This window comes from Xiphias gladius, chromosome 3, assembly GCF_016859285.1.
Source record: "Xiphias gladius isolate SHS-SW01 ecotype Sanya breed wild chromosome 3, ASM1685928v1, whole genome shotgun sequence".
Taxonomy (NCBI): Eukaryota; Metazoa; Chordata; class Actinopteri; order Istiophoriformes; family Xiphiidae; genus Xiphias; species Xiphias gladius.
The window spans coordinates 25,747,250-25,817,973 of NC_053402.1; the positions used below are offsets into that span (position 1 = coordinate 25,747,250).

Consider the following 70,724-nt stretch of genomic DNA (forward strand, 5'->3'; position numbering starts at 1 on the left):
AAGTTGACAACACCGCCTGTAAATGACCCCCAGGTGACGCAATAGAAAACGTTTGCGCCAATTCATTTGGAAAGAGCAACAACCAATGGGAAAACTCCAACACTCGGCCGGCCGACCAACGGTGTAACTTTATCACTCAGTCCCTCCCTCAGGGACATCTGTGTTTATAGGAAAGGCCCGGCTGTTGCAGTCCAGACAAACAGTGGTGAGTGAAGCAAAGAAACTACACAGATAAAAATCAGTAGATGAGAGTAACGGATAAGTGAAAAACCTCAACAATAAATCCAGACTACAAAGCTTAATGTTGTACATTACCTTAGTTCAATGTAAAGTTGTGAAACATTATTCAAAATGTATCATTATTAGCCTTTTACAGTTGAAATGGTGAAAGTGGTCATAGCAATGATAACTGCAGTCATTATTTGTTTTTTGTTTTTTTTACAACACTTTAAGCTGAAGTTCTTTCATGAAAGGTACTATATAAATAAATTATTATTATTATTATTATTATTATTTTCTTAAAACAAGGTTTGTGATTTGTGAGATGTTTTACTGAGTATTTTAACATATATGACCTTTTTGTGATCACTTCTTTATTGTACATTTAATTTTATAAGGTATATATTTTTTTAAATAGTTTATCATGCATTTTTGCGTTTGGGCCTCAGGGATGCATGAAATTAGAATTTTGAGTCCCATAATAAAAAAGTTTTAATAACCCCTGAACTAAATAATGCACCACCTGCAAAGAGCAGCCAGGGGGCACTGTTGATCTGCAGGTCGATCCGCCTCTTCTGTCAAACAGGATGTTAACTCAGGCAGGAGGAGGAGGTGGAGGAGGAAGAGGTGGAGGAGGAAGAGGTGGACACAAGCTAGGAATGGCAGGTCAGGGAGGGGTGGGACCAGAGAGGGAGAGAGAGAGAGAGAGAGAGAGAGAGAGAGAGAGGAACCTGTTTCTGTGATTTGGACTCGCCCCTTCAGGAATAGAAGAGAAAAAAACAAAGAGCAGGATGGTTGGATCTGACTTTTACCACAGGTAAAACACAACAATCTATCTGTCTATCTGTTTATCTGTCTGTTTATCTATCTGTCTATCTATGAAGGTGACTCATGTTGGAAGCTTTTTACTGCAAAAATCTTAGAAAAGATCAATCTTTAGTGTGTTTGTAAAACCTACGTTACGGGGACCTTAACCTGTCCCCACAGCTACATTAAGGGGACTCTGTGATTATAGGGTGAAAACGCAACTTTTGTGTGTGTGTGTGTGTGTGTGTGTGTGTGTGTGTGTGTGTGTGTGTGTGTGTGTGTGTGTGTGTGTGTGTGTGTGTGTGTGTATGTGTGTGTTGTTGGCTGAAATTTGTCACTGGGTGTGTTTAGTTCAAAGACAGTGTGTCTTTGAACTGTGTCTGTGTCCTACTTGCAGACTATACACTAAGTCTACACAGGTTTTGTGTCTAATAAATTAATTAGTGAATGGAGATAAAACTGCTCTAGAAAGATCTTAGAAAAGTATTAACATTTTTGGAAAATAATTATTTTTTCTTCTTTGTGAAATTTAACTGGTATTGGCCATTTATAGTTCCATCTTAATTTAAGTAAGATAGTACTAATGTTTTGTGTAGACAATAAAGTATGCTGTTTTCTTGTAATTGCAAACAGAGTGTACTGTAAAGATTACATTATAGCACATGTTGTATACAATCGGTGTATGTTATGGACCTTCTCTCATTATCTACATACAATTTAAAAATCAAAAATGTAAACATTCTGGAGTCTGTAGAAGAAATGGGAACAATTCTGTCCGTTTCATCATAGAAAAACATACAATTCAAAGTCAGTACATTTGTTACAAAAACTAAAGAAAGAAAATTAGATGTAAAAGAAAAATAAAACTTAAAAGAAATAATAAAATGCAGTGTGATGAATACAAGGCTGTTGTACTTATGCAATGTGACAGGACAATAAGCTTTTATTGTCCACATACATAAATATGTCAATATCCACAACTTGTAAGTCACATGTGTACCATATATATTTCAAAATACAGCAAAACCTATTTCTAATATATTTATGCATACTGCATTACAGTGGTTTTATATGTTAGGCTTAATAAAAGAGTCGATTAAATCAATTATTCTGCATACTTTACATTGTTACATTACATTGTACATCAGTTCCTAAAATAGATTTTTGTTTTCCGTTACCTCTCAACAATAGAAATCACATATGATATGATCATTTTATTTTTTTTTAAATTACAAAACAAACTGATATTGTCATATGAACTTTCACATGATACTTCACATTATTCCCGTGGACTACAGAGCTGTAGTTCATATCCTAGATGCCATTATCAGTAATATATAGCCATATTTTCACAATATTTCCATATGTGTAAATACAAAATTTATTTTTCAATATATATGTTCATATGTGGGCATATATCAGATTTTAATATGGTTGGGGGCTACATAGCTATAGCTCATATTATACAAACCTAAATCAAGTAATTTATAGTCATGTTTTTATAACACTTGCTGTTATTTGGCGTACTTTGCACAGTTTATTCTTTGAGGAGTGTCCAGAGGTACTTAAAGAGGTTTTGGGGTGCCTTGAGAAGATATCAGTGGTCCTTGAGAAGATTCCAGGGGTTCTTTAGTAAGTTAACAGCTAGTGGACCCTGAAACAGGTGTACTGTTGCTATGGTCAGTTGCAAATTAGAGCTTCATTTAAAACGTTGGTTAAACGGTAGATCTTAACTCCGTCTTCAACAGACGTGTGACAGCCAATCACAGAGCAGGATTCTCTGTTGTCATGGTTTATTTAGTTTGTCTGAATTATATGGGAGTCCTGGAGGAGGTAGCAAAGGTCCTTGAAGAGAATGTAGAGAATCTTTAGGAGGACGTAGAGGTCTTGAGGGGATTGTAGAGGTCCCTGAGGGGGTTGCAGATGTTATGTAGGAGATTGAAAAGTTCTTATGAGGTTGCAGTGGTCTTTTAGGTGTTTGTACAAGTCCTTGAGGAGGTTGTAGAGGAGGTTATAGAGCTCCTTAGGGAATCTGTAAAGGTCCATGTCATTGAGATCCTTGAAGAAGGTCCTGGGACCCTTGAGGAAGTTGTAGATGTTCTTTGGCATGTTGAAGAGATCCTTGTGGAGACCGTAGGATCCTTGAGAATGTTGTCAATGTAGCGGCCATTGATGAGAATGTAGATGTCCTTGGGCAGGTTTAGAAGTCTTGGAGAGGTTCTAGTGATCCTTGAGAAGTTGTAAAGATCCCTGAGCAGTTTGCAGAGGTCCTTACTGAGGTACAAAGAGTCTTTGAGGAGTTTCTGGAGTTTCCTTGAGCGAGTTAGCTGCTACCAGAGCGTAAAGCGTCAGTCCCGTTGCTATGGTTAAGCTGCAGTTTCATGACCAGCGAAAAAAGCAGCTGACCTGAGCTGTTGGTACATCATTTTAACTGGAAACTGACAGCCAATGAGAAAGCAGAATTTCTGTATTTGTGGTGTAAATACTGTATGTTGGTGTTTTTCTGTGTTACTCAGTGAACGTGAGCCGATTTCACACAGAACACACAACCATCCAGATAAACATGTGCAGTGTCACATAAACACAGTGTGGTCAGACTCTCCATACATTCCTACAAACGTTTTTTGTTCTGCCAGCCCTCTGGAGGCGCAGTCAGCTGACGGATTTCTGGTTTAAACTTGGTTATTTCTGTCTTTTTTTGCGGTTGTTTGTGTGACTGAGTGTGTGAACAGCATGTGAGTACTTCTGACTGTAACCACACCCTGCTCATTCAGAGGGTAAAGGTTGAATTCAGACTTCAGATCTGCAGAAACGAATCTTGATTGACATTCGGGTATATGATGTCACATGATACACGACACTTGGTCGGCAGCGGCAACGGTTCGGCCTTTTTTCATGTCGTCAAAGATGGACCCTTTCAGTCCTCAGCCCGGCGGGTTTCTGGTGAAATTCCCCTTTAAATTCTTCATCGCTCGTGATTGGTCGATGGGGCGTGTCCTGCCACAAACCCATAAACCTCGGTTAGATGATTGACAGCGCAGTTTATTTTTCACACACTTCAGTCCTGTGGTCGAACAGGGCAGAGTGTGTGTGTGTGTGTGTGTGTGTGTGTGTGTGTGTGTGTGAGTTACATACCAGCCTGGTGGTGTGGGTGTGGCCGTAAGACAGAGACAAACAGAGAGACAGCAAGAGGGAGGGAGGGGGGCCAGGCAGCATTCCAGCATATCAGAGTCCCTCACACACCTGAAACACACCTGGCTCAGGTGTGTATGACTCAGAGCAGGTTTGACTGTTCACCTCCAGGAGGACCCTTAAAGGACCAGTCAGTGATATTTATTTCAAAAAGCTTCCAGTCGACTCAACTGAAGTCAGTAAAGCCTATTATATATTATTTAATATAATTTATTTGCGCAGCAGCTCAACAATCAGATTAACAAATACACAAACAACAAATGGCAAATACAAAACACAACAGCAAACTTTGCAAGGGGAAACCAGGGGGGGTAAATTTATGGGGGGGGGGCAGGAGGATTAACTTTACAGTGGGGTACCAGGGGCACAAAGTTTACAAAAGGGCTCCTGGGTTTGCAGGCCTGTAGTCCGGACTAAAGCAGCAGCAGACATGATGGTTTCTCTGACGCACAACGCTTTAAGCTTCAGACTAGATCACAACAGCGGATCAGATTTATTGATCATTATGTTTTCGATCAATGTGAGAGAACTGTGAAGAAAAAAAACCACAGTGAACACTGAGCCACGCTCTGACAGATCTACTGCAGACACACTATTGTTCCTGTACAAAGACAGGAAACACACACATGCACACACACACACGTTTTGTGATGTCACTGAGAGGTGGAGTCCACAAAGCCTTGTGGGCGGGGATTAAGGCAGACAGGAATAGCAGACACTTCCCTTTGTAAACAGAGCAGGCCGGAGATCAGCCTTTTACTATTGTTCTGCGTGTGTGTGTGTGTGTGTGTGTGTGTGTGTGTGTGTGTGTGTGTGTGTGTGTGTGTGTGTGTGTGTGTGCGTGTGTGCGTGTGTGTGGTGGCTGCCTTGCGGCTGCCTTGCTCACAGGTTCCTTGATCTATCTCATAATTTCTCATGATGGGGTTGTCTTTGCTAATAATTGACTATAATAATGTTTCACATTTGAGCTTCGCTTAATAATTTTTGTCAGTATCAGTTTTCTTGCTGGTTATTTTCTTAGTGAATGAATCAGTCTCAGTTCCCAAGGTATCGTCCGACCAACAGTCTGTTGGTTCAGTTTAGTGATAGAAAACAGAGAAAAAAATGAAGAAAATGACACTGAAGAAGCTTTAGTGTTGTTGCTTGAAAAAAAGAAGTGAAATCCTCAGTTTATTAAGATAGTTGCCAATTAGTTTTCTGTTGACTGACTTAACAAGTAAGTGACTAATCTTTCCAGCTTTAGTTCACATTAAGACAAGTCCCATGGCCCTACTGGGTCAATCTGGCCCTGTTTCCAACAATGAGACATGTACTGAATTTATCTCACCTTTCTCTCTAGAAACCTGATTTCAGGCAGATTTCTCCAGAAGAAGTGATTTCCCTGCCGCGTATCCGCGTTTCTAATCAGCTTTTTTACATGTGAGAACACGCAGCACCAGCTGAGCAGGAGGATGAAAGATGAGATCATCACATACGATGATGCGTCCTCAAATTTAAAACAACTCCATCCAAAGTCCAACTGAAACTGAAACTAACACAATGCAGCCTCCTTGAATCCGAGTAAGTCCATTTCTACCACTGGACATTCGACCATTTGTTAAATACAGACACTTTCACACAACGTCTTTCATCAGTGATACGGTTAAAATACGTGAGGTATGTTTCCAGAATAAGCAGAGCAGAAATGTAATCACTGACCTGCTGCATGTAACCTGGCTACTTGTATAAACGTGTTCCTTGATTATCCGTGTTTCACCAAGTAAAGTGCATGTGAATGCACTGATGGAGAGCTACAAGTCTGCAGGTCTCCACCTGAGCAGGTGACGTCACGGATATGCCCCGCCCCTCTACCTGAAGGAGAGCCGATCAGTGGACGGAGTCCGTGGTTTGAATTAAAACCTGCAGACTGTTGGACACCTCTTACTATCACTCCTTCTTCTGGAAGGCTTTTAAGTTGAAACACTGAAATCAGGGATGAGAACAGCTGCTAACCAGAGACCGTGTTCTCAGCACAGCGGTGAGTTTAACATGACTCTGTTGTGGTGCTGCTGGAATTAGTGCTGTGGCAATTGACATTACTAGAATTTACTAGTATGGTAAAGAACGATACGGACGTTTCCTCCACTGCTGGACTTCTAGGATACTGTGTCAAAACAATCAGAAAGGGACAACTGTAACCTTTCCTAATCACCGTCCAGTACATCACATATGCTGGATGCTGGTTATATCCTTTATTTGCGGCCGGATGAGGTGATGTTTTTCACATGGAGAGGCACAGAAGACATTGAAACTACGTGAAAGAGTGAGTCAGATTAATGGGTGAGAGTCAGGATAAGACTTAGCTTCAGGAGCTGCAGGAGGAGTTGAGTGTTGATTCAGCACTGATTATTTGTAGTTTGACTAGTTCTGACATGTAGAACCAGAGGAACACATAACTCTAATTCCTCTCTGTTTCTGTGTCCCGGTCGCTGTTAACATGGAGTCTGTTTTTACTCTACAAATGCTCTGAATGACTGTGAGAGTTAAAAAGCCATTCAGTCTTCTTTTCAGCTTTTCTAGACTTTAATTTTTCTTAAAAAACCAGACAACATGTTTGGAGGTCATTCTTCTCACCTCAGTGCAGTCGGTATCTTCAATCAACGTGCCCCGAAGACGATTTGTTCAAATTATTTATTTGAACAGTAGTACTGTAATACATTGTGTATTAGTGCATTGGCAAGAAAAAGTCAGTGAACCCTCTGTAATGACGTGGTTTCCAGCGTTAACTGGTCATTAAACGTGATCTGATCTTTATCTAAGTAACAAGTTCAGACAAACACAACCTGCTTGAGCTAATAACACACAAACAGTTATAAGGAACACACCCATTAAACCTTCACACTGCTGGTGGAAAAAGTAAGCAAACCTTAGATTTAATAACTGGTCAGTAGCTCTCTGAACTCATTCCACATCATGTCTGTTGGGTTATGGTCTGGGATCTGACACCAGAAGGTGGATTTTCTTTGTTTGAAGTCAGTCTGTAGTAGATTTACTTCCATGTTTAGGGTCATTGTCCTACTGCATCTCCTGTTTCTCCTGAGCTTCAGCTGGTGATGGCCTCCCTGACGTTATCCTGTCAGACACCTTGAGAAACCTGGGAACTCATATTCCCCTGGACGGCTTTGAAGTGTCCCTGACCGGAGGCAGCGAAGCCCCAGACCATGACGCTCCTTCCACCGTACTTCACTGCTGGGATGACGTTTTCATGTTGGTGTGCAGAGCTGGTTTTACACCAGACATAGAGCTGCGTGTTCTTCCCAAACGATCCCACCTCAGTTTCATCAGTCCACAGAACACTGTCCCAGTAGTGTTGTGGAGAGTCAAGCTGAACCGGCTCCAGTGATTCCTTTAAGCTTTTAGCTGTTCCTCTTCTCTTTTACCTCATTGATCATTCTGCTTTGAGCCTTTGGAGTCATTTCAGCAGGACGTCCACTTCTAGGGAGAACAGCCACAGAACTGAACCGTCTCCATTAAACTCCAAATGTTTGAGGGTTTTTTATAAGTCACAGTAGCTCTGACCCAGACCCCAAGTCTGGTTTCACTGACTGGACTCCAGGTAGCTTCCGTTGGTGTCGTTAGCCAAGGGAGTCACACACTTTTTCCAACCTACACTGTGAATGTTGAAATGAGATTTTCAATATGGACAAGAACAACACAAAGATTTGATGATGTGTTATTAGTTGAAATATATCGTGTTTGTTCATTAGTGTAACTTAGATGAAGATCTGAGCCAAGTTTAAGACAAATTTATACAGAAATGCAGATCATTCCAAAGGTTCACTCACTTTTTCTCACCACTGCCAATTATCTTTGGCCTTTGCAGTAGTTGTTGTTGAATCTAGGCCGGTCTGATCTGGGTTTTCTCTCTTTAAGGGGGCTGATGATCAGGTGTGACCTTTGACCCCTCACCTTCAGACTCACCTACCCATCTACCTGAGGGGGTGGGGCCTGAGGAGCCCAGGGTTGTCACCATGGCAATGCCCTCCTCCCTGCTTGGTAGAGGTGAGTTCTTTTCTTATTCTAAAAGTACATTTGTAGTTAAACACGACAGTAGTATGTTAGAAGTAGCAGTAGTAGCAGTAACAGTAGTAACAGCATTAGCAGTAGCAGTAGTAGTAGTAGTAGCAGTAATAGTAGAAGTAGTAGTAGTAGCAGTAGCAGTAGTAGCAGTAGTAGTAGAAGTAGTAGTAGTAGTAGTACTAGTAGTAGTAGTAGCAGTAGCAGTAGCAGTAGTAGTAGTAGTAGTAGTAGTAGTAGTAGCAGTAATAGTAGCAGTAGTAGTAGTAGTAGTAGTAGCAGTAGCAGTAGCAGTAGTAGCAGTAGTAGTAGTAGTAGTAGTAGTAGTAGTAGTAGCAGTAGTAGTAGTAGTCAGTAGTAGTAGTAGTAGTAGCAGTAGTAGTAGCAGTAGTAGTAGTAGTAGTAGTAGTAGTAGCAGTAGTAGTAGTAGTAGTATCAGTAGCAGTAGCAGTAGTAGTAGTAGTACTAGTAGTAGTAGTAGTAGTAGCAGTAGTATCAGTAGCAGTAGCAGTAGTAGTAGTAGTACTAGAGTTAACATTAGCATTAGCTCTTATACTTGATATAACACTGCTTTTCATTATTTGATCTGATCCTCTGGTCTGGACCTGGTTTTTCAGGTCTCGGTCTGGTCCTGGTGGAGTTCGAGTATGAGTACCAGGGTCGGGACGGGGTGCTGGTTTCCATCAAACCCAACGAGCGCTATGTCCTGCTGGCTAAGACCAATGACCACTGGTGGCAGGTCCGGAGTGACTGCGGCTCCAAGCCCTTCTACATCCCCGCCAAGTACGTCAAGGAGCTGCCTGCAGACTTCCCCTCCCCCTTGGACTTTGTTGATCCGCCCGGTCCCGAACCAGTGTTGGTTCCTGTGGCCGCACCAGTCCCAGTCCCCGTGCCTGTCCCCGTTCCAAAGACTCTGGAGGAGACCAGCGGGACCAGAACCAAACCAGCGGATGAGGTGACAATCCGGCTCAGACCCGATGCCTCCACTGGGTACCGCAAGACTGAGAATCGCATGTCGACGTTTGGAGTTCCACTGGACTTCCATGACCTGACGCATATTGTGGCGCCTGCACCGCGGCATCCCGGCAACCCTCCCGCTGGTCCCGCAGAGACTGTGACCATGACAACCAGCAGGAATACAAACACGGCTGACGGCCTGAGCAAAAAGCAGCCCCACCTGCCGGGGTGCCTGGATGACAAGGACTCTGGGAAATCTCGAGTTCCCAGTTTTAGTCCAGCAGACCCCCTGCCCACATCCCGGCTCCAAACCCAGCCTATACCGGTGGAGACGCCAGTGGTCCCAGTAGTCCCTGTGGTCCCGGTGGGCCCCGTAGTCTCACTGGGCCCTGTAGTCCCTCCCCACAATGGCCTCCACGGCATGTCCTCACTGTTGGGAGATTGCCAAGACAACCAGGAACCCAAAATAGAGCCAGAGGAGGAGGAGGAGGTGGCAGAGGAGGAGATTAGCGCAGAGGAAAGCAGTGAGGAGGGGGAGGATTCACTGAAGGGTGAAGATTCAAACCACATCTATGAGTCCATCCATGACCTCAACCTGGACCTGGAGGCTCTGGTGGGTGGAAGAGTCAGTCCTGGACGGCCACCTGAACCTGCACCTGTCCCACCCCCCACACAGGTAAGAGACCTGAGACACTACATCTCAACCAGTACAGGATGTTGGATCCTGGCGTTCGTCAGTCCAAGCTGCAGGTTCCAGAGTGTTTCAGTTTTCCTGTTTCTCTCACACAGAGTCATTTCAGAAAATCACTTCAGCCTGAGAACAGACAGACAAGGTCAGTCCAGCCGGTTCCCTGATACTTAGCCTGAAGGGTTACTGCTTGTGTTTTTCATTACTACCGGAGACTACAACAGGTCACAGTTCAGCCACATGCGGTGACTTGGTTAACGTCATTTTCTTAAGATAGCTCTAGTAGCTGAGACGTTGATTTGAAGTGTGGAGGTCTGGCCCCTTATTTAATCAGTGAGATCAAGATCTCTTTTGCAAGAGAGACCTGAGTGGAGCCGAGAGAGGGAGGAATAAATGTAAAATAAACACAACCAGACTGTAAATCATTTATAAATCATTTAATCAGATCTGTTTCACTCCACACTATAACTCATTTTAAGCTAGTTTGGGCTAAGTTCCCCTGCTGCCGTAAAAATGTGAATTAACTCAACTCAGGTTGAATAATCAGATCAGAGTCTGAGTTTATGAGTTTAGAAAATGCAAAACTTACTGAGTTAATTAAACTGAACTGGAGAAACTGTGTTGAGTGAAGGTCAAATATGTAGTTGAATCAACAATAGTTCAGTCTCACTGGCAAACATTAAGATTTACTTTATGTTCGCAATTTCTCAGAGGCAGTTCTTCATCTGACGATGATGAGCTTCCAGCTGCAGCTGCTGGAGACACTTTGTACCAGAGTCAGTAAAACACACGTCGCATGAACCAGCTTTGGTAAATGACATCAATGTACAGGGACTGAATTCAACGTAAACCTTCGAACCATCGACCTTCCGGTATCTGGACGACCCGCTCTGCGTCCTGAGCCACAGCCGCCCCAGGCAGCAGCGGAACTTGGGCTTAACTAGTTTAAAATGATTCACAGTGTAGCCTGGGACAGGTCTGAGATCTGCTCTGTTGAGCGGTGGTTTTACGTTTGATGTTTGTGTTTAAATGTAACTGAATGACTGAAGGACACAAAGAGAGAAACAGATGGAGATGTGCATGGACAGAGTTAGAGAGGTGAAACTTTATTTGGTAAGTACTGGATTTGATTTGGTGTTATTCAGTGGTTTGTCAGTGCAGCTTTTGTTTTGTGAATATTGTAATGAGGATGTGAGAAGATATCATTGTTTAAAACAGAGCCAGAGAGACGTCTGTGCTGCGGCTGACTTCTGGCACACAATGAGGAGGAAAGTGATCGTCAATAATCAAAATGTATCAACAGAGGTTATCTATATCCATTTTCATAAATGAACTCCGGACACTGTCCAGCTTTCGCTCTTTCAAACATGCAGCACTCAACCGGAGAGTCTCACCTACTGGAAATGCTCCGCGTGGTTTAGGCGTGGGGTGGCGCCGGGGTGGAGCGTGCAGGAAGCAGGATAGAAGCGTCATCAACGCGCCCACTCGCTCGCTGTGAACTCTCCGGACAATGACCTGCTCTATTCACACATGGTACCAGTCGGACATTACACGGACTTTGTACCTGGGAGCTGGCGGCGCCAAGTCCGCTTAATGTCGGGTCCAACTGATTGGGACAGTTGGGTTCTCACGTGCAGCTCCTCTGGGTTGAGTCTAGAAAAGTTCAGGGTCGCAGTGCATGTGGTGTGGGAGTTCAGTCAGAGGCTGCACATCTTTTTACAAAATAAAAGCCCTGTCCAGCATGTCATTTCCTGCAGCGTCGACACAGGAAGCACAGAGAAGAAAAAGAAAAAGCTGTTTCCTCTTTATTCTCATCAGAGCACAACCACCACTGACCTCTGACCTCTGACCTCCAGACCTGCAGTAAACGGTTCCTTTTCATTTTATTAATATTACTATATAAGTTTCAATCATTGATGAATCATTTATATTATTATTTACTCATCATTTACAATTAGAATTCAGTGTTTGCGTGGGTCTGGTGATGTCAGAGCAGGATGTGATGAGGTCGGCAGGATGTAGTGACGTCACAGTCGGCAGGATGTGTTCAGGGTCAGACAGGAAACTGCGAGAGGATGACGCTGCAGCGTCACCTGCAGGACGAGAGACAGGAAATGTAGTAACCTGACACGGCTGTGTGTACTTTTACTTCTATCTTTGTGGGGACATATTTGAGTTGTAGATCTTAAAAAACTGAGGACATTTTGTCCTGTCCTCACACCTCCAAAGGCCTGTTTGAGGGTTCAGACCTGGTTTTAGGGATCAGGTTAAAATCAGGTTTAGGTTAGGGTTAGGGCTAGGGACTAGGGAATGCACTATGTCAGTGAGAGTCCTCACAGTGATAGAAGTACAAGTTTGTGTGTGTTTGAGAACTAGTCTGACTGGTTTGTAACTGAGACTGATCCTGTCTCACATATTAGCTCTGTGTAAAGTTTGGTGACAAAGAAACTCTTCAACTACAAAAGACTGAAACAGATAAATAAGTGAATAGATAGATAGGTAAGTTATCTATTTATTTAGAGAGATAGATAATCTCTCTAAATAGATAATGTCTCACTGCTGAATATTTTCTGTTGAAACACTGAAAGTAATTGAAGTGGCAGATTAAAGCTCTGAAATGAACTGAAACATCAGTGAAAGTGAAGGTGATACACTTTACAATCTTGATAATTTACCGTTGGAGAGCTGAACACCAGTATCAGTTACACAATAATCAGATGAATTGATTATTGATTTAAAGCAGCATCCCAGTCAACCTGACTGTGTGAGATAAATTGGGACAGTAAAAGTTTTAAGCATAAAAACAACTCATAGCAGCGAGTCAACGAATCAAAAATGCTAAACAGTCGGACACAGTTGTTAATCATGTGTAGGTGAGGTGTCAGCTGAAGCGTCTGACTGAATGAAGCCGAAGTGACGTTCAGGTGTTAGTCGTGTGTAGGTGAGGCGTCAGCTGAAGCGTCTGACTGAATGAAGCCGAAGTGACGTTCAGGTGTTAGTCGTGTGTAGGTGAGGCGTCAGCTGAAGCGTCTGACTGAATGAAGCCGAAGTGACGTTCAGGTGTTAGTCGTGTGTAGGTGAGGCTTCAGCTGAAGCGTCTGAATGAATGAAGCCGAAGTGACGTTCAGGTGTTAGTCGTGTGTAGGTGAGGCTTCAGCTGAAGCGTCTGACTGAATGAAGCCGAAGTGACGTTCAGGTGTTAGTCGTGTGTAGGTGAGGCTTCAGCTGAAGCGTCTGACTGAATGAAGCCGAAGTGACGTTCAGGTGTTAGTCGTGTGTAGGTGAGGCTTCAGCTGAAGCGTCTGACTGAATGAAGCCGAAGTGACGTTCAGGTGTTAGTCATGTGTAGGTGAGGCGTCAGCTGAAGCGTCTGACTGAATGAAGCCGAAGTGACGTTCAGGTGTTAGTCACATGTAGGTGAGGTGTCAGCTGAAGCGTCTGACTGAATGAAGCCGAAGTGACGTTCAGGTGTTAGTCGTGTGTAGGTGAGGTGTCAGCTGAAGCGTCTGACTGAATGAAGCCGAAGTGACGTTCAGGTGTTAGTCGTGTGTAGGTGAGGTGTCAGATGAAGTGAACTGTGGACTCAGCTAAGATGAAGAAGGGTTTTTAAAGATGGAGCTAAAACCATTTCTTTTTCATATTATTTTTTTAAGTTTTATTTCATCTTTGTTTTGTGCGTGTGGGGCACAGTAGGGGCCAACGGGGGCCCCAGGGAGGGTTAATCCACTGGTTATTCATGTTTAGGGTACAGCCCTGCCTGGCTTCCTCTGGGGAGTAAAAACTGGGAACAAGTGATTGAGGTGATGGAGACAGGTTTTGTGGGGAGCCAGCAGGTGGCAGCAGCATGTTGTCATGCTTCCGTTTCTTCCGCAATTCCATCAGACTGAAGAACGTTTCTGGCTCCATGATGGATCGGGCTTTTATCAGCTGATGTTACGGTTGTACTGAGCTCACTGCTTTAAAACTCTTCACACAGTTTCTCTCACATCCAAAACACCCAGTCGCACTATTGCAACAACTCACTTGATCCACAACAGGATCAACAAGACACGTCATTACTCAGAACACACTGACCTGAAACACACTATGAACAGGCATCAGTAGGCTACAGTGCGGATCACTGCTGTCTGTCAAGCAGGTTTTAATTGGTCATTTATTTATCTATTGATTTATTTACTCAGTATAACCATGACTCCATTAGAACAAACAGAAGAGCCTTCACTTCTTCACTGCATGAACGGTGCTGCCTGACAGTCTCACAGATATTGACCTGATATTAGCAGAAATGAACCGGAAATTGACCAGAAAATGACCAATAACGCCCCAACGTGCTTCAATCAAAGGTACAGACACGTATAGAACAGCTACAGGTAGAGAAAAACAACAGCACTGGTCAACCCTGTTGTGGAGATCTTGCTGGTTATTGGTCAACTCGTCAGTGAAGAAAGTGTTCAGGAGCCCAAGATGTGTTACGCTGAAACTATTTATTGAAGCTCGGCCGAGGAGAGTGGAAAAATGATCAATCCAAGTTTACGTGCATCATGCCGTCTCCATCCTGAAGCTCGGCCCCCTGTGCTCAGTCTTTTAACGCCTACAGATTACGCCACGCCCAGAAATGGTGGAGCTCGATGCCTCCACAGTTTGTGGAGTTAGTCTATTGGTTCGCTCTTCTGTAAACAGGGAAATGATTTTACCTGATTGAGCTCAGATCACGTTGCATGTAACCTTCAGTAAAACGCCAGCGCATCCTGGTCTGGAGCAGCTGGTATCTGGCTATGCCCATGGATTCTAGCAGACCTCAATCTACGGCGTCTAGGCAGGCAAGAACGGCCATCTCCTCCACCTTGGCTACTACAGCAACGCTGCTTCACTTTTATCAGAACGGCTCGGTTTTCCCCAAATAACCTCAGACAGCAGGGGAGGAGACAGTGTGTCTTTCAGTACGATTCGTTGCTGTTTCGCCTACGACCTCAAGGCCCATGCTTGACCCAATAGAAAATTCCCTGTCTCCTGCATTTGTCCACAAGTTCTGATCCATGAGGAGGACAGTTCCTCTGTGGGGCTGAGGGATGGAGAGTGAGGTGGAAGGAAAAGTGGCTCCACCCTGGGATGGACTGTAAACCAGTCTGTGACTGGGAGAGAACAGTGAAACACCACATCGTCCCAGACAGTTACCAACTGTTGTGGATTCAGCCTCACCTGCCCCCTTTCCTCACCTGGAACAGGTCTTCATAGACACCACTAAGGGATGAAAGCAGGCCTCGGTTTTTATGCATTTTTAACATTTCTTATGTCTTTTTAGATGTAGATGTAGGCGACTGCAGCAAATGTCTGATTTACAGTCATTTTGGTTCTGCTGTAGGTTTTGGACGGAACTTTAACAGTTTTTGCAACAGTGTGTGAACACTTGTAAAATGGGCTGAAAATCCACAGAGATTTGGTGGTGGAGGGAGAAAACAGTTGGTCGGTGAATTCATTTTGTGTCAAAGCAGTGGACAGGGACGCACAGTTTAGTGCAGACTGATGCTGCTGTGTCGACAGTGGGAAGAGCTTTAAAAAGTGAACTCAGTGAAATGAGAGTGAGCAGCTGTGAAAAACTGTGAGCACTGATACAGTCTTCTATTGATGACATTTTGTGAATTTGCTTGTTAAACCTGTGACTGGAGCTGCACCTGTAGAGCAGCAGACACTGGGTGATAACTTTACTCGTGTTTTTTCTTTTGCAGTCGTAGTTTAAACTCTGTGGAAGAGACTTGTGGATAAAACGACTCATTACTTGGACTTTAAAGTAAAACATTTTGTACTTTGCTGTAGAAATGTAGACAAAATGATTTTAGTCACAGGAAGATTTTGTCAGTGTGTTTATGAGCAGTTTGTAAAATGTTTCCTGAACACAGAAACAACCAGCAGCTCCCTGTGGACCTGATGTTACTGATACTGTTCTACTGTGTGTGTGTGTGTGTGTGTGTGTGTGTGTGTGTGTGTGTGTGTGTGTGTGTGTGTGTGCGTGTGTGCGTGCCTGTGTCTGTGTGTGTGTGTGTATACTTGTATGGCTATACATTGTCAGGACCAGTTTGAGTTTTAGACCTTATGGAGTTTTGTCCAGTCCTCAAACCTTCAAAGGGCTGTTTGAGGGTTCAGACCTGGTTTTAGGGACCAGGTTAGAATCAGGTTTAGGTTAGGGTCAGGGTAAGGGGCTAGGGGTTGTGTGTGTGTGTGGGTGTTTACTGGATAATCAAGTTGTTTTGAACATGTGACTGAAACAACATTTAAATTCAGTAAAATGCCGAAAACAAACAAACGCTTGATAGGACAAACAACGTTCCAGGAGTCCTCCAACAGGATCCATGAATGTTTAAGCAGGTTTAAGGAGATCTTGAGTACGTTCTAGGGTCCTGCAGGTGGTTCCAGGAGTCCATGAAAAAGTTTTGCGAATCAGTGAAGAGGTTTTAGGTGTCCTTCATGAGGCTCTAGTGGGCTATGAGTCAGTGAGTACAACCTGCAGAGAGGCGGGGGGGGGGGCTACAGCCTGCAGACAGGCGGGGGCGGGACTACAGCCTGCAGACAGGCGGGGGCGGGACTACAGCCTGCAGAGGAGATCTGCAGCCTGACAACAAGAAACTCAGTTACAGTCGGACTAGCAACAAAGAATTAGAAAGCTCTCCGACTCGTCTCTAATGGAGTTTGATTCTGGATACACTTTAACAATACAGAGGCATTATGGGTAAGTCCACAAATCCCGAATTCAACTGTTGATTAAAGTTAATGGTTTAAGTCTCATTAACTCTCATTGAAATGTGATGAGTGTTCTGAAGTGTCTGCAGGTGAATTTCCGTAAAAACAGACAGAAACTGGTGGATGTTTGCAATATGAATTCACTCATGTAGACCCGAAGCTGTGAAGTAGAATAAAGTAGAAAAAAACTCTCTGCTCTCAAACACTAATTGTAGTTTATGGACTAAAACATGAAAATTCTCCGGTTTGGTCCTTTAAGGCGAAGACTGGAAGCGTTTCAGAGTAAGAGCTGATCTGTGGTCACCTGACAGGAAATTAAGTGTGTTCAGGTTAATGTGAAACTGCGGTGTTATTGTGTAGTTTGACCTCTGACCTCTGACTAACCGTCTGTTAAACGTTCCGAGGAGACGCAGCCGATCCTGGACTCATCTGGTCTGTATGTTTACATATGCCGTACCGTCGAGGGTGTAGCCGATGGCGTGTGACGGGCGTAGAAATAGCCACTCGCCTGTTGCATTCTGTGTAACACTGTAAAGACGAACTCTCCATACAACTAATTCATGTGAATCACACACTGTTGCAGAAATTGCTCTTGTCGGGCCTCAGCACTGACAGAGTCAATTTTACACGTGATCGTTTGCATTAAAATGTGGAGTTGAAGATTTTACTAATTATATTCTAAGATTCATCTGCCATCAGTTGTTTTTACGAGAATCCTGCATTAGTGGAATTCATGAAGCCTTTCGCTTAAAGACGTAACTCATTTAGGTCTCCAGTGCAAACTCACTTCATCTCTAGATATTTTAAAGGTATTTGTAATCAAACATTTGAATTATGGGTGAAAGAAACAATGAATCATGATATCATGCTGAGGTGCGTTTGTTGTTGCACAGGATTCATTTACTCCCTATTGTTTTTGTGTGTGTGTGTCTGCGTGTGTGTGTGTGTGTGTGTGTTTATAAAACATAGGAGGAGTACTTCCTGTCGGTCGGCAGCTGGCTCCACCCAGAGACAGAGAGATTGTCACTGTTACTGAGGACTCAGGGAAAAAAAAAGAGTCTACAAAACATCATAAAACAGTGAAAAATGTCCATCCAGTGTGATGTCTTCAAATGTCTCATTTTGTCCCAAAACCAAACAGATTCAGTTAGTGTGATAGGAAACAGAGAAAAACCGAAAATCCCTACAATTTAGAAGCTGGCACTGTGAGAAGGTGGGGCCAGTGAATCTCAGGCTCGCGGTGGTCATTACTGAAAATAAGTGGAATAAATCCATCAGTGCTGCAGCCTGAGAGAAAACCGAAAACCCTCTTCTTCTTCTGATCAGAACATCTTTAACTCTCTCTGTCCAGCTGCCAGACATCACACAGCATCGTGTCTCTGTCCATAAACTGTCCTCTTATGTCTGAATGAAGCTGTGGGGAGCACTGATGTAAAAGTGTCCTCTGTCCTAATGACACAAGGCATCTCTCCAACGCAAACGTTGATGAAACTGCAGCTGTAAAGACAAAGATGTGCCGTGGTCTTCCAGGCGGACCACGTTTCAGACCCGATCTGCTGCCTGGACATAAAGTGTTGGTTAAACATCAACTTTGACCTGATGGACTGTCCTTTTAAATTCCCAGGTCTAACCCTCTCTCTCTCTCTCTCTCCCTCTGTCTCTCTGTAGGACCCCAGTTTGCTCGACCATAACTCGCCCATCTACGCCAACGTCTCCTCTCTGAAGAAAACGTCTCTCCCTCAGATCTCTGTCCCCTGCTCCGCCCCCATACCACCACCTCCAACTGACCCCGCCCCCTCTGCTATAGACCACACCCCCTCCCCGTCAGCCTCCTCCTCTGGCAGGATAAGCCCCGCCTCCCCCCTCAGCCCACAGGACGAGTGGCAGGTAAAGTGACCTCTGACTTCTGATAGGTCCAGTGTTTTATTTATACTTTCACATCTTTATGAAAGTCGGTTTGAGCACTGAAAAAGAGTTTGACTGGCAACTGAGATAGAAGCACTGAAAGAAACTAAAGTGGCTGATAAGATTTAAGGAAAGAGAGGAGAGACAGTGGCAGCTGAGACGGGAGCACTGAAAGATATAGAAGTGAAGGGAAAATTAAACACTGGAAGAAGTGGAAATGAAATCAGTTGAGACCTCAGCTCTGAGGTAAATTGAAGTGGCAGATGAAATTAAACGATTGAAAGACGCTGAAAGTAAAAGAATCTGATATGGGAAATGGAATTTAAGGAGTTAATAACGTTGAAAGAAACAGAGGCTGAAAAATTGGGGAAAAAACGGAAGCGGACAGATGAAATTTAAGGAGTGAAAGATGTCGAAGTGGAAGTTTAGTCAGTAGAGTTGAAAGAATTGGAAATGGCAGATGAAATAAGAGGACCGAGAGAAGTGATGTGGCGGCAGTTTAGACAGACAAACCGAAAGAAAACGAAGTGGTAGGCATCATTTAGTGAGTGAAAGATGGAGTGGAAATAAAGAAAAAAGCACTGACAGACATTGAAGAAGTGGATGAATTTTTAGGACCCAAGTCAGTTGAAGTGACAGTTCTGACAGAAGCACTCAAAGAAATTAAAGTGGCAGATGAAATACAAGTACCAAAAGAAGTTGATGTGGTACAAAAGTAATGAATGAAAGTGGTAGACTAAATTTAAGGAAGAGAATGAGTTGAAATGGCAGTTGAGACAAAAACACAGAAAAAATCAAGGGGACAGGTGAAATGCAAGCACCGAAAGAAAACTGCAGGGAAGATTAAATTTAAGAAGTGATAAAAGATGAAGCAGAGGCCGAAAAAATCGAAAGAGGTCGAAGTGGACGAGCCCCGTGATAGACTGACTGGGATTGGCTCCAGGCCCCCCACAACCCTCAAGGATAAACAGTATAGCTAATGGATGGATGGGTGAAGCAGACAGATGAAAATTAAGTGCTGAGAGAAGTTGAGGTGACGGCTGAGACAGAGGCACAGATAGAAAATTGAAAGAGGCAGATCAGATTTAAACCTTGAAGAATTTGCAGTTCAGGCAGAAGTAACAAGTTAAACGGAAGCGTCAGAAAATTAAAGCACAAGTTAATGTGGTCGTTTAGACGGAAACACTCATGTAAGTGAAGGACTGAAAGAAGCTGAAGAGTCGGTTTAGTGAAAGAAACATGACATTACAAATTTCTTTATATTTTCATCATATATATATTATATATTATATTTATAATTATATATTTTTATTTTTATTTTACTTGGATATGTGGTCCATATTAAATGTATTTTTCCTTCTTAATTTTAATGTTATTGTCCTCCTGATGCCGTTGTTGATGGCTGTCAAAGCGTTTACATTTTACTTTGTTTTTTATTTATATATATATATTTACATAACATTATATATGTTTTGTCAAATTTTACAAGAGTTCTTTATGCTCTGTATCAGTTTTTTGTCGCAGCTTTCGTTCTAATATTCTTATTTGCGTATTTCTGTGTTTAGATTTCAAACTTTGTTCAATTTACATTCAGTTTAAATTCACTTCTTCTCTCCTGTGTCCTCCGTTCATGTTGCTGCAGCTCACAGGTAATCAAAGTTTAATCAGATGTAATCTGAGCTGTTCAGGTTTGTTCCACAGAGATCGAATGAACAGTTAAAGCTCATGTGTTGCTGAGGAACAGGTGACGGTTCACTGCCTTGCTCAAAGACACTTTAGCAGGACTCGTGTCCTGATATTTAGACTGAGCGGTTTTCTGAGTTTTAACAGCCAGTGACTGTCAATGAAACCGTGGTCAGAAAACTGGAGTCTAGGTCATTTTTTATAGTTAAGGAAAATTCTCAAAATGTCCATTTCTGATGTGAAGTGGGACTCAGGTAATTGAAGTCGTGAGCCCGGTTGCTAGGTGACTGTTTACAAAAATGTTTTTTTTTAAAATTAAAACAATGGGGTTTTTTTGGGTATTTTCTTGTATCATGTTCAGGAATGGGAGAAGAAAAGACAACAAATGATGGACAGAGGGTGTAAAAGATAAAATGATATAAAAAATAAATATCGGATGAAGGTTGTTCATGCATATACATCATAAATAGATATACTGTACCAGCAGCGGGCGAGATTAAACCTGAACAGCTCCAACTACATCTGAATAATAGCAAATGCATATGTTATTTATTAAAATAAAAATATTAGATTAATTAGCAATTAAGTACAAAAAAGAAATGTAAGATTTCATCACAAACTTTCCATTCATGAAGTTGTGAAACCACATTGGTGATTGACCTCTTCATACGAACACGGTAAACAAGAGTGCACCTGAACGCACCATCAGCTGGCCTGCTGGATTCTGCTGAGTAGAATCGAACTCTACTGTGTTGTTTACAACACGCTGACTTGTCTCCCGTACAAATAAACTTCTTTCGTCCAGGTGCACACAGATCAGCACAGCGGGAAGGTGTTTTATTACCATCCTCTGACCAGACAGACCACCTGGTCCGACCCCCGCAGCCCCCCGCCCCCGCCTGCTGGAGACATGGACCAGTCCAAGGGGACGGAGGGGGGACAGCTGACCTCCCCCTCGCCTCTGCTCTCCCCTGCCTCCTCCCAGGTACAAAACAGCAGAAACACAAACCTGTTCGTATTTGTAACCGACATTTATTTATTGTTTAACTTATCGTAGAACAATCTGTTCTGCACGGCTGCGGCATCAGGCACTAATTAGAGCAGTAGTTAAATTAAAGCTATTACAAGCCCTCTGTTAAAAGCCATTCACTGAGATGATGGCACAGCTGTCACAAACGCCCCCTGGCTGTGGCTGTGAGACACAAATATTCATGAAATAAATTAGAGGTAAGGAATGGCATCAACCTAAACTGTCAGCTGTGTAAACTGAGCTGGACCTTATGTACAGAGGAATAATGTTCCTATTCCATTACCTCATTAAACACTGCTTGTTTGGTAGTTGTCAGTTGTTAGTAAATAAAGTTAAGTGAGCTGCTCCGTGGAACACTGACGTCCTTCTCCTTCCTCTCAGGGGTCTTGCGGTTGGGAGCAGCTGGTGGACGAAGTCTCAGGCAGATTTTACTATTACAACCGCTCCACGCGAGCCACGTCCTGGACTGCACCAGAGCTGCTCTCCCCCTCCTCCCCCTCTCCCCCCCCTGGATCTACAGCCGACAGGAAGCATGATGACGGCCCGGTACGATGCTGAGAGAAGTCTGGATTAAATCTGATTTAAAATCAGTGGCGTCAGAACAGAACGCAGGGATTGTAGACAGATTAATTGTAAAGAGGAATGATGCTAAACGTACAGTTTGTAGGCGCTGCCATGTGAAGCAGCTTTCAGTCAACATAACAAACCTTATTTTTATTTACAGCAGCATCAGGTGAAACTCACATAACTTTTAAATATTTCTCAGGACTTTCCTGAAGAACAGTCAAGTGTTTTAAGGACAAAAGGAACCAAACTCCCTTCATTTTATTATCAAAAACCGGTCAGGCTATCACCTTTAAGGTCAGCGATAGAAGGTGATGCTATGACTTAAGGATTATTTAGGATAATATTATTACATTGAAGAGGTGGATTTTCTTTTATAACTGTTGTTTATTTGATTAAACTGAAGCCTCCGCTGCCAGAGGAAGATTATCCTGTAGACAGACCAAAGGACCACAGCAACTCTGTCTTTACAACGGTACAACACACACACACACACACACACACACACACACACACACACCCACACTGAACTTTCACATTTGAATCTCTCAGATACCTTGGGATGTTGTCTGGGATTAATCCCTGGACGGACAGAAAGCTATCTGCAATATTCATCAGTCTTTTCCAGGTTTAATCTCTAGTTTGTCCCTCTTTTCTTCCCAGCATCCTCAGCAGCCTGCGGCTCTGATTCCCAGAGCTCAGCTGGACCTGAAAGATGGAAACAGGCTGATGGGAAATGGAGTTTCTGAGGAGGGAACAATTCTGCAGGGCATGAACTGTAGACACAGTATAGCCGAAGACGTGAGTCAAGAAAGTATAATGACGTCCTCCAGGACATGGGGCGTTTTGAGAAACCTGACCTGAACTTAAAATTCCTCCTTTGTGTGTTTCAGACGTTTGCTCCAGGCCTCAGGAGGAACGTCTCTGACCTCACTGAGGTGTCCAACAGAAGACATTCCCCCGACAGTCCACAGGTAGACACACCTGTCTCAAACCTGTCTCAAACCTGTCTCACTGCTTCATTCGGTATCACCTTGTGATGTCATCCTCTTCTTCCTCATTAAGCTCTCTCACAGGCACACACTGAAGAGGAATCTGTCCAATCGGAGCACATTCTCCCAAAAGCTTCATGTAGGTCCTGGGCCCTGATTGGCTGCTGATGTTGCTGGGTGTCTCTTGGGTTGCCTCTGTCAAAAATTAGACGAGGTTTCCATGGCGACAGTGTCAGATATTCTGCAGCTGTCATGGAAACGCGTGTTTCCGCAGACCTGGTTCTACTAATTTTCGTTCTAACACACAGAGATGAACTAACTAACGTTTGATTTCATGTCTAAAACACCAAGTCGTTACCTGAAGGGAACTCTTTGGGCGGTTCAGACAGACAGCGCCACCCGCTGTGTCTCCTCAGTACTACTGCTTAGTACTGTTGTACTGTCTCATCAGGATGTTTCAAGACATTTTTTAGATTTTCCTGAAGGATGCTGTCCAAGATTTGGAGACAGATATCAGAGATTCATGACAGAGTATCTTGAAATGTCCCGATGTGGCTGTAATGAACTCTATAAAGACCTATTGGGGGCGCTAGCAGTACATCACACTTTGAATATTCCCCAAAAGTTGGCCAGTGTTTTCCCACTAACCCTTCTAATCATAAATCCATAATCATTCATCATGTGTATCAACAGTTCTGAAACTCTGGTCGGGTTCTGCTGATGGTTCTGCTGATGGTTCTCAGGGTGACGCTGAAGAACTAACTGCTCTCCTGTTTGTCCACTGAAGAATTTGTTTGTTACTCACTGATCAGATTTTGAGGTGGAGTGTTTCCAGTCATGCTAGCAGCTCTCAGGTCCACTGCTTCGGACCAGACTGAATGGATTGCCATGAAACTTAGTTTAAACATTCACCAGAAGGTCAGACCTTCACTTATCCTGCAAAGCATCTCCGCATCTAGAGATTCACATTTGTGGATGTTAGCATTTGGCTTAAAGCACCACTGTTTTTAGGTGCAGCCTCACAAAGCTGCTAGCATGGCTGTGGACCCTTGGTTTTTGTTTTAAATGACGGTCTAACCCTTAAAGCCAAAAAATGCTTCAGAATAAGCTGAACAGATGAGTTCAGGGATCCTCCAACAAACCAACATAAAGACCACAGACTGGATCGGATCTGGTGCCAGCTGTGATCCTCTCTACAGTGCACACATGATCAATATGAACAAAGTGGACTCTGTTATTGTAATAGCCGAATCTTTAACATCCTGAAAGTTGTGCAATTTACACTGAAGTGTCCGTAAAAATGACCATTTTCTGATGTTAATGTAACCCTCTGAGGAATCCACCCAGAGACCCCTGTGGGTCCTCAGACCGCATATTGACTATGTCTACATCTCAGATCGTGGTCTTTGTGTAAGGACACAAAATCATTTCAAATCTTGCATAACAAGAAATCTTTATGAGTAATCTGCACTTTAAGCAAATCTGAAATTACGATTCTTTAAAGAGTCAAGTAGGATCTTGGATTCCCTAAGGAGGTTCCTAGGGATCTAGGAATCCTTTGAAGAAACTAGGGGACCTTGAAGGATCTCTAGAGGAGGTTCTTTTGGAGGCTTTAGGGGTCCTTGAGGATATTTCTGAGGTCCTTGAAGAGCTTGTATATTGTTGTCCTTGAGCTGTTCCTACGGGGCTTGAGGAGGATCTGTGGACCATGGTTTTAGGGTTCCATGTGGAGGATCCTGGTGTGAAGGATATATGGCTCCTTAAGGAGTTTGTGGGGTACCTGATGGGGATGAGGAGGTTCTTAAATCATTGAAGTGGCCCTTGAAAAGGATCTAGGAGATTCTAGGGATACTAGAGAAGAATTAGAAGGCTTTCAGGAGTTTCCAGGGATCCATGATAAGAATGGTTGGGTTTAGAGTACCTTATAGGGGTCCTAGTGATTTGGGGAGTATTTGGGGTCATTGAGGGGGTTCTAGCAGTCCTTGAGGAAGATTCAGGGGTCTTAGAGGAGGTTCAAGTGGTACCTAATGGTGTTCTAGATGTTTGAGAGGAGGGGCTACAGGAGGTTGTAGGGATCCTAGAAGAGATGGTTGGGTCTTTCTAGAGGTTTTAGTGAAGTTGTTAAAGGATCTTGTGTTTCTACAGTGATGGATAAAACAAACCAGCTTACAGGTAGATTTTATTTACAGTGTTAGAAGACACACACACACACACACACACACACACACACACACACACACACACACACACACACACACACACACACACACACACACACACACACACACACCACTTCCATGTTTACAGGAGAGTCACATTTCAAAGCTGGCCTTCAAGTTTAAAGAAACCTGAAGAGTCACCTGTCTGTCTGATTACCTGTCTGTGTGTCTCCAGGGCCATCAACTGGAGAAAGCAGGAATAATCAATAAGACCAAAGTAGCCGATAACGGCAAAAAGATCAGGTGAGAACCAAAAACTCTCTTTCAGCCTCACTTTGTGTTTGATGTCTTCACACTGTAGATTTTTTTTCCTGATGTAAAAGTTTTGTAGTTGGAAGCAGATTTTGACACATTTTTTGTCTGTCTTGTTGTTGGACAGAAAAAACTGGAGTCAGTCCTGGACCGTCCTGCATGGTGGGATCCTCACCTTCCACAAAGACCCCAAATCTGCGCCAACTGGGAACAATGTGAGAACCAGTTAAACATACTGGAAAAATTGCTGGGTTACTATCAGCTCAGTCACTTTATAAGTTCCAGAAACTTATTGAAAAAAATATTTCAACAAATAATAAAAAAAATTTGTAAAAGTTATTCTGATTATTTCAATAAGAAAGAAGTTTGCAAATGAAACCAATCAGCGCAAACAAGTAATCCAGTTCAGACCAGCTGATAGGAATCTATAGCTGAGGCAAACACCAAGAACCAGAATCAAACTGTTTCATAGATCCGATTCAAAGCTACAATGATCCGGTCGATTTCAGTGTGGTTTGAGGTCCACATTTTTCAAAACAAGGTCCGACTTCCAGCAGGAATAAAGTGACAGTTTTAGTCACAGTAGCAGCGATGAGTTAGGGAGGGACACATGGATCTGTCAGTCCTCCACTCCACTCCGGGCTGAATTCTCTCAACAACTGCTGGATGGACTCTGATGAAACGTGGTTCAGACATTCATGCTCCCATCAGGATGAACTGGAATAACTCTGCTCATCCTCTGACTTTACCTCTAGCGCCGTCTCCAGACAACATTTTAATTTGTCTAATAGTTTGTTTTTGACCAAATACCTGCAGAGCTAATGAGGTTCCCATCAGCCCAAATGGACCCTGTGTACTGCTAAACATCAACATATTAGCATGCTGATGCTACCATTTAGCTCAAAGCAACACTGTGTCCAAGCAGCCAGCATGTCTGCAGACTGTTGTTTGCATTTTTATTGTAAATCAGCTTTATTGGAAGGAAGGAGTTTGACTCTAGTTCCTGGTGGCTCTTGTGGTACTAACACTCAGCTCCGAGAACAGTTTTCAGGCAGACAGATAGAACTATATACTATAGTTTACATACAAGCAGGTGAAACAATACATAAATAGTATTCTGTAAGTGCTATGCGAAGGCAACTGGACTTGCTTGAAGTTCTTGAAAACTTTTCGCTTTTTCTTCTTCTTCTTGAAGAAGCCTTTCTGATGAGAGGCGATGATGACTTTATGTTTTTCAGAGTAAAGCGTCACAGATCATTCCAGAGTACACCGTCGACCTGAGAGGATCTTCTGTTGGCTGGGCCTCCAAAGACAAATCCTCTAAGAAGAATGTTCTAGAGGTACGGGTTAGTTACCACGGTTACAGTCTGTTCTACAGGTGCAGTGTCTCTGTTACCATGGCTACAGTCCGTAAAGACAAGCAACGCTCTCATTATGTGCTTCATCACTGTCAAAATGGCTGCTGTGGTTACAGGAGTCCACTGTGGTGAAGCTGCATCTCTCTGACAGTGAGGCGGTTGCCATGGTTACTCCAGCATCATGCTGGTGCAGTGCCGTGTTGTTTCTGGCTCTAGTATTGCGTGTGCGTGACCGTGGTGTTTTGTGTTCGTTTGTGCAGCTGAAGACTCGTCAGGGCTGCGAGTACCTGATGCAGTACGACACCGAGAGCATCATCGGCGACTGGCTCAAAGTGATCCAGGACACCGTCAGACAGCTGGTAACAAACACAACCACACTCACTTCATTACTTATCAGGATGCTCATAAGAATTAGAAACATTTGTGTAAAGTACTTTGCAGATAAGTAATAACATTGACCCTGAACAGACCTGGGGTCAGGATAACTGTTGCCAAAAGGAGTTAAATTCATTTGAACTCTTTCAGGAACACGAGCATCTGACAGAGGACGAGGACGAGGCTGCTTCAGACAAAGAGGACAAAGACAGGAAAAGGACGTGTAAGTCTTCATATTTTGTTTACAAAACAATCTCAACTCAAGGTCCACTTGCTCGTTCGACCCTATGCCAAGATCCTCATCAGCAGGTTGAGTTTGCTCAGTTGCAAGTGATTTGTGACTGTTCAAATTTTGCATGATTCTGAGCAACTTCAGGTCTTTTCATTAGAGCTGAAACGATTAGTCGATTAATCAAATAGTTGATCAAGAGAAAAATAACTGGCAAGTAACTGAATAATTGTTTCAGTCATCTTTCAAGCAACAATAGTGAAACAATATTCTCTGATTTCAGCTTCTCACATGAGAGGATTTGCTGCTTTTCTTGTTCATACATCTCAGGAAACTGAAAAAAACAACAACATCTGAGAGCTTTCAACTCTGCCAAGTTGTAATTGACATTTTTTTGACAATTTTTTGACATTTCATAGACCAAAAAAATAATCAGCAGATTCATCGATAATGAAAATAGTTGTTAGTTGCAGCAGAGGTGCATGTCAGGCACAGAGAGTGGGCCGGTAAAATCTTTAAAAGCTTAATGGATTTTTGTGACTGATGCAACGGCTGCTCCCGGTGGCCAGTCCCACTACGGATGAGAACCATGGACCGTACGTAAAAACGGAAAAGGAGGTGTGATGAGTGTGGGGGCGGGGCCGTGGGGTGACATTACTTTCTGATTTGTTGAGCGAGTATCTTGATGGCATCAGCTGGAAGGAACGCCAGGCTGCAGCACAGAAAAATGAACTCGCTTGACATTCTTATGCATGAAACTTCCAATCAGATTTATTGACTCATTAATCGAAGGTGCTGGAATGACGTTCTGGATCGTTCCGGCCCACTTTAACCCCAGGTATAAAAATGTTATCGAGTGAATTATCTTGTATTTTAATATTCTTTTTTAATGACTTTGACTCTGCTCAGCAGCTTGTTGATGTCTTCTCTCCTGTTTTCTCTCAGTAGAATCATCCTGGTGTCTGTTTTACTGTAAACTGAGCTGAACCGCAAACACTAACAGATTCAGGCAGAGAAACATTAACAGTTACTCTGCCTTCAAACAAAACGGTAGTGAAAATTGGGAACAAATCCATTGAGGCTGTGTAAAAAGGCTGTTCAACAGCCGCAATGGTGCACTTTCATTCATACTGTGACACCTATACTTGGTTCCGGGCGATTTTGCGAGCAGCTGCCTTGCGGGGAAATGATGACTTCCTGTTAGCATTTTGTGAATGAAGGAAGCATGAACCTTCAGATGTGTAGTTGAAGCTTAAAATTACGACCAAAATGTCACTTAAACACAACTATTTACAGACAACTGCAGTTTAAACAGGAAAGGGACCCTGGCTGATTATTTACCCTTTACTTCAAAATAAAAGCCTCTATGAATGTAGTTCAATGAAATGATGTTTTCCTTCTTAACACTGTGGATCCCGGAAGCCGGATCCCTCCTCTGTTGCTCCTTCTCAGGTTTCTTCCATTTTTTCCCTGGTTGTGTTAATTGGAAAGTTTTTCTTTATCCAATCATATTCCGTACAGATTGCAAAGACCTTCAGGGCAAATTTGACTTGTAATAATATGTTGTTTCAATTAGCTGGTATTTGATACGTTCTTATTCATATTAGTGGTAAATTATGTGTGTGTGTTTTTAGTAACCACTATTAAGAGCTAAGTCCAAACAACTTTGACTTGACTTTGCTTCTGGTCACGCTAAGACCTCAGATCTTTTCTTCTTCTCTGTTTTAGCGACCAGGACTTCATCGGGAGCAGACTCTGAACAGAGACGAGTTCGGACCAAACTGAGACGGTTCCTCCAGCGGAGGCCGACACTGCAGAGCATTAAAGAGAAAGGATACATCAGAGGTGAAAAACCAAAACAACCCTCCAGTGCAAGTCTGTGAACAGGCTGTAATTAAATAGAAACAAAAAATCCTCAATGAAAGGTCTGATCAATCATAGCGGATCACACAAGCAACTGGTATCATCAGACACAAAGTATAAAGGCAGTTTGTTAAGAAAATACATGCATTATAATGTATAATTACGTGGTCCATTATGTGGAAACAAACATCTAGAGAAAAGGAAAAGTTTAATTTGTATGGTGGCTGAGAAAGTCCAATGCACGGCAAATATAAATGCTATACATGAGATGTTCTATTTAAAAGTACTGGATATATTTTGTGCATAATCTTAACTCTGAGTGAAACATTCAAACCAAGACTCCATGCTTTTTATGGATCACTTCTTTGGAAATTTCTCTCATCTAGATAACGTCTTCGGCTGTCACCTGGACACACTCTGTCACAGAGAAAACACAACCATTCCCAAATTTGTGGAGAAGTGCATCAGAGCTGTGGAGAGGAGAGGTAAACACACACATATAGACACACACACACACACACACACACACACACACACACGGTTTTACAGTAATATATTTAGTACTATTTTCAAATACCCTCCAACAATATAGAAGCAAATGTGTTCCAGTTTGATGCAAAATGTGTGTTATGGTTCACCATTAAAATTAGACCTTCCCTCACATGTCAGATATTTGACAGATGTTAGCTGAATGTAAAAAAAACAACAATAGTAATAAATAGTTACTAATGGTCATAAGATTCTTTGCTTTCCAGAACAGTTTCAATACCGTTACGTTCATTTCATATTTTCATTATTTCATCGCTGTCAAACTCAAAGACATGGTTGATGTAGGAGTCATAGTTACAGATGGTCCAGGCAATGACCACTTACATTTATACCTCACCCACCATATTAATCACGGGAATTCAATCTACATTCTCCATATATAGTATAAAAGGACCCCAGATGTTTGCACAGAAGAGTCATTTGATAATGTGAGTCATCCTCTTCAGACGAAGAGTTTTGGACAGCGTTTAATCCAGTGAATGAACTTTGGTTTGCTGGTCTTATTCCAAGAGAGTGAGATTTACAACTCTTGCAAGTAAACAAACAGATAATCCAAATAAACAAAGATTTAAGTCAGAAATATCTTCCCTATGTGTATGATGTTTATTTGGGTGTAAACCTAGTATGAAAAACGTACACTTTCCAGAGCTTGTTTAATCTCCCTCCAAAACTCTCTCGCAACCAAACACAGTGAGAAAAGGTCCCTCTCTCCTGGCCACACCTAAAACAAAAAAAACAAACAATCAATCCAGATAAACACACAGGAGACTGATGTGTTTGGTTTTTTAAAAATGTGTTTGTGTTCGTTCAGGTCTGGATGTGGATGGGATCTACAGAGTGAGTGGAAACCTGGCTGTGATCCAGAAGCTACGACATAAAGCTGATCATGGTAACAAACAGCTCATTCCTGAAATAACCACAACAAACCATGACAAATATGGAAAATTAAATCTTTTTGAGGATAATAAAGAGAAACTGTTGATATTATTAGTGCCGTGTCCCATGTAGGTAAAAAATTAAACATTTACCTCTCACATGAGAGAAATTAACTAAAAGAAGGTTTGAGTTGTAGTTATGCATCTAAAGCATATGTGAAGCATGAGCCAATATGTGGCCTGTGTAGACAGCTGCACTGGTAAAAATGGAAGTGTATCACATCCATCAGAAGCATGCACAAAGCAGGTTTCTGAACTTTATATTGGTACATGTGAAGATGTGACTGAGTGTACAGAAAGCTTCTTAATATCTAACTGGCATATTCTGCTGTCTTTTGGACTAAACAGTTTGCTCTTTCAGACTGTGTTTCTGGTTTTGTTAGGGCATTAAACTCAGTTCACACCATTAGGAGGCATTTTAACATCATTCAGCACTCAGAGCTGTAAACCCAGGATATCTTATAACCTCGCTCTACGCTGAGAAAACATCTGAATGCTTTGACTGGTGTTACATGTTTGTAGGACGTCTTAAATTCAACCCACATTCAAGGGCCCACTTTGTTAAATGGATAAAAACTGTAAAAGTTTCTCTCTACAGTGGTCATTACTAATGGTGACTCACCCACATAGTTTAATTTAGAATGCGGAAACTAGACAGGACTACAGCCAGAATAGCAGATTTTGGTATCAGTAGTATCAGGTTAAGAAGCAAGGAACATAAAAACTGTTAAAGCCTTAGTTTTAGTTTGTTTAGTCAATGTTCAATAGTACATTTCCTATTAATTAACTCTGAATAAATGTGAGTATGTAGTGTGGTCCAGGGTAACTTAGTCTTTAAGTTAGTACACAGTAGGACAACTGCAAAAATGTAAAATTTTGCCTAAAGCCAAACACAGTTCAACATATGAACGATACGTTTTCTAATTATAAATGAATAATCAGTTAAAATCAACTTTTGTTTAAATGGAGTAATTCCCTCAAGGAGATTCATGTTTTTACTATAATTAGTCCAAATTACATAGTTCAACATCCTCGAAAATGATTGTGAATTTATCGAATCTTAAAATGAATCGTTAACCTAAACTGTCAATTTGTATGCAGATGATGTCCTGCTATATTTTGTTGATGTAATTACACTATATTCAGAGAGAAGCTGCTGCAGATGAATAGTTTATACATACTGGAGCTTTTTAAATATTTTTGTTCTTCTGTCATCCCTGCAGAGGACCAGTTGGACCTGGAGGACGGACAGTGGGAGGAGATCCATGTGATCACTGGAGCTCTGAAGCTTTTCCTGCGGGAGCTTCCAGAGCCGCTGTTTCCCTTCAGCTGCTTTGACAAGTTCATCGCTGCCATCCGTTAGTGCAAAAAAGACTTCAAATTCTGACCGGGACTTTAACTTGTTGTAGTTTGGTAGCAATCATTCACAAATATATCTGTCCCTCTATATAAGTTACTATATAAATGTAAGAACTTTTAACCTGGCACAGCTGAAATACATAAGACTAGTTCTGTATTTACTCCAAGTTTTAAGTCTAAAATAAGTCAACAGAGAATAGATTCATCACAGTCAAACAGTTAGATTAGGTGACTCCTTGCATCTCAAAACTGAAACGTAAATAGTTTCTTAAAGCTGTGTTTTAGATCTAACCACTTTCTCTCTGTACGTGTATTCACAAACTGATTCTGGTGGATAGTTCAGGAGAAATTTAATAATGTTTTTAGAGCAACTGCCATGTTCTTCCACTTTCGTATTCAGAGCCTGACAAGTTGTGTGTCATCCAGTCAGGTCTAGGGAGTCTTCACAGGTCCAAAATTTAGAACCCTATCCAAAAAGGATGCATTAAAAAAATTCCTGGACCCAACATGGACAAATAAATTAAAAAGAAATTAATAGACCCAACCTGAAAAGAACCAGAGGACAGTTAGACCTGATCCAAAATACACACCGATTTTACGGTCTGCTGGAAATTATGTTATTAAAATAGATTAATTATGTTAGTCTAAGGTGTTCTCAGCCATGTCCAACCAGATCACAGTGTATTTTCAACACACTTGTGGGTAAAGATAATCTGAGAACCATTAATGTCCACAGATGTGAATGTCCATTTCATAGTTTGGCCTGTAGTATCTTCTAATTCCTTGTAAGCTAAAGCAGCTGTTTTTCCAAGTGTCATTGTTTTAAAAATGAACCTGCCAGCATGTGAAAGCAGCTATGTGCATTGTTTTTCCATGCAGAAGTCCCAGACTACAGTCTGAGAGTCTCCTACATGAAGGACCTGGTTCAATCTCTGCCTCTGCCAAACCACGACACCATGGAGCTGCTGTTCAAACACCTGCGCAAGTAAGTTCAAACTAAGGCTTCTTACAACCCGAACCACGATAGTCCCAGGACTCGTTTTTATTCTTGTTTTTATTAACCAAGGGTAGGCAGTAAACCAGAGTTATGGATTCTCTTCTAAAACACTCGCAGCACACAACTAGTTGAGATTTGTTGGTGCAACAAATCCTTTGTCATGTTTAAGCTGTTCTGGGGGATGATTCTGCTCTGGGTCAGTTTCACAGAAACTGTTAAGCCGGGATCAGACAACACCATATCATCCCAAAAATGGCCCAGTCCAACAGACGTGGAATGTTAGAACAACAATTTATTGTTGTATCCCGTGTAGTGTCTGTAGTGTTTAGTGGCAGACAACTGACTCTGCATCTACAAGAGGTCACCTGATTTAGCTAGTCATCCTCCCCTGACAGCTGAGAGAAAGGGGAAAACTTGAATCAATGAATCCATGGTTTGTTAACTACTGTTAAATCTTTGGTTTGACAGGTATAATTTCCAGCGGACTGTAAAATTGGTGTGTATTTTGGATCAGGTCTAACTGTCCTCTGGTTCCTTTCAGGTTGGGTCTCTTCATTTCTTTTTAACTAATTTGTCCATGTTGGGTTGGGTAGTTTTTAATGTGTCCTTCTTGGATAGGAAAAACTTTTATTCTGCAGTGAACAGATCTTACTGAGGAGTGTCTTCATTTGTTCTGTGTGTGGTACTTCCGAAAAAAAACTGATTACATCATTATCACTCAATTGATCCAAATAGCACCAACAGCACACAGTCAAACATTCTGTTATAATAAGTTAATAAGCTAACAGCTCCCTATTTACACATCCAGTAGTTACAGAAAACATGATCACTTATTTGGAGCTGTTTCTCTGAAAACATCTGCCTGCTGAGGCCTAAAATGACGCTATGAGAGCGGTGAGAGTGAACCGCAGCAGTAAAATTGTGTCCAGACAGATAAACAATGAGCTGAAACTCACTGTAAGGCTCCCTAAAGCCAATAAAAATAACGGCTTTAGGGACTGTTGTTGTTTTTTTTTACATAGTTGAAATGAGGACTTCTGTTTTGTGTCAGGATGGTTTATGATAATTGGATTTAACGATTTGTAAAATGCAGAGAGAAGCAGGTTTTATAGTATATCAATGCTAACAGTGTTTGAAAAATTACATTAACACAATAAACTTTACATTATAGATATGTAAAAATATTTTGTTTAACTTTTGAGACCTCCCAAAATTTTAGACTTTGAGATTTTCAGGGGTCCCTAAGGTGCCAATTAAGGGTCCCTAGACCCCCCGAAAAAACTGGTCCTACTGAAAATTTTCGAGACTCAAATCACTCTGTGTAGCTGATAAACTAATTTATCTGAAGTGTTAGTTTTCGAGGAGTCTAAGATTGTCTTTGTGCAACCAGACCCTGGGGTACTGTAAATGTAGGGAAACATTTGCCATCAGTCCACTTACATTGTCCCACAATGACATTACAAAGGATGTGATGTCGTTGGTTTGAATAAAGGTATAAAGAAATATTAAGCAACGGTGTAGACTGCTGCCTGGTTCTGTGATTATGTACAAATGTCAGAACTTACACTGAAACAGGAAACACATTCTTGAATTTCATCTCTCTCTCTCTCCAGGGTGATCGAGCACAAGGACTTCAACAGGATGTCGGTTCAGAGTGTCGCCATCGTGTTTGGACCCACGTTGCTCCGCCCCCAGACGGAGTCAGCCAACATGACGATCCACATGGTTTTCCAGAGCCAGATAGTGGAGCTCATGCTCAACGAGTTCCAGACCGTCTTCTCCCAGAGGTAGGAGGAACCTCCTGTAGCTCCTCTGGAACTTTCAAGAACCATCAGAGAACTGTCTGGTAGCTCCCGGAAGGCCCCAGAGCACCACGAGAACTACCATAAATCTTCCAAAGTGTCAAAATGTTCTAGAACATTGGACCCAAACGTCATCTCCTCCTCCATGTTCACGGGGCATTGCACCTGCAAAAAGCTGACTACATGGTTTTCCTTTCTAACCACTGTGCCTTAAACAACCCAAATACAACCTGACAAATTTCTGATCCCTCTATAAAAATGTAGATCTCTGGAACTAAACATTATCTTCTTTTTAAAAAAATCTGTGGACCTTCAAGTTCACAAGGGAGTCTATCTAGACCATGCTGGCTACACTACAGCCTTCTCTAACCACTGTGACTTAAATAATCCAGGTAGAATGTGAATGAAACCAACTAGAACCCTGGACTGGTTTGAAACCAGCTTTTCTTCTCTTTCAAGCCAAAAGACCAAACAGCACATTCACTTGGCACATTAAAACCCCAAGATATCCCACTTTGAGCAGAAAGTTCAAGATTCATCTACAACCTTGCAGAACTCCAGACCCAAACATCATCTGGTTCACAAAATTCATAAAGGATTACACATGGAACCTGTTGGCTACATGACAGCCCTCTCTAACCACTGTGCCTTAAACGCCCCTAGTACGAACTGACAAATTTCTGATCCCTCTATAAAAATGTAGATCTCTGGAACTAAACATTATCTTCTTTTTAAAAAATCTGTGGACCTTCAAGTTCACAAGGAGTCTATCTAGACCATGCTGGCTACACTACAGCCTTCTCTAACCACTGTGCCTTAAACAACCCAAATACAACCTGACAAATTTCTGATCCCTCTATAAAAATGTAGATCTCTGAACTAAACATTATCTTCTTTTTAAAAAATCTGTGGACCTTCAAGTTCACAAGGAGTCTATCTAGACCATGCTGGCTACACTACAGCCTTCTCTAACCACTGTGACTTAAATAATCCAGGTAGAATGTGAATGAAACCAACTAGAACCCTGGACTGGTTTGAAACCAGCTTTTCTTCTCTTTCAAGCCAAAAGACCAAACAGCACATTCACTTGGCACATTAAAACCCCAAGATATCCCACTTTGAGCAGAAAGTTCAAGATTCATCTACAACCTTGCAGAACTCCAGACCCAAACATCATCTGGTTCACAAAATTCATAAAGGATTACACATGGAACCTGTTGGCTACATGACAGCCCTCTCTAACCACTGTGACTTAAATAATCCAGGTAGAATGTGAATGAAACCAACTAGAACCCTGGACTGGTTTGAAACCAGCTTTTCTTCTCTTTCAAGCCAAAAGACCAAACAGCACATTCACTTGGCACATTAAAACCCCAAGATATCCCACTTTGAGCAGAAAGTTCAAGATTCATCTACAACCTTGCAGAACTCCAGACCCAAACATCATCTGGTTCACAAAATTCATAAAGGATTACACATGGAACCTGTTGGCTACATGACAGCCCTCTCTAACCACTGTGCCTTAAACAACCCAAATACAACCTGACAAATTTCTGATCCTCTATAAAAATGTAGATCTCTGGAACTAAACATTATCTTCTTTTTAAAAAATCTGTGGACCTTCAAGTTCACAAGGAGTCTATCTAGACCATGCTGGCTACACTACAGCCTTCTCTAACCACTGTGCCTTAAACAACCCAAATACAACCTGACAAATTTCTGATCCTCTATAAAAATGTAGATCTCTGGAACTAAACATTATCTTCTTTTTAAAAAATCTGTGGACCTTCAAGTTCACAAGGAGTCTATCTAGACCATGCTGGCTACACTACAGCCTTCTCTAACCACTGTGACTTAAATAATCCAGGTAGAATGTGAATGAAACCAACTAGAACCCTGGACTGGTTTGAAACCAGCTTTTCTTCTCTTTCAAGCCAAAAGACCAAACAGCACATTCACTTGGCACATTAAAACCCCAAGATATCCCACTTTGAGCAGAAAGTTCAAGATTCATCTACAACCTTGCAGAACTCCAGACCCAAACATCATCTGGTTCACAAAATTCATAAAGGATTACACATGGAACCTGTTGGCTACATGACAGCCCTTTCTAACCACTGTGCCTTAAACAACCCAAATACAACCTGACAAATTTCTGATCCCTCTATAAAATGTAGATCTCTGGAACTAAACATTATCTTCTTTTTAAAAAATCTGTGGACCTTCAAGTTCACAAGGAGTCTATCTAGACCATGCTGGCTACACTACAGCCTTCTCTAACCACTGTGACTTAAATAATCCAGGTAGAATGTGAATGAAACCAACTAGAACCCTGGACTGGTTTGAAACCAGCTTTTCTTCTCTTTCAAGCCAAAAGACCAAACAGCACATTCACTTGGCACATTAAAACCCCAAGATATCCCACTTTGAGCAGAAAGTTCAAGATTCATCTACAACCTTGCAGAACTCCAGACCCAAACATCATCTGGTTCACAAAATTCATAAAGGATTACACATGGAACCTGTTGGCTACATGACAGCCTGACTTAAATAATCCAGGTAGAATGAATGAAACCAACTAGAACCCTGGACTGGCACATTAAACCCCAAGATATCCCACTTTGAGCAGAAAGTTCAAGATTCATCTACAACCTTGCAGAACTCCAGACCCAAACATCATCTGGTTCACAAAATTCATAAAGGATTACACATGGAACCTGTTGGCTACATGACAGCCCTCTCTAACCACTGTGCCTTAAACGCCCCTAGTACGAACTGAGTGAAACCACCTAAAACCCTGGATTGGTTCTGAAACCTTAATCAGGAGCATCGCTTATCTTTCAAGGCAACACACCAAACAGAACTCACTCTCTTTGCATCTTAAAACCCCCTAAGATTTCTCACTTTGAGTCGGACATTTGGAAAATCATATAAACCATGTCACTGAGATGAGGCTCAGTTAGTGGACTCTGGTATGCTGGTTCCTGTGCCAAGAATTCAGATTGGCTTTAACAATTATCACTTTTTAATGGTGACATAACACTCCCCTCATGTTTTATGCAAGATTCATTCATTGCATTTGGTTATTATGACTAAAAATTAATGCAAGGTGAAATAACCTCTGCAGAAAATGCTGTTATGCTTCATGTTCGAGTATCCTATGCAGGACCACACCAACACAGTATTTATTACGTTTAAGAAGATAAGACTGACGGTACCTCTTCCAGCCTTCCTGTGTCACTGACAGCGTCCAGCCACATCTTTACTGGGAGATTTGGACGATTATTACAACTGTCCAAAGATTTTATATCAGTGGGGGCAACTAAAATATTATATACAAAATAATTTCATCAAAAAAAAAAAGAAAAAGTAAGTAAAAAGTACTACAGATGATGATGACACTGGGAATGGGTAGCTAGCTAATTTTGAATGTCCATGTCTATTAGAGACCATGTCCTGTAGTTTCACCATTGTTAAAATTATGTCGGGAACAATTAATTAAATTACCAAGTAGCACAGTGAATATTTAATTTCCCACCTACCACTGTAATGTTAATCCTGTCTACGTGTTTAGATGGTGTATATGAACAATGATACTAAGTATATGTTTTACATGAGTTTGAAATGAACAAGACCTTCATTGTGCTAAACACTGGATCAAAATGTAGTATTGACGTGATGATTTCATCGGTCATATACAGTATAGAGCTAACAGGCCAAGTGTTGTTTTAGACTGTTGTCACAGAGAAGAGGCCCTTCGTCAAAGGATGGATATGGTATGATATCAGACTTCAACCGTGAAATTACCAGATTGCTTCCAGTCTTTGTGGAACACAACCTGGATCTATCTCTGTACTGGACACACAAAGATGAAACTGATATCCATCCTCTTAGAAGACAGAGAACAGGAAGATTTATTAAATGTTAAAATGTTTCTGTAAATCTATATAAGGTTTTTTTTAGAAAGTTCTGAGGACCCACAATGTTTCCCTGAGGCACTCCACAAGTTATTGAAGATAGAGAAGAGGTTTTACAGAGATGTTAAAGCATTTCTTTTACAGGAACATTTTTACTGTTGTTGTTTTTCTTCTGCTGTAACAGTGAATTCTAGAAATGCTAATCTGTACAATTCTGTATGTTTTTATAGTATTGAGTCTATATGTATTACAGATACAGAACAAAGTTAAGATGGAAGATTAACAGATTAAACTCTGTACATAAGAGGGTATTTTACTGACTTTTAATAAAAATAAAACTGATTTGTATGACGGTGTTCAGGTGTGTTTTCCTGTTTTGTTACATGGGAACTGAGAGCAACTATTCATACGCTCTCTCTATAATATAATCCCTTGGATTTCCTGTGTACTTCTGTCTTAGTTCATGCACCTGCAGCTTTGAAAAGAAACTGAAAACTAACCACCTTTACAAATTTAGTTTATGTCTAGATGACGTCCCAAAAAATATTAAAAACAACATCATGAGTCTCCACCACTGAGCCCATCAGTTTAAAAAAGTGTTTGAGAACAAGTCCAAAAAGATGGTGGTGAACTCAAAGGCTTAGTCTCAAGACACAAACACTGGTGCTGAGGTTGGAATCTCTGAATATGAACAAAGGTCAAAATCACTCCGTTTTTTTAACTGTGTCATGAACAAGCCATGTAACCAATAACTCCCAAACTGTATATGCTCTGCTTTTTTTTACACTTGTAAACAATTTTTGAGCACTAGTCTAAATCTAAATATAATCTAAGATTTCAAATTTCAAACATATCAATAAAAAATTATTTAAAAATTAATGTTTAAAATTAAATGTTTATTAACTCAGACATCTGTTCTTTTTTAAAATTTTGTATTAGTCTTTCTAACCCTTGTTTTTTTTTTTAGTTCCCTCACTCTCCTGCACAAGCTCTTCTTTTCTTTGCTTCATGTACATCTGAGTACATGTAGGTTACAGTCTGTTTGTGTATACAGTAAGTCTTTGTGAACATGTCATATATTTTTATAATAACTGATGACCAGATGAGTCAGTTTGAGAGTGAGCAGCTTTTAATACTGATATTTCATTTTTAATACTGCGACCAGTCGACCATTGATGTATCTCTATGGATTGTGCCTTAGAGTTTCATTTTGCTCCTTCTGTCTGCAACTGTTTGGATCTACTTCATCATAATTCTGCAAATAAAACGTGATTCCAGTGAGATTTTTTGTTATTAAACACAGTGACTCAGAAATATTTTCTCTGTGTAGGAGTTAGACGACTTTCCACGTTTGTCTGACGCTTGGGGTTTAATGAAGACCTGAAAACTGTGACGGAGATAATGTTTGATAATATCTAATGATGATCCATGATGCTGTAGAGTCACAGGGAAGCTTCACACAGCAATGACAGTATGCTGTGAAAACAGGCTGCAACATGCGGAGGTTTCCGATTGTCCAAACTTTCTTAAAAGTGTTGGATCTCCATCAGACTGCTAATTTCCTTCTTTTATTTGAACTGTTTATTTAGTTATCTGAATAATATTAATTAATTTTTTCTTTGATGAAAAAAGATATTCGTAATATAATGGTTCTGTCCTCACCTGTATTATTATTTGTTCACTCACACACGTAATAAACATGTTTGTTCTTTATTGCAAACTTAATCTAGTGTTTAAAATCAAGCAGGCCATTTTTTTAAAAGTTAAATCTGCTGTTGCAGTTTGATTTCAAACGCACTGCTCAGTTTTCTTAAATGTAAATTTTTATATACAATAAGTTTTCTATGTTTGTATGGTCTAAAACACACCTGCACCGCTCGGGGAAGCAGGTGGCAAACGCACCTTTCACCACCTGTCGGTGCAGTTCATCCTCCGCCCAGCGGGGGCAGCATCGAGCTGATCTACGGTCAGAGAGAAGAGGAAACGGGGAACAGGTTTACACACCTGAGCTGTGTCAGAGTCAGACTGGTTTTATGTGTTTAACCCTTCCTGGGCTTGTCAGTTGGACCTCCACCTGACCTCAGGTCGGGATCAGTCCTGTAAGTCGCTTTATTTAAAGTTAAACCCGCATAAAAACAGAGTTAAATCAGGTTCAGATCAGCGTTCATCTGTGGAACCTTCTCTGCGCAGGCGGGGTCCGTCAGCCCGTCGTCACGGAAACGGTTTGTTGTTTCTGACCCGCGAAGAGACTGAGCACGCAGAAACCGAGAGCACGAGGAGGTAAAACTAGGTCAGGTAAGATTTTAAGGCAAAACTCACCTTTAGCCTACCAGTCCGCTGAGCTAGCGTCAACCCGGGAGCTAGCTTTAGCCACTGAGCTAAACACGTTTCCAACTGTGTGGGACACAGGCGGTTCACCTGTGTAACTAACCTGTGAATCCACGCAGTTACTATTGGACTGAGGTTAGATAAAAAAACAAAAAACAAAACAGCTGTGTTTCTGTATATTAGTGTGCACAGCGGCTGAGCTGCGTTCAATAACAACACGTTCAGTAATGTTTGAAACAGCGGTTTTTAATCAGGTGTTAAAGTCTCCAAACGACGAATCTGTCTCTTCAACTCTTCAACCAGTAAATCCACTTGGTTCTCCTGGAGACACGTGACTAACAGATTACTCACCTGGACTGTTATGTATCACATCGTGTATCCCACCTGTTGTTTATCAGCTTCACCGGATCCGCCTTCCTCCACCCAGATCAGACTGCACTCGTGTATTCTGTTACCAGCAATGCACAGTGTAGATCCAGCAAACAGTAGAGATGTGACTCGGTGAGACTCTCGGATGGTCTACTTTAGGCTTCACAGCAGTGAACGTGTGAACAGGTCTCTGTCCTGGGGGAGGAGGACGTGTGGAGCCAGGACTGACATGATGATTCTTCTCCAGTCTCACTCCTAACCTGACGTTTAAAGTGAGCCAGTAGTGACTCTCTGTCGTTGGTCGATGGCTCTTGTACCTGTGGTATATTATTTTATCATATGATGTGAACCCTAAGTTTACTATTCACTGTTGTCAGAGGATATTTATGTAGACTCACTTCTTATTTCACGTCAGCCTGGCCTCATATGGAGTTATACTAATTAATATGTTTGTGTCGTGCCAATTCAGTATCCCTGTTATTGGTCTTTATATGTTCATGTAATCAGGTTAGAGAGGGTCTTTACTTTGATGTTTTCAGATTTTTCCTCTTTACATTTTGTCCTTTTCTTCTGAATTTGCTGCTGTCAGATTGTACACAGACTATTTCTTTCTTCACCTCCTTTTCTACAGTCCTTGTGTATTTGTTCTTTTAATGGGCATTTATATCAGGGTCAGCTCTTTATACTGAAGTTGATATTGGTCCCTCAGTATGTAAATCTTTGTCATTATAAATCATACTCTTCATTGTATATATGTGAAGTTTAAGGATACATGAGCTTTGCTGACACACACACACACACACACACATATATATATATATATATATATATATATATATATATATATAATTCTGTAACATTTTATTTTTATTGTAATTGTCCTTGTTACACGGACTGACTCTCTCATACTTTCTAAATAAGCTGTGATGTGTTTTGGTCTTTAAACTCCGAACAGTTAATGGTCAACGTCCTCCTCCTGCTGCTCGCTCACCGAATACACTTATCAAGACATTGTGCAGCTCAGCGCACGTTCCAGTAGTATTTTACATTTTTTAATTAAAATATTTAGTTTATAAAACACGTATACAAACAATACATTCCGCTCTAATTAAGTAAATAATGTTAATAATAATAATAATAAATACAAAACATATACAGAACTTTAAAATAGAAGCATTTAAATGGACTGACAGTAAAACAGAACAAATGCAACAATCACGGTTCATCTACTCGTCCACACTGTAAAGAAAACGTCTTTAAGAAGAAGCTCTTCCTTTATCTCCTCAGACCTTTAGTTGTGATTACTGAGATATGAAATATGTGATGTGTGACCCCTCCCCACCTGCCTTGTTATTAACTGTGTGGACCTACAGAAAATGATCTTTCCAATCCAAATAATATGGTTGTTGTAAAACTATTATATGTCTTGACAAAGCTAATAAACTACAGATCAGAGATCAGGTGCATTTGCTTTCTGCTCACTCTGCTACTCGCACCAGTAAAACAGAGGAAGCCTCAGACATCTCAGATGAACCAGAATCATGTTATTTCATGTTATTCTCTTAGTTTCTTAGAGTTAAATCTGACAGAGTTCATCAAATGTTTACGGACAATAAGGTTGTCTGGTTTGGTTAGAAAATGACCAACCAGCATGAATCCGGTCTCACAAATTCTACTAATTCTACTGATTAGTGATCCACAAGAACTGGTTCCAACAACAACGACAACGACATGACTTTATCAGGAGAAATAAATATTATTTTGTTTTAATGACACAGAATTGACTAGCCTAACATGTCACAATGTCCCTTTTTAAAGCCGCCGTACAACCGGGTTCATTTTAAGGTGTTTACCTGTGTGATATCATCAGGTAATGGCGACGTCAGAGCGTGATGTCATCGACTTCCTGGCGTTGGAGCGAGAGCTGCGAGCGGCGGTCGAGTCTGACCGGAGATACCAGCGAGAGAATGAAGCTAAACTGAGAGCCGTCAGCCAGAGAGTCGCCTCCTACAGGGAATACAGGTAACTCCAGGGGCCGGGAAACACCTCCAGGAGGCTTTGAAGAAGAGTTTTCCAAAACCAGGAGCCTCCAAAATCATCTCAGGGGTTCTTTGACGTAGTTCCAGGAAGTTTTACAATAATCCAGGGCGCCTTGAAATAGTTCCAGGTTCATTAAATAAACTCTAGGGTTCCTTGATGTAGTTCCAGGATTCTTGGGAATATTCCAAGGGTCCTTAAAGTATTTCCAGGCTGCGTCTTACATGTGTTTTTGTCTCTGTCAGAGACCTGGTCCTGACCTGTCACCTGAAGCCTCTGGAGAAGAAAGATAAAGACGGAGCCCCACGGAAACAGCCCTGGAACCCCGTGGCATCAAGCAACAAGTGATACCTGGTCACCGTAGCAATGAGGAACACAAAAACCCCGTGTTTTTAAATCCTTGAACATTTTTACTGTGATCCTAATTAAAACATGTTGCTGTCCCATGAAACCCATGTATCTATAGGGCATAAAAACTTTCCAGGACTTTTCAACTCAGTCCTGGAACCTTTTTCACATGATCCAGCAGGTTTAAATGGTTTATTGTTTTGTACTTCATCCTTCAGTTTATGTGAAAAATTCAAAATCACCAGATGTGGAGATGCGTGGTTTGGATTGGACAGTAAATATGATCACACATGGTGCTGATGTTTAAATCCGAAAACAACGATAAAAAGACAGATGTTAATGAACCCACCAATAAATAGAATTAAATGCTTTGTTCTGCTCTGTCAACTATCAGAGTTTGTCTGGTAACTTTGACATCCTCCTCAGTTGTTGCCGATATTGAAAACTAAATCGTGACTTTTGTAACTGACTCTGGTATATGCTGTTATTTATTCATTTCTGTGCACTTTCTGTCATAACGTTTCAAACATTCTGTCTGTTACTTCAGCTCTTTATAAACTATTGTTATTTCCTCTGATGTGAAAAAGGAAGTGGTTTATGCTGAGCAGGTTCACACACAGAGGCACAGAAGAGGAAACACTCTTACAGTTCTCACTCTGAACTTATTTATGGAGGCCAAAACTCTCACACTGATGCTGCCAGCCAGTGTGGTCCTTGAGTCCATCAAGAGGTGTCGGGGATCATTCAAGTACTCCCAGGGTCCTTTAGAGGGCTCCAGAGGCACAGGGGTTCTTCAGTCCTCTGGTGAGACCCAAGGGCCCATTTCAAGGACCCATTGAACCTTTTGTAAGCACCCAGCCCTTGGAGTCATCATGGAAACTCATTTAAGGACTTATTTAAAGGAGTCCAGGAGCCCTAACATTGATCCATGGAGTCTCTCACAAGCACCCTTGAAACTCACTAAGTCTGGATGGACCCCAGGACCCATTTCAGGTTCCCTTGAGCTCATTCAGAGCCCCCTGGAGACTTTTAAAAAATGTAATGGATTCTCGTGAGGGCCTTTAATGTCCCTTAAGTAATTCCAGGTCCCTCGAAAAGGACTCAAAATGAGTCTAGGGGGTCATTTCAGATTCCAGAGATCCTTAAAAGTTTCTAGGATGATTGTCCAGCATCCAGCATCCTTGAAGGGCTTCCAGGAGTCCTTAAAATGGCTTCTGGGATCCTTCCAGAGTTGGCAGGAATCTTACGAGGATTTTGTGATTCCCTGTGGGAATTTAAGGGTCCCTGAACAATTAAGGAACTCCTTTAAATTGCTCTAGGGGTCCTTTGAGACTTCCAGGATCCTCGTGAGAGCTATGTTTTACCACCAAGAACATTCCAGTAGTCCTGAAAGGAGTCCATGTGTCTTTGAATTGGGTCCTGGCATCCTTTCATATTTTGTGTTGATGTGTACAGGAGTTCCAGGATCTTACCAGGAGTCCTTGAGGAAGTTTCAAGGATTATTATGAGCATTCAGTAGTTTGCATGGTTCTTCGAAAAGGTTCCAGCCGGTGTTCAGCGTTGCAACGGGCCCTAAAAAAGTTCCAGGATGCTTACGAGATCCGTTTCTGTTCGATAAAACGGTTCCGGTACTAGTGAGGAGTGAGTCGTCTGTCAGAGCAGAGAGGATCGTTTGTGTGAGCGGAATTAAACCCGCACCTCTGACAGCGACAGGAGGAGACGCCACCAGAGCTCCGACCTGCGAACTTCAACTCTCCCGTGGATTTATTCATTTTCGTCTTCTTTCTTCTTCTGGTGGGTTTTTACACTTTGGTTCAGATTGAGTTCCGCTTCTCCTTTAACTGACTTTAACAGGTAATAGTGTTGCGGCTGCTTCACGTGCAGGATTAAAAAAAAAAAACCATAATTGGTGATTATAAATGCCAGAGTTTCAGAGCGACCTCCTCACGTCAGATCGAAACCTGATTTATAAACAGTTTGATTCAGACAGAGAGTTAAAGTTTCCGGACAGTCAACAAGTTTGAAACTCTACCAGAGGTGGATGAAGTAAAAGTACTAATACCACTCAAAAATTACCGCTACAAGTAAAAGTCCTGCATCGAAAATGTTACTTAAGTAAAACTTTGTAAATATAATCAGGAAAATGTGGTTTTGCTTCTTTATATTATATCGTTAGATTATTACTGATGCAATAATGTGTAAACAGCATTTTACTGTTGTAGCTTGTTGAGGTGGAGCTAACTTTTCTTTTTAGGACTGCAACTAATGATTCTCTTTATTATGGATTTATCTGCAGATGATTTTCTTGATTAATCGATTGTTTGGTTTGTGAAAATTCAGAAAATAGTGAGAAATGTCACAGGTACTCAGAGCCAGAAGTGAAACCTTCGCACTGTTTGGTCCAAAGCTCAAAATTATCAACAACAAATTGAAATGATTAAAAGAAAAGCAGCAAATCCTCACAATTGAGAAGCAGGAACCAGGAAATGTTTGGCATTTTTACATAAAAAATGATTAAATAACTGTCAAAATAATTAATTTCCTGGTCAACGAACTTCTTGGTAGGTCAACAGATTGTTTCAGCAATACTTGTATTTACTGTTGGGTGGCTTAATCTATGATTTTGAAAAATAAAATCTGATTTTCTGTGTAAACCCTTCAGACTGTGATCATGAAGGATCAGAACTTTAAAGAAGAGGTTATGAAGATTCTGGAAGAAGCTCCGAACGCCAGAAAAGCTCTGCTGGAAAACTATGACAACCTACTGAAAGTGGCCGACTACTGCCACAACAACTACCTAAAGGTTAGTAAAACTGATTACCTGACCACGTACCCAAATACTACTGACTAACTGTATACAGGTTAGTACTGCTGACTGCTAGTATTACTGCTCCGACAACTACCTAATATAGGCTAGCAGTTTCCCTTTGCATCCAGTCTTTGTGCTAAGCTAGGTAGCGGTTTCCTTTTGTTTTCAGTCTTTTTTGCTAAGGTAGGTAGCAGTTTCCCCTTGCCTGCAGTTTTTGTGCTAAGCTAGGTAGCGGTTTCCCTTTGCCTCCAGTTTTTGTTCTAAGCTAGGTAGCAGTTTCCCTTTGCCTCCAGTTTTTGTGCTAAGCTAGGTCAACCCCTCCCATCTCCATGTGTTTCTCTCAGTCAGGTGACAGCAGTATAAAGGCGTTGGAGGAAACAAAAAAGTTCACCACCCAAACACTGGCCAGCATCGCTTACCAGATCAGCACCCTGGCCAATAGCGTACTGAGTCTGTTCGACGCTCAGACCAGTCAGCTTCGTCACATGGAGTCTTCTATCAACCTCATTGGTCAGGTGAGCCCCACCCCTTCCGACCCTGCTGACTGATGGTTACGACCAGAGATTATATCGTCATTATTTTATAATGGAAATACGGTCAAAATAAGTCCCATTTGAAGCTCTTATCAGACAGTGGACCAGGAGGAGGGTCTGGTAACTTATTTGGGATGACATCCTACACTCTAAAAATCACTGGGTTAAGTGAATCCATTTGTGTCAACACAACACTAACGCACTACTGGATTAACTTTACCCACTACCCATGGTTCGTTCAAGGTTCAAAGTTCACGGCTCAGTTCAGTGATCGTACGGTTGAATCAACACCCGTGAAACAGCTTCAAGACATACTGAACATTATAACCTTCATGAAGGAGGATTTTTTACAGGACTGTCGAAGCAGGCTGCATTAGTTTTTGAGTGGTGTACCTAATAAACTGACAACTGAGTGTAGAATACAATAAAACAGTAAAACAGGGAGTAAAACGGAGCAAATATATAAAAGCAGCATCAAAGGGAGAATTAAAAAGGAAAACTAAATTTTATTTGTTTTTGACAGTACTACGGCAGTGCTTGTTCAGTTTGTGCCTGTCAGTAGAGGTTGACTGCTGGGCCTTTATTTATATTTATATATTTATATATATAAATAAACATCTACACATACACATATATATATGTGCATGTGTGTGTATATATATATATATATATATAATATATTATATATTATATAAATATAATATATATATATATATATATAATATATATTATATATTATATAAATATATAATATATAATATATATATAAATATATAATATATATATTATATATAATATATATATTATATATTATATCAGTATCAGTATCTTAGCTGTTCCTAGGACTGCGCTCTTCTGGACAGAGACCTCAGATGTTGTACCCGGAATCTGCTGGAGCCATTCTCCCAGTTTGTGGGTCACAGCCCCCAGTGCTCCAATTACCACTGGCACCACTGCTGCCTTTACTCCCCACATCTTTTCCAGCTCCTCTTTCAGCCCTCGGTATTTTTCGATCTTCTCGTGTTCCTTCTTCTTGATGTTGCTGTCGCTTGGGATCGCTACGTCCATCACTACTGCCTTCTTCTGTTGTTTGTCGATCAACACGATGTCCGGTTGGTAGCCATCACCAGTTTGTCATTCTGGATCTGGAAGTCCCAAAGGATCTTGGCTTGGTCATTCGCAACCACCTTAGGAGGTGTCTTCCATTGTGACCTTGGGACTTCCAACCCATACTCAGTGCAGATATATATTAAAAAAAAAAAAAATTATATATATATAAAAATATAAATATTCCAGGTGCAGGCTGTGCAGAGATGCTCCTGAGACAGTTCAGGACATAGTAGCAGGGTGTAATATGCAGGCAGGAACAGCGTACATGGAACGCCATAACCAAGTGGCTGGCATACTGTACGGGAACATCTGCACTGAGTATATATGTATATAATGTTTATATATATATATATATATATATATAAACATGTATGTGTGTATATATATATATATACACGTGTATATTCACTGTGCTTCATTATAATTTTAAGAAAGCTTTACAGTTCTTCACTCTTTACTGTATTTCCTACTACTTGTACTTCCCAACAATTCATTTTTATCCCTCTGTGGTCGTTTGTTTGGTGTTTTTCTGTTTCTTTTTAGTTTGTGCTGAGAATACAAATCCAACTCATCACTTTGTGTGTGTGTGTGTGTGTGTGTGTGTGTGTGTGTGTGTGATAATAGCCTCCTCTCCATCAGGGAGGTTGGACCGACTGAATAAATGAATGAATGAATGGAGCCTCTGTTTTCTATCTGCTTTGTGTTCACTCACTGTCATTACGAAACTACTGCTGTGATTTAACCTGCTGTCTAACAGTTCTTCATCCTTAATCGGTCCTTCACTCATTCATTCATTTATTCATCTGCTAGCTTCAGTCAGTGGTTTGGTCTTGTTTTTCTTGTAATTTTATGTACTAATTTGTGTTTGCTTTGAGATGTGTTTCTTCCTTTTGTAGTTTTTAGCACAATTAATGTTTTTGTGACTAATTTGTTTTGGAAACTGTAAATAAAATAAGAAAATGAATCTACATAAACACTGTGTTGCATGCATGGTTGGCCAGTGTCTCACTAAGGGACTTGTTATTCACCCTTACCAGGCGTGTGTTCAGTAAAAAATAACGTACAGGACAGTGCGAATTTTTTTGCAATGCGCCACATCAGTAGTCAGGCGAGGCAGTAAAAATTTGATGTTTAATAAAAATAAATCAAATTTCAGTTCAGCTTTGAGAAGCTTTTGTTGACTAAAAAAAAACACTTTGCAAACTATACGAAAAATAAGTAACCATTCAGTAGATTTGCTTGCTTTTTTATACCATCATATCAACTTTATCAAAAAGTAAAGTGGCTTAATTAATTCTGTTAATGTTTAACACAGCAGGTTGAAGATCATCAACCAGAGAGAAAACATGTCTCCTTCGCTGTGTTAACCAGCCACCAGAGTTTAGGAGAAGCTCAGTTTTCGATGGTGGAAGAACAAACTAAGGGAAAACAGACTGATTTTCAGATTCCTCTGCAGTGCTGTGGACAAGGACTTAAACCTGCTCCTGTTTAACTGCCTGAATTCCCTCGTCCTCAGACTGTGGAAATGCATAAAGAGAAAGTTTCTCGGAGGGAGATTGGCGTTTTCACAGCGGTGAGACGGGTCCCACGCAGCCACAAGATCCTCCCTCCTTCTCAACCTCCTGCAGGTACACAGCCCCGCCCACCTTACAGCCGCCGACCAATCAGTTACCAGCAGCTGGACGGCCTGGGCCATGGCATAAAGGTATCTTACACACACACACACACACACACCCGTATTCCGTCTCACTGGTGTGATTGTTTTGTGTTGTGTTTGTTGTCCTAAAACCCACTAATGCATAACTTCCAGTGGAAAACGGACAATTTTGTGGTACAAAATGACAGTTTTATAATTGTAACATCCTGGTTAAATTTGACCTTCTGTACTCTAAACAGATATGCATTGACAGTTTGTCAATACATTGGATGTTATTTTTGACATTTTGGATGCATTCTGGTCAGTTTTTGTTTTCTAAACTGTTTAATTCTGAGGGTAATTATACTGCAAAGAGTTTACCCTAGAGCGTTGAACTTATAATCTGTTGGTATCAGCAATATAATTAAGTAGAAACACACGGAGCAGCGTTTAGACAGGAAGAAGCCCAAAAAACAGAAGTGAAGTTTTGTTCTGAGTCTCTGCTGTGGAAGTGATGCTAACAGGAAGTGATGGCAGCTGCAGTGAACCGCAGAAGCAGAAGTGACACTGCCTTAAACATTCCTCATTCAAACTTTTTTTTGTCCTCCACCGAATAACAATGCTGTGAGCTGATTTATCTGATGGATACTTTCCTCAGATTGTCAGACCTGCACCTCTGCTTCGCTTAACTGTACCACTCTACACTCTAAACGAGGGGTATTCAACTAAAATTTAAAGAGGTCCAGTTAGAGAAAATTTTTCTTGAAGCAAAGGTCCGGAAGATCTAAATGTCTAACTACTTAGTGTGATATATGTATTTACGTAGCCTCGTAGTTCTATCAACATCTGCATGTAATCAATACCTGACTGTCAAATCAAATGAATTCAGTACAATACAAAAACTTTTTGACAAGATTTACTGTCACATAACATAAAACTGAACATATATGTATGACTGCAGATATGTATAATGTTCTCTCATTAACTAAATAAAAGTAGGGGTGCATTTCAAAATAAGAGAAAATAAATAAAATGTTCAAATAAAGTGCTTAATTTCAGAAAAATAGAATAAAAGGAGCAAAAGCTTGAATTTCCCTTTTACTGTTTCACATCTTGACTCAGCAGTCTCAACCAATTTTACAGATAATAAATCCCAAAACACATCTTGACAATTGAACGCTTCACTTTCTTCCCCTCTTACACCCATTGGAGATGGAGAAAGCTGCCTGGCAGTTGTATTTGGAGCCAAACATGGTCGAGACGTACAGGGCTACTTTCCTCAGACCTGGGAAAGCTGATTTGAGTGGGTGTGTTTGTTTACAGGGTTAGGGTTAGTGCTTTAGTGATCCCAGTGGGAAGTATGAACAGAAAGCGGGCTGTTCATTCCAGATTAAATGCTCTATTTTCGCCGTCCACTTTTCCTTTTGTGGAGCGCACCATTTGTTCCTTATTCTTCTCTCTTTCTCCGTCTCAGTCGTGTGTTTCTCTCCCTTTTTTCTCTCTAGCTGTATCTTTCTATCGTCTTTTCATGCTTAACTTGCGGCTTCTGGGTCCGGACCCGGACCGCCGTCCGCCTGTTGGTGACCCCTGCTCTAAACCCTCTAGACTGTACTGCGGCCAACTCAACCAAAGCTAACTGTAAATTACTGCAAACTATAGACCTAAAAACTTTTTTGTGTAAACTCAAACAGTGTAAACTGTTAAGTACGGCAAACTGCGCCAAGCTGTAGTCCTGCAAACTGTTCCACTGCAATCTGCTGCTGCTTCAAGCTCCTGCTCCAAACAGTACAACTGCAAATTATGTTACTGCAAACTGTAACTGCAGCAAAATGAACCACTGCAAAATGAACGTCTGTAAACTGTACCACTGCGTTTTCTTATTCTGCTCCAAATGGATCCACTGCAAACAGTAAACTGTTGCAAAGTGACACTTCTCAGTTCTTTCGGGTCTCTGATCTTCACCTCTGGGGGGAAAAAAAAAAACTTCTTCCGGTCTTTGGACTCCCACACTTTCCACTGCTCACTCACAGTTAAACTGCTTTCAGTGCTCACACTCATTCAGTTTATTCACTGAAACTGCAGGCAATTTCTCTCGGGACTTTCAGCTCAATTAATCTCTCAAATTCAACTCATCTTCAGCTTTAACTTCAACTGTTTCACATGTTTCAACTATGTTTTCTGCAGTGAGAACATGCACATTTTCTTCGGAACATTTAACCTCTTCTACTTTATTTTATCGTCTTCTGTTGTGTTTGTGAATATTAGTTTGTATTTATTGTTTCTGGAACTGCAGTGAGGAGTCCAACACAAATTTACCCACAGGAATAGTAAAGTATATTCTACTTATTCTACCGCATTATTAGTAAAAGGTACTTAAGGTATCAAAAGTAAAAATACTCGTCCTTCTGAAAATCAGATTCTGTAGACCATATTATTATAATAGGGATATTGGATGCTTCAGCAGAATTTTACTGTTGGAGCTGCTCCAGGTGGAGCTGCTTTTAACTACATCATATACAGGTAGAGAGTTCTGGTTCCCAACCTAAGGGTTAGGCCCCTCCAGAGGGTCACCAGGTGAACCTGAGGGGTCGTCAGATGATTCATTGGAGAGGGAAGAAGAAGAAACACAGTTCTGATTCAGTGTATCTTCCTTTTGTTTGTGTGTTTTACTTGTCTCTATTTAATTATTATATTTATTATATTTATAAAAATGCATTTATTTATTTTATAAAGTAAGTTAGAGTTTGACCTCTTTGGGCGTCAAACTAATCATGTGTTTCATAATGTGTAAAGTAACTGCAGCCGTCAGGTAAATGTAGTGAAGTGGGAAGTACAGTTTTTCCCTCTGAAATGAGGTGGAATAGAAGTAGGAAGTAACACAAAATGGAAATAATCAAGTAAAGTTCAAGTACCTGAAAACTGTACTTAAGTACAGTACTCAGTTACTTTCCACCACTGATAATATTTCTGTTCTCTCTTGCTGCAGTTCAGTTCAGACTTTCAAAGCTTTTCACAGACACAAAATCACACACACACACACACACACACACACACACACACACACACAGAAACACATAGAAACACACACACACACACACACACACACACACATACACACACAGAGTCTTTGTTAAGCGTGGGAAACTGTGTAAAGAGACTAATTAGGGCTGCTGAGCCCTGAGAGACTCTATTGATGCTCACCCTGTACCCCCCCCCCCCAGGTCTCTGGGAAACAGTCGGACAGAACAGGAACGATCCGTAAACAAGGAGCCTCCATCAGGTTCAGTTTGATTCTACTGTTTTTCTATTAATTACAGTCTCTTCTTTCACATCAGAAATCTCTAAGAGGAAATCTGACTGTGGTTTATGTGTGTGTGTGTGTGTGTGTGTGTGTGTGTGTTTCAGGTCCAACAAACCTCCAGAGCCTGTCCAGTGCCCGGTGGCGCCCCCTGTCAGCAGGTAACACCCCTGAGTGTGTGTCTGTGTTTGTATCTTTTTGAGGACCAGTTTGACGACATTCAGTCTTGTTGTCACTTCTTCAAATGTCTTTTTTCTTCTTTTTTTTTTTTTGGTCGAAGTAATCTGACAAACATAGACATAGAACTTAACTGGAAAAGACAGACATACAGACAGCAGGACAAGGCAGTTACAAGCAGAGGTTAGATCTTCTCATTTCAAAAGCCTGTTTCAGGGTTCAGAGAGGGTTTAAGGTGGAAAAATGTGGAGGGCGTGTAGAGCTAAAACTTGTAGGTGTGTCAGTGTTTTCTGATTTCCACAAGACGAAACTCAGAGTATGTCCACACTAATTATTATATAATTATTTATTTTAAATATCGAGAGTGAGTAGATGTTAAATAGTCTTAGTGTGTCTCAGTGTGTAAATGTTACAGCATCTCAGCGTTTCAGTATGTAAATGTTAAAGTGTCTGTGTGTAAATGTTAAAGCGTCTCAGTGTGTGAATGTTAAAGCGTCTCAGTGTGTAGATGGTAAAGTGTCTCAGTGTGTAAATGTTAAAGTGTCAGTGTGTAAATGTTAAAGCGTCTCAGTGTGTGAATGTTAAAGCGTCTCAGTGTGTAAACGTTAGTGTCTCAGTGTGTAAATGGTAAAGTGTCTCAGTGTATAAATGGTAAAGCGTCTCAATGTGTAAACGTTAGTGTCTCAGTGTGTAAATGGTAAAGTGTCTCAGTGTGTAAATGTTGTCTCAGTGTGTAAATGTTAAAGCGTCTTAGTGTATAAACGTTAAAGTGTCTGTGTGTAAATATTAAATGGTCTCAGTGTGTAAATGTTAGTGTCTGTGTGTAAATATTAAAGCGTCTCAGTGTGTAAATGTTAAAGCGTCTCAGTGTGTAAATGTTAAAGCGTCTCAGTGTCTCAGTGTGTAAATGTTAGTGTCTGTGTGTTAACGTTAAAGCGTCTCAGTGTGTAAACTTTAAAGTGTCTGTGGGTCAATGTTAAAGCGTCTCGGTGTGTCAATGTTAAAGCGTCTCAGTGTGTCAGTGTTAAAGTGTCTGTGTTTCAGTGTGTAAATGTTAAAGCGTCTCAGTGTGTGAACGTTAAAGCGTCTCAGTTTCTCAGTGTGTAAATGTTAAAGTTTCTCAGTGTGTACATGTAAAGCGTTTCAGTGTGTAAATGTTAGTGTCTGTGTGTAAATATTAAAGCGTCTCAGTGTGTTAACGTTAAAGCGTCTCAGTGTGTAAACTTTAAAGTGTCTGTGGGTCAATGTTAAAGCGTCTCGGTGTGTCAATGTTAAAGCGTCTCAGTGTGTCAGTGTTAAAGTGTCTCAGTGTGTCAATGTTAAAGCGTCTCAGTGTGTAAATGTTAAAGCATCTCAGTGTTTCAGTGTGTAAATGTTAGTGTCTGTGTTAACGTTAAAGCGTCTCAGTGTGTAAACTTTAAAGTGTCTGTGGGTCAATGTTAAAGTGTCTCAGTGTGTAAATGGTAAAGTGTCTCAGTGTGTGAACGTTAAAGCGTCTCAATGTGTAAATGTTAAAGCGTCTCAGTGTGTCAATGTTAAAGTGTCTGTGTTTAAGTGTGTAAATGTTAAAGCGTCTCAGTGTGTGAACGTTAAAGTGTCTCAGTGTGTAAATGGTAAAGTGTCTCAGTGTGTGAACGTTAAAGTGTCTCAGTGTGTAAATGTTAAAGCGTCTCAGTGTGTAAATGTTAAAGCGTCTCAGTGTGTGAACGTTAAAGTGTCTCAGTGTGTACATGTTAAAGTGTCTGTGTGTAAATGTTAAAGCATCTCAGTGTGTACATGTTAAAGTGTCTGTGTGTAAATGTTAAAGCATCTCAGTGTGTAAATGTTAAAGCATCTCAGTGTGTAAATGCCAAAGTGTCTCAGTGTGTAAACTTTAAAGTGTCAGTGTGTGAACGTTAAAGTGTCTCAGTGTGTACATGTTAGTGTCTCAGTGTGTAAATGTTAAAGTGTCTCAGTGTGTAAATGGTAAAGCGTCTGTTTGTCAATGTTAAAGTGTCTGTGAATGTTAAAGTGTCTGTGTGTTAACGCTAAAGCATCTCAGTGTGTAAACTTTAAAGTGTCAGTGTGTAAACTTTAAAGTGTCAGTGTGTAAATGTTAAAGCGTCTCAGTGTGTCAATGTTAAAGCGTCTCTGTGTAAATGTTAAAGTGTCTGTGTTTCAGTGTGTAAATGTTAGTGTCTTTAAAGTAAACTTAAGTGTAAACTTTAAAGTGTCTGTGTGTAAATGTTAAAGCGCCTCAGTGTGTAAACGTTAAACTGTCTTAGTTTTTAAATGTTAAAGCGTCTCAGTGTTTCAGTGTGTAAACATCAAAGCGTCTCAGTGTGTAAATGTTGAAGCATATCATTGTGTTTCAGTGTGTAAATATTAGAGCTGTAAAGCGTTAACATTCTCTTTGATCCATCAGTTTTAATGTGTATATATCTGAACAACCTGCTGTTAGGACTCTGATTTATGTTGGTTTTATTGTTAAATACCGACTTTGTCAGCAGCAGCAGTTCGGGAATGACAGGTGGTTAACATGTAGTGTTTCTGAGATAAAATCACTGATCCCGGTTCAGTGTCTGAAGACAAAGAGAGAAAATGTGTAAATGACAACAACTATATGTTGCGTTGAGCTGCATTAAAACACAATGATAGAGAGCAGGAGACCGAACACAGGTGTTACAGACTCTGTCTCACTCCTCACACATATTGTTGTTTAACTGGAGGGAAGGAAGAAGACGACATGTAACTGTTTTCATTTTGTTCAGGTGTTTCACTGTTGACAGAGCTCTCTGCTAAAGCCGCGTGGAAACTCTTTTCTGACACGAAAACAGTTTTAAAATGTAGATGGCTCCATGTAGACATAGTCTGAGAGGAAGAAAATAAAAACAGGCGACGCTCACTAAGCAAACACATCAGTCACATCCAAAATCTGACGAAGCCGGTCCTGTTCTAAGTTTACTGTCAATATAGCAAAAGTGATTTGTGTCTTTCGTGTCTAGTTTGGGGCAGTTCAACTCGCATTTTTTGTAAGCACATTGTTTTTGTTGTTGGTTGGTAAAAATTAATTTAACATAAAGTCTAAAGATGACTGATGTCAGGGTCAGGGTAGGGTTAGGCATTTAGTTGTAGTAGTTAAAGTACATAAACTTTATTTCTACACCAGGAGGACAGAGTTTAATTTCTCTTTGTGTAAACTCACCCCACGGTCTCAGACATAGTACCCTATATTACCACATTCTTGTTTGCTGACTCTGTAACTCATAATTCAAGGTTCATTTACTATCTTCTGCCAGAGCTTTCAGACATTGCAGAGCTACCGTATGTCCACAAACTAGCCAGCTGAGAATTCAGTGTCACAACACAACATTCTGTTTCCAAAGCCACCGCACCAAACTCCATAAAGGATTCTGCAATTTAAGTCTGTACTGTTTATTAACAAAACTACACCAAAGAGAGTGAAACACGAGGCTCTTTATCACATGGTTTGGTGTTATGGTGAATTCTGTTGGTAAGTTTTCAACCACAGTCCTCGTATTTCACTAAAGTCTAAACATTTTTAATCAGCATGTTCTGACGAGTAATGTAATGATCTGTATCGATTGTATTGATCTTTGAGTAATCGCTGTCTTCCTCTTTGTTCCTGCTGCTGCTGCTTCTTCTTCATGGACAGAGAATGTTGAATTTTATTTTTGCTGTTGTCCCTCTCAGCTCGAGCTTTGGGAAACCTGTAGCTCCGCCCACCATCCCCACCACCTGGCATGCTCCCCCTGAGTGTCAGATCATCACTACGCTGCTGGACGATGCCCCGCCTCCTCCTGCAACGAATGAGGTGTTGGCTCAGGTTGATGAGGTCATTGACATCTCTGTCCCGCCCCTTCCACCTCCTCCCCCTGATTCATCAGGGGAGATAGTGGGCCCGTCCCCTCCTCCCCCTCCTCCCCCACCACCTCCTCCTCCTCCTCCTCCTCCGCCTCCTCCTTCAGAGGCTCTGACCAATCACTGTGCTCCCCCGCCAGCAACGCCCCTCAGCCTTGAGACAGGTGAGAACAAAACTAAAACTGTTCGTCTGTTTCTGAGTAACTGACAAAAACATGTTTAATTGTATTCAAATAAGCCAAGATCAGTTAAACCTGGTTTAGATAAACCTTTGTTAATTACACCTGGATCATTTAAACCAGCAGTAACTGAACCTAGATTTGTGTAAATCTATCACTGGTCAAGCTGAATAACATCACAATGTTACAATCACCTCTCCTCTGTCTCCTCAGTGGTGGAGGAAAACAGCTTCCCCTCCTCCAGCCCTCCCCCTCCACCCTCCCCTCCTCCTCCGCCCTCTGACGATGACAGCTTCCCTCCACTGCCCAATGATGGCTTAGAACTGCCAGCCCCGCCTCCACCTCCACCCAACCAGGAAGTAGACGGTACCTGTCTGAAAGCTGAACACACTGAAAGACTACGGCTAACAACATACCAAAAACACTCCACCAAACTCAATTTAAAAAATCATGCAATTTTACATCCATGTTGCTCACCAACAAAAGTGCACCTAAAAAGAAATGAGATGCGGTTTATCACACAGTCTGTTGTTGTTGTGAAATCAGCTGGTATGTTATCAACCATAAAGTTAAATTTGACATTTACAGCGAGCTCAGTGATATTCCCACAGATATATGGGGGAGGTTTATGACTTACACTGAACCAGAATGCTGAGGAAAAAGGAAAGATTAAACATAATTTTGTTTAGCAACAGACCAAATAACATGCCGAGTTCCCCTCAAACACAGAATTCAGCAGCATAACACAACACCCTGTTGCAAAGCCATGGCACCAAACTCCAAATGAAAATATTGCAATTTAAGGCCGCTTTGATTTTTAATAGAACTATACCAAAGACTATTTAACAAGATACATGGTTTGTCGAACAATATGTGGTGAATTCAGCTTGCTTGTTATCAACCAAACAGTCCACATATTTTACTGAAGTTTAAGCTTTTTAAAATACATTTTCCAGGAGACATCTATAAAGTTCTACAAGTCCCTGAAAAGGTTTCAGAAGTCATTAAGGAAGTTCCTTGAGAGGAATAGTAAAATATTTTGTGTAGTTGGCTGCCATAATTGAGCACAACATTCTGAACTCAACTCAAAAAACTTGCTACTTCAGTCTGTCATGCCTATTAACAGAAATAGTGTTACCCACCAAACTCAACTGAAAAATGTTTTGATTAAAGTTTTTACTTCTCCTTCTCTGGTGGTTTCTCTGTTTCTTCTTCTGTGGTGTTTTCCTTCAGTGACCCTCCCTTCCAGGAGGAGTCGCCGCCGTCGCTCGCCCCCCACCAGCCGCTCTCTTTCTCTGAGGGTCCGCTCTGGCCCCGCCTCCCGCTGCCGCTACACGCGCTCTCTCTTCCTCCCTGCTGTCCAATCATGTAAGCTGACGGAGGAAACCGCTGTTCTCCAATAGAAACTCAGGAGAGAAGAAAGCAATACTACAGATAATCAATAAGATACTGTTCAGCTGAGTAAGTGTTAGGGAAGGTTAAGGAGATTCTAGGGGTCGTTGAGGTCCTTGAGGAAGTTCTAGAATCCTTGAGGATTTATGGTAGTAGGAGTGCTTGAGGAAAGTTTGAGGAGATTCAGGGTTCATTAAGTTAGTTTTAAGGTCCTTGGGGAAGTCTTGTGGGTCCTTCAAGTGGTCACAGTAGTACCAGATACAGTTTTGGGTTCTTGGAGGGGTCTAACGGTCTTTGAGTAAGTATCAGAGATCCTTGAGTAGGTTCAAGTCTCCTTGAAAATGTTCAAAGATACTTGAAGAATTCGCTTTAGGCCTTGAGGAGGTTCTAGGGCTCACTGTGGAATATTCTTAGGAGTTCTTGAGAAAGTTCTGGGGCCCTTGAGTAATTTCCAGGGTTCATTCAGGAGGTGTTAGTCCTTAAGATGGTTCCAGGAACGGTTCTTTGAACCTTTTAGAAGGTTTGAGAAGTACTTAAGAAGGTTTCAAGAGTCATTGAGTGAGTTCTACTGGTTTCTTCAGGGGTTCCTTTAGTCATTGAGGAAGTTTTGGGATTCCTTGAAAATGTATAAAGAGTTCTTAAGCAGGTTCCAGGAGACCTGGAGGAAGTTCTAACGTTCTTCAATTAGTTGCAGACATCCGTCAGGATTTTTGCGGGTTCCTTGAGTGCACAAATTCCAGGAATTCATAGGTACGTTAAGGTAACGCAAAGTTAGGGAAAGTTCTGTGGGTCCTTGAGGAGGTTTGATGGTCATTGGGGCAGTTCCAGGAGTCATTTAGGAAGGTCGAAAGGACACTGAGTATGTTCCAAAGTGCTTGGAAGGTTTTGAGTGCTTGACGAAAGTCCAAGGGGTTCTTGAGGCTGTTCCAAAAGTCATTGAGGGAGGTTTTTGTCTGCTTCCTGTAAGTTCAAGAGCTGCAAATAGGTTCCAGTCCTTGAAGACATCGGTTCCTTGAGGAGGCTCTGAGAGTCCAGGAGGACGGATTCAAGGATTAAAGGAAGTGCAAAGGGTTTGAGGAGGTTGCAAGAGTCCTTGAGAAACGTAGAAGGGTTATTGAGTGAGTTATAGATGTTGAAAAGGTTCTTACGGTGCTTGAAGAAATTTATGTGGGCCCTGAGGAGGTTTTAGGATTCACTGATGAATTTCTAGGAGTTCTGGAGAAAGTTGTAGGCTCCTTGATGAGGTTCCAGCAATCATTGAGAAGTTTATTGTGTGCTTGAGGAGGTTTTTGGTGTCACTGAGGTATTTAAGAAGTTGTTGAGGGAGTTCTAAGGTCCTTGAGAAGGTCCCAGGAGCACCAGGCCCCTATTTGATGGCTGAGTGATCATTTGAATGCAAACTTTATTAATTATCAGATCCCATGGACAGTTTGAGGATCAGAGATGCTTTCTGTAGGCAGATGATCACTCCCTCTCATTAATAAACACCCGCAGGGTTAATACTGCTGGTCCTGACTCAGCTTCTCTCTGTCTGTCTGTCAGTGATGATCCCTCCTCCTCCCCCCTACCCTCCCCCCCGCGCTCCTCCTCACCCTCCCCCCTCATCCTCCTCCTCCTCCACCCTTCTTCCCCGCTCCTCCTCCTCTTCCTCACCTCGGCTCTGCTTACCTGCTCGCCTCGAACACCTGGGTAAGAATTCAAATACTGTGGTTAGTATTTTATGACTAATACTAGTAGTACTAGTTCTAGAATAGTAGTACTATGAACTGTGGTAGACACTTACGTAGGAGTACTACTTGTAGTACTGCATGACCCTCTCATACTATGGGAGTAATAAAGGAATAGTACTACACATTAGAGTACCTACTCTGCTGCTCTACCTCCTCAAACCTGATTGGCCAATTGCAGCTGTAATTCATAGGACTTGTGTGCTCTTAGATCTGGAGATCCCAGCCCCACCCCCGCCTCTCCTATTGGACGATGAGAGTGGCCTTGATGACATCATGCCACCCCTCCCTCCACCAGTGGACTACGACACCAGCGCCCCCCCAGACTACTTGGAGAAAGGTACCACTACTACGACTGCTACTTATAATAGTACAACGTAGCCCAATACTATACACAGCCTCCACCCACAATACGTGGAGGAAAGTATCTACTACTACTACTGACAACAACACCCCCTTAATATTTGGAGAGAGGTACTTATACTACTGCAACTTATACAACTACTAGGATAATATACTAGGACTGATATTGTCAGTAGTACAACTACTACTACTGCAACTAATATTAATACTTTAACTTTAATGTCCTGCTGACGCTGATTCCTCTGAATGTGTAAATATCGGCAGTGATAAAAGTATACGCATAGTATGATAAATCTTTATAACTGTAATAGTATAGTTTTTATTATTTTACAGCTATATATATATATATATATATATACACACATATATATACACAGATATTACAAGTTTAGATACAAATACTATTTATGTATATGACATATATATATATATATATATATATATATATATATATATATATATATATATATACACACACACACACACACACACACACACACACACACACACACACACACACACACACACACACACTGATGTTACAGTTAAAGATACAGATACACTACATATACTACAGATAAAAACAAGGACTGTAGCTCGACACTCTGTGTACTTTGTGTAACGACAACAACACCACGACAATGACATCGCCGTGGTATCGACCGTTCCAGGGCAGAGCTCCACCTGGTGGCTGACGTTAGTACCGCAGGCTAGTACTGTTAGTACGTCTCTAACTGCAGTTCTCCTCTGTGTCCAGTGGTGGCACTGTACAACTATGAGGCCAGGAAACCCGATGACCTGTCCCTTACTGAGGGTGATATCATCTACCTGATGCATCGCCATGACAACGGCTGGTGTGAGGGATTCCTCAACGGAAACCAGGGCTTCTTCCCAGAAAGCTATGTCCAATCATGTGGCTAGATTGAACCCCGTGCCCCCTCTCTGTTGCCATGGAGACAGATCTGCCCTAGTCTGTCAGATGTATTTACCTCCTGTCCTCTGCTGCTCCCCCAGAGGTAAAACACAGGAACTACAAGACCACAATCAGTTTTATTCACGTCCTTCTTACTGTTTGAAAATGATTTTTCTATCGAAAGGTATCAGTCCCATAAAATACATTATGTTAATGTAAAACTACGAAATCCCATTAGAGCTGAAACTGTTCATTAGTCAGGTAATCAGTTTCAGCTTTTCTTCGTTTTCTGTGACAGTAAACTCAATATTTTGGATTTCTGACAAAACAAGAACATTTAAATCCATCACCCGGGCAGATGAACCCTTTTAAGTATTTTCAGACCAAACGATCAATCAGGGAATTGAAAAGGTAATCGACAGATTATTTGACAATAAAACAATTGTTAGTTGCAGCTTTAAATCCCATAATTAAATGTCTTAAACTGTATATTCATTTATTATATGAGTTTAAATATAAATTAGGTTTATGAACAATTGATCTGCTTATTATTTTCAGGATTAATTGATCACTTTGACCAATTAAAAAAAGTGAGGATGAAGGTAGGTGATGATGATGATGATGAGTTTAATTTGTGGGACGTGTTGATGAAGGTCGATGATTGAGGATCATCTCACGGATAAAGAAACTGAACAGGCCGAAAACGGTGAATCTATTTATATTCCGATTCCAGAAACAGTCGAGCTGCGTTTAAAACCCAAAAGGAAGAGAAATAAAGATAAAATCAGACTAAACAGAGTGAGATTAATAGGTTTCAAAGGAAGAAATACAATGAAAAAGAAATTAAAGAAGAAAAGCTGTACACGTTGTTTACAATTACAACACTTACAGTCTGTGCGTTATGCAAAAATATATGTGCAGGAATAATGAGTGTAGTAGTGATTTAGATTAGAATTTCTAAAAGATAGAAATTTTAACAACAAACAAATGTAAAGTCAAGTCAGTTTTATTCCCACAGCCCAACATCGTGAAAAAAATGGAGGAAAATGAAATTTGAAGAATGAAAGCGAAATAGAAAAACCTGAAAATCTGAAAAATGTAAAATAGTTAACGTTTTAAGATATTTTTATGAACTTCAAAATCAATAAACTAAAATCAAAAATAAGGACAAATTTGTCTGTAAAACAATGATTCTGTTTTTTTAGATATAAAAATTATATTTAAAAGTATAAAAGTTTATTTGAAGAAGACAGAAATGAATTTATTAGTCAGATAACTTTATGATCTAAATCCTAGTTTTTTGTTTTATTCTTTTTTCTTTCTTTAACAAACTGCTGTAAATAACGAGTTTTTATTTTTATTTAAAATAAGTTTCTTTGATTAGCAGGTGAAACCTCAGTCACAAAAGTTAAAGTACATTTCACTGATCATATCTCTGTACTTTTACTTCAATAATATATTGAATGCAGTACTTTTACTTGTACCGAAGTATTGTAAGAGTGTGGTGGCGCTGAGTGCCTGACAGGCTGAACTGAGGGAAGCAAAGCCCTGGTGATGCTGTGCTGCCCCCTGCAGGTCACAGACACAATCTGCAGACTTTTAAACTAAAACTGGGATAATTATCAACATGAGTTTATTTATATTCATTCCTTCATACTTTAAAAGAGATGTGATGAAATTTTATTTCCGTGATTCAAGTAAAACATTTGTAGTTGTGTTGCTATAATTCAGTGTTATTACTGTTAGTGAAGCAGTAAAAGGATCATTAAACGTGTAACCTCATTATTGTGACCTCAGATGATCAATAAATTGATGAATCTTTGAATGAATGTTTGTTAGTGTTTTCTTAGCATTTTCATTGTTGTTGTTTGTTTCTTGTTTTAATGTTTTTAATGTTCACAGATTCCGTTTCAGTGACTGATTAAATTACATTGAACCACACAATAAATACAAACGAACAGGCTAATGAGGACAACCTGCCTGTAGGGGGCACTCTCAAGTCGAAGTGCTTTACAGGCAAAACACAAGCAATAAAAACCAGAATAAAAATAAAGAAAACGGAATAATTGATAAGAAATTAAATAAAATGAAAATCAGATACAAATAGACAATAAAATATTAAAGTATTAATACAATGACATAAGTTGTGAAATTGTAATTGGGTTAGTTTGACTAAAGTACACAAGTGAAAACAAACAGAGGGGAGATGTACTGATCTATCAATCTATCTATCTATCTATCTATCTGTCTGCGTGTCTGTCTGTCTGTCAAGATAGATAGACAGATAGATTGATCTATAGCGGAACATACGTACAGTATTTTGTTGCTCTGGTACTTATTGTGTTTGATGACAAATCTGAATCTAATCTGCAAAATGCTGATGTGATGAAACACATTTTAATATCTACCAGAGGATTTTTCGTCATTTAAAGACTAAATACCCTGGAATCATTCACATTCTCTCAGCGTCTCTGGGGACGTCCTGACAGAAACAACGCAGTCTGAGGTGCAGTTTTTAATGTAAAATTTAACATGACGGTGTCGTCAATGCCAAAGGTTAAATGTACAACCTCATCTAGCTGTGGAAAAAAACTCTGGAGCCCAAAGAACTTAATATTCAATCAATAAAATAATCGTATTGATAAAGTGTTTGAATTCTATAAATGAACCAATGATTTGTAAAATAATTTAAGAAATTATCAAAGCTCAGCTCATTATGAAATGTAATTTCATCCACAACAACGTTACAATACAGTTCATTTTTATTTCGAAGTCACTTTACTTCATTTTTTCTTTGTTTTTAAGGAGGATATGAGGCCAGGTCGAAACGCTGAGTTTCCAGTTTAAAGGTAAATGAGATTGGGATCATTTTACTGTGTCTTCCATCCTGAGGGAATCCTCATGCATCATTAATTACCAGTCTTCTTTTAAAATGAAGTATAAAACAGCTAAGTAGATCCAGAAAATAATATTCAACTGAAAGGTTAAAGTCCTTCAATAAATCCAATAACAGCACTTTGTTCATTAATAGAAACATCCGAAATAAACAGAACTACAATAGAAAAGTAAACCATCATCAGCATAGAAACATAATCATTCAGGCTTTTGATGAATTGTTGAATACATGATCAGTAAAACACAGAATTCAGTTCTCAGACAAAATATCAATGAATATTAAAATGTTAATAAGATTGACAAGACATAAAATATATGAATTCTTTATATACATTTCCTGACCAAAACAAACTGAATTCAGTTTAGTCCATTAAATTGAATTCAGTTTGTTTTTATCTGGTTCCCAACCTAGGGCTCAGGCCCCTCCAGAGGGTCACCAGACAAACCTGAGGGATCATCAGATGATTCCAGGGAGAGGAAAGAAGAAGAAGAACCACAGTTCTGATTCACTGATCCCGTCTTTGATTTTTAGTTAAATGGAGAAGAAGAAGAGAAGAAGAAGAGGAGAATCCTTTATCGGCCAAGTGTGTTTATACACACAGGAATGTGACCATTTAACCGGAGCAGCGAGCAGCTCCAGCCGGGGTTAGGTGCCTTGCTCAAGGGCTCCTCAGCCATGGATGATGAGAGAGGGGAAGCGCTGTTCATTTACTCCCCCCACCAAAATTTTCTTCCTGCCGCTCCAGGGAAACAAACCAGCGACCTTTCAGTACCGAGCCCGCTCCTCTAACCTCTAGGCCACAACTCATCATTTGAACCTGATCATGACTGAAATGACACGTGAGGAGTTTAAAGGAGAAGTGTCTCGTTGGTGGAACTGCTGGAAAACCAAACTGGTTTAATCTTCAACAGTGTTTTTTATTTTATAAACGTATCACATGTTGGTTTTTAGTAAGATTTTAATCAGCTGCAGCTGTTAGACAAATGTAATGCAGTAAAAAAGTATAAGAAATATTTAATCTGAAGTGTAGGGAAGTAGAAGAGAAGTATAAAGTAGCAGAAAAGGAAAATACTCAAGTAAAGTAAATCGACCTCAAATTTGTACTCAAGTACAGAACTTGAGTAAATGAAGTTAGTTACCTTCCACCACTGATTTCCATTTTTCTTTATTTAGTTATAGTTTCTACCGTTTCCTCTTTGAGTTGCAGTTAAAGGCAGTTTAAAATGTAAATTAGATCAGGATCATTTTACTGTGTGAAAACCCAAACACTAAACACACAGCTGCATGAAATGTCTTTATTGTTGTCAGTTATCAAAGAGCTTTCAAGTAAAATCAGTCAGAGTACAAAACTGTCACATGTCAATACATAGATAAAAAATAAATACATAAATAAAAGGAGCACTTTGCTCATAAATAGAAACCCGATAAATAAATAAATAGATAAATAAATAGAATGTAAATAGAAACTATCGGAGTCCGTCTCTCACAGAGGAACAGAATAAATGTCAGAGGCTGTAAAACAGACATTAGACGTTGTGCCAGTGTTGGTGTTGAGTCGGTGTAGAGCGCCTCCTGCTGGCAGCAGCTGAATCTATTATGGAGGCCACCAGTAGCTCCAACTGATCCAGGTGCATTTTAGTTTCCTTCCTGATCAGCTCCCAGGACACGGTACTGCCACCCTGTACACACAGTAGTACAGTTAGTACTATCACCCTGTACACACAGTACTACAGCCACTACAATTGCTTTTAGTACATACAATGGTAGAGTTAGAACTACAGCTGTACTTGTACTTACAGTGCGGTACAGAGTACTTGTGACCAGCCTCCTGTAGTATTTACTCAGTTTGCTGTCTGCTGGCTTTGTAGTCGAAACCTGAAAATGAAAACACACTTCAGACTGAGTTTCTGAAGCCGAAAGTATAAAAGGACATGAAGTTGTTTGTGAGGTGGAAACACTGAAAGACATTGAAGTGGTTCAGTTGAAACAAAGATATTGAAAGATGCTGCGGTTTCACTTAAAGTGTGAGAGCTAAGTTAAGTTGAAGTAGTAGTTGAAGTAAAAGTGCTGAAAGGAGCTGAAGTGTCGGTTGACCTCCATGCAAAGTCTAAGTTCATCTGAAAGTTGAGTCTGGTTTTTTCTTGAAGAGGAAGTGTTTCAGATGACGTCTACGTTCTCAGAGAAGCTGAACTGGCAGCTGAAGTGTAAACACTGAAAGGAGCTGAAGTGTCGTCTGTCTGTTTACTCACACAGGTGTTCAGTCCTTCTCTCTGTCTGTCGATGCTCATCAGGAAGCGATTAGTCTTGTCGGTATTCGGGATAATAGAGGAGAGGTTTTCATGGTGATAAAGATTAAATATCTGGTCCAGACTGTCTCTGATGAAAACCAGCTGGGACTCCACCTGGAGAGAGAGACAGACAGGTGTGAACTGTGTGCATGTAAACGTCTCCTCACGTGTGTCGGTGTAAACATGTTAATAATAACATACGAGGAGAAAAGGGACAATAGTCCGAAAGAAATTGAAGCGCTGAAAATCTGCAGTTAAAACGTCAGGAAAAACAAATACTGAGAGAAGCTGAAGCGGCGGGAAAAACGGAAACACTAAATTCAAGGGTAAATTTAAGGTTGAGCACTGACTGAAGTTGAAGCATCAGTTGAAATTAAAGACCTGAAAGTTGTTGAAATATCAGGTTGATAGATAGATTGATAAATTGATAGATAGACTGATTGATTGATTGATTGATTGATTGATTACCTCAGTGTTTCGTATGCGTCTGTAGAGTCTGTACGGAAAGGAAACTGGACTCTCCTGTTCTGTCAGCTGACCGCCCTGAAACATACAGCGAGCACGCTTCATTTCACCACATCACATACTTCACAAACCAGCGGTAACTCAGCTGGTTCCACTGGTTCTGCTGGTTCCACTGATCTACATGCTGGAAGCTTTGGGCTCATTTAACAGCAATTTCTTATCGTTTTCTGTTAAACTTGTAAAAACAGAGAAAACAACATTTACTGTACATCCTGACCACTCGTAAGTATTTTCTTATCTACAAACATTTTTGAAATAAGAAAACATCAATAAATCCAACAAAATGATTTGTTTGTTAGCACACACAAGTTAAGATCAAATGTGTGTGTATGAATGTTGTGTAGCAGGTACAGTCTATTTTTAATATATGTTAATATACATAAACACATATATCGTGTATTTTTAATGTGAATTAATCTATGTAAAATGATAAAGTTGACTTTTTATTTGTCCATATATTTAAATATAGGTCTTTTTTTATTAAACACCAATTTCATTTAACAAATATTTAGTCTCTTATTAATATATGTTCATTGATGTAACCATATGTTGTTTGTTTTTTAATATATAGCCACAAATATAAACATATTGAGTCTATTTTTAATATATATCCATATGTGTAAACATTTCTGAATTATTTTTTAATATAGATCAACATGTATAAACGTATATAGTTAAATACACGCCCACACATTCAAACATACACATTCTGTTATTTAACATCCATTGATACATGCACTTATATGAGATGTTGTGTCCGATCCTGATCGTTTTCTGATCAATCCTCGCTGTCATGGACGACACAGATGTTTACTGATGGCGTTGTAGTTTCTTTAAGCTCCGCCAGCTGCTACTGAGGAGTCAACGGCTACTTTAAAGGACCACTTCAGAGTTGTTGTTTTTTTAAGTCTGTCCGTCACATTACTAACACTCCCATGTTCCAGAGTTACTGTTGTCTTGGATCCTTCCTCCTGTCCACACTGACTTTTAAAGTAACCTGGAACTTTCCTTCAGCTGCTCCTGTTTGCACCATCACGTACGTCAGTTTAACTAAATCTATATGGTCTGTTTTTATTCATGCAGGTGTATAGATTTAATATGCCTCCACATATGGAAACGTATACAGTCTGTGACTCCTAAGGGGTCGTTTAACTGCCTCAGGGACCTCACAGAAACGTCAAGGAACCTCTTTAAGTACCACTCAGCCCCCTCTCCCAGGACTCCAGGAACCTCTTCCAGGACCCCTGGAAGCTCCTCCAGGACCTTGAGTCAGTGCTGTACTCACCATGAGACGGATGAGAGTCAGAGAGATGTTGCTGTGGTGACCGTAGTGTCTGAGCCAATCACAGCAGAGAGCAGGACTCAGGACGCTGCAGAGGACAAAGAGGCCGGTCCAGCTGATCATGATGAAGGTGAAGGTGAAGGTGAAGAAGAAGAAGACGTGAGCTGTGCTGTTTGTCAGTGTCTCCAACATGCTGCTGATCTGGGTTCAGGACTTTTATTCCAGACAGGAAAGAGAAAACAGAGCAGAGTGAAAGACAGAAAGTCCCAGTGTGTTTCTACTCTCACTTTCCACACACACACACCTGTGTTTTATGTCGTTGTATGATGTTAAAATTGTGGAAGTATTACCTGTACCACGCTGTACCGGTACTCTGTTACGAGTACAATTATACTGCAGTAAAAGTACGGTACCCGCTGCACAGTTACAAGTAAAATTCCTGCATTCAAACTTTCTACTTTGGTACAAAAAAACCAAAAAAAAAACATAGGTGTTACCAGCAAAATGTGTTTGAAGTATTCAAAGTAAAAGTTCTGCACTTTATGCAGGAGACTCCGCTCAGAGTTAGATCATGTTACTGGATTATTCCTGTTGCTATATGAATGTGTCAGCGGCAGTTTAGTGTGGGTTGCATCGTATTTGATCAAATCTGTAACGTAAATGCAGCTGACAGATAAATGTAGTGCAGTAGCAGTATAACACGGAAGTAAAAGTACCTCTACATTGTGCTTTGTGTACAGTACTGGAGTAAATATACTTTGTTACTTCCCACCACTGATGTAAATGTTGTTTCTCGACTCTGTCGGGATGTCTGTACTGGAGAAACGTGAAATCATCCATTTTAAAATGTTTAGCCTTTGAAATGAAACTCACTGTTGGAAATATCATTTTAAAAACAGACATCGGATCAAATCATCCCCTAAATACAAATCTGCGATAAATCAGTGAATATTTTAAATATCTTCATTCATTCACAGTGTTTGTGTGCGTCCACGTGGGAATATTTGGATATTTTCCCGCTCAGAGTATTTCGTGCTGTGGAAGTCCCTTCACTTTCCTTTTCCAAACCTCAGCTCACACTCACACAGGAAGCCACATGCTCACCTCTACAAAGTAAAAGCTTGACACTTGATCTCTTTACCGACGACACCGTGGAGATCCGTTTTTACCAAACAGACATGAAACTCGGTGTTTGTGTGTGACAACAATAAAAATATTCAAAGACATATTATATGCAGAGTGGTTGTAAACTATCCAGCCTTGAGTTATAATTGTTACGCTTTTATTTGGAAGGTCATGTCCCACCTATTTCCCTTTTCTCTGGAGTTTGACTGACAGCAGACGTCAGCCTCGTTTTCACTTTCTGGTCTGTGTCACTGATGATGCAACGTCATAAGTGCTGATGTCATGTCAAGTAAATCAGTCAATCAAACAATCAGTCAGGAATGTGGAAACTCAAAGGTCAACTTTTCCAGATGTTCCAGATGACACCAGATCTGGTTTTACCCTCTGACTCTTCAAACCATCAACAGGAAACATTTCAGCTCTTTTTAGAAACGGAGGCAATGGACCAGTTTTCTTCCAGGAACTTAAAAGTGAAACTTCCTGAGTAGAATCCTCAGCTGAATGACAAATCAGCATCTGTGATCAATCGTGTTGTTCTGCAAATAAAAACGTGGAAAATGGTTCAGTCCCAAGAGTCTGAGCCAGAAAGTCCAGTTCAGCCCAGACCAGAACAGAAGGCATGGGGACGGTTTCCCTTTTCCAGCTCGCAGAAGTCTCTCCTGTAATCCAGATCCGTGTGAAATCGGGAGACTCTCTGCAGCCTCTTAAGAAACCTCCCTGACCTTGTTTGTAAAACAGGCACAAACGTTCCTTCGCTGGAGAGATGTGGTCAAAAACACGATCTGTGTGGCTCGTAAGTTAAAATCAAACTTCCTCGGGAGGAGAATTCATCATCGCAGCAGCAC

At 40.8% G+C, this 70,724-nt stretch overlaps 4 protein-coding genes across 7 annotated transcripts; 3 read left to right on the plus strand and 1 right to left on the minus strand.

Moving 5' to 3' along the window:
- Nucleotides 1-955: 955 nt before the first annotated feature.
- Nucleotides 956-35,424, plus strand: LOC120783478 (rho GTPase-activating protein 27-like). Of its 2 annotated transcripts, XM_040116535.1 has the most exons (21): nt 956-1,036; nt 8,131-8,259; nt 8,892-9,907; nt 18,323-18,541; nt 21,048-21,227; nt 21,654-21,818; nt 22,243-22,311; nt 22,500-22,637; nt 22,730-22,810; nt 22,902-22,967; nt 25,223-25,290; nt 25,427-25,514; nt 26,538-26,639; nt 26,918-27,016; nt 27,183-27,255; nt 28,990-29,106; nt 29,511-29,609; nt 30,485-30,562; nt 31,832-31,966; nt 32,847-32,952; nt 34,578-35,424. In XM_040116535.1, the coding sequence occupies exons 2-21, from the start codon at nt 8,229-8,231 to the stop codon at nt 34,753-34,755; spliced, it is 3,108 nt and encodes a 1,035-aa protein (XP_039972469.1). In that variant the 5' UTR covers nt 956-1,036; nt 8,131-8,228; the 3' UTR covers nt 34,756-35,424. The 2 variants fall into 2 exon arrangements, with proteins under 2 accessions (XP_039972469.1, XP_039972479.1); XM_040116545.1 differs by lacking the exon at nt 22,902-22,967.
- Nucleotides 35,425-40,641: 5,217 nt separating this feature from the next.
- Nucleotides 40,642-44,234, plus strand: ccdc103 (coiled-coil domain containing 103). Of its 2 annotated transcripts, XM_040123247.1 has the most exons (4): nt 40,642-40,782; nt 40,874-40,978; nt 43,251-43,402; nt 43,663-44,234. In XM_040123247.1, exons 3-4 carry the CDS (start codon nt 43,254-43,256, stop codon nt 43,763-43,765), a joined length of 252 nt encoding a protein of 83 aa, XP_039979181.1. In that variant the 5' UTR covers nt 40,642-40,782; nt 40,874-40,978; nt 43,251-43,253; the 3' UTR covers nt 43,766-44,234. The 2 variants fall into 2 exon arrangements, with proteins under 2 accessions (XP_039979181.1, XP_039979188.1); XM_040123254.1 differs by lacking the exons at nt 40,642-40,782; nt 40,874-40,978 and adding an exon at nt 41,400-41,652.
- Nucleotides 44,235-45,031: 797 nt separating this feature from the next.
- Nucleotides 45,032-62,826, plus strand: abi3a (ABI family, member 3a). Of its 2 annotated transcripts, none has more exons than XM_040123232.1 (10): nt 45,032-45,619; nt 46,428-46,568; nt 46,919-47,089; nt 49,734-49,922; nt 53,075-53,133; nt 53,259-53,312; nt 57,022-57,353; nt 57,582-57,734; nt 60,699-60,827; nt 61,608-62,826. In XM_040123232.1, the coding sequence occupies exons 2-10, from the start codon at nt 46,437-46,439 to the stop codon at nt 61,769-61,771; spliced, it is 1,383 nt and encodes a 460-aa protein (XP_039979166.1). In that variant the 5' UTR covers nt 45,032-45,619; nt 46,428-46,436; the 3' UTR covers nt 61,772-62,826. The 2 variants fall into 2 exon arrangements, with proteins under 2 accessions (XP_039979166.1, XP_039979157.1); XM_040123223.1 differs by having other exon boundaries at nt 45,032-45,559.
- A 3,359-nt stretch (nt 62,827-66,185) lies between these two features.
- LOC120784271 (interferon a3-like) lies at nt 66,186-68,877 on the minus strand. The gene is made up of 5 exons (XM_040117907.1): nt 68,758-68,877; nt 67,416-67,490; nt 66,909-67,061; nt 66,457-66,534; nt 66,186-66,338 (listed from the first exon to the last, which is right to left on the minus strand). Exons 1-5 carry the CDS (start codon nt 68,875-68,877, stop codon nt 66,186-66,188), a joined length of 579 nt encoding a protein of 192 aa, XP_039973841.1.
- Nucleotides 68,878-70,724: the final 1,847 nt, after the last annotated feature.

Bases quoted from the DNA above. Each gene is read 5' to 3' on its own strand.
- ccdc103 (XM_040123247.1), top strand. From the start codon at position 43,254: ATGGCGACGTCAGAGCGTGATGTCATCGACTTCCTGGCGTTGGAGCGA. The intron at 43,403-43,662 runs GTAACTCCAGGG...TGTCTCTGTCAG, and splicing joins GCCTCCTACAGGGAATACAG to AGACCTGGTCCTGACCTGTC.
- LOC120784271 (XM_040117907.1), bottom strand. From the start codon at position 68,877: ATGATCAGCTGGACCGGCCTCTTTGTCCTCTGCAGCGTCCTGAGTCCT. The intron at 67,491-68,757 runs GTGAGTACAGCA...TGTATGTTTCAG, and splicing joins TGACTCTCATCCGTCTCATG to GGCGGTCAGCTGACAGAACA. The intron at 67,062-67,415 runs GTAATCAATCAA...CTCTCTCTCCAG, and splicing joins GACGCATACGAAACACTGAG to GTGGAGTCCCAGCTGGTTTT.
- LOC120783478 (XM_040116535.1), top strand. From the start codon at position 8,229: ATGGCAATGCCCTCCTCCCTGCTTGGTAGAG. The intron at 9,908-18,322 runs GTAAGAGACCTG...GTCTCTCTGTAG, and splicing joins CTGTCCCACCCCCCACACAG to GACCCCAGTTTGCTCGACCA. The intron at 21,819-22,242 runs GTACGATGCTGA...ATTAAACTGAAG, and splicing joins GGAAGCATGATGACGGCCCG to CCTCCGCTGCCAGAGGAAGA.
- abi3a (XM_040123232.1), top strand. From the start codon at position 46,437: ATGAAGGATCAGAACTTTAAAGAAGAGGTTATGAAGATTCTGGAAGAA. The intron at 47,090-49,733 runs GTGAGCCCCACC...CCTCGTCCTCAG, and splicing joins CTATCAACCTCATTGGTCAG to ACTGTGGAAATGCATAAAGA. The intron at 49,923-53,074 runs GTATCTTACACA...CCCCCCCCCCAG, and splicing joins GCCTGGGCCATGGCATAAAG to GTCTCTGGGAAACAGTCGGA.